The sequence below is a fragment of the Citrus sinensis genome, chromosome 4 (assembly GCF_022201045.2).
Source record: "Citrus sinensis cultivar Valencia sweet orange chromosome 4, DVS_A1.0, whole genome shotgun sequence".
Taxonomy (NCBI): domain Eukaryota; kingdom Viridiplantae; phylum Streptophyta; class Magnoliopsida; order Sapindales; family Rutaceae; genus Citrus; species Citrus sinensis.
The window spans coordinates 20320294-20382055 of record NC_068559.1 but is presented as its reverse complement, the minus strand read 5'-3'; the positions used below and the strand labels follow the sequence as shown (position 1 = coordinate 20382055).

Genomic DNA, 61762 nt, shown 5'->3' with positions numbered 1-61762 from the left:
TTAATGCCATTAATTTCTTCTTTGAAGAGAGAAAAAATGTAGCCTAAACTTTGTTTGGCTCATAAGCAAAGCTAGAGTGTATTTTGTGGTGTGCTGAATGATTAACATTAATCTTAATTAGTTCAACCATTTAGCAAAGTTTAAACAAACAAATTTCATTCTTATTCCGCGATAAAAATTTACCTTTAAATCAAATTGTATTTTTTTTTTTTTCCATCTTAGATATTTGAATTAGTACTCTTAATAATCTACCAAAAATTTGTGCTGTTTTCTTTGAGGGAAAAAAGTAAATGACGAATTAAAAACACAAAGAAAGATTTCCAGTTACTGTTAGTACAAAATTGTCAAGAACAAGAAGTTGCAATAATTGGACTTTTCAAGATATTATCAAAGGCCCATAAAATGTCCACATCAAGGTTCATGTGGGTGGCCCATGGAGGCTATTAAATGCGCCCACCGGGCCCATCAGAAGACAACATTGTCACACCTCCACTACAGGAAACATAGCAATTTACTTTGGCTTCACTCCTCTGCAATGATTGTATTCTTGGAATTATCCATTATATATATGAAAATTGAAATTTTTTTTAATGCAAACTTTAAACTTTAATTAAAAAAATTAAAATTAAAGGAGCAGGACCCCAGGACGACAGAAATGACGCCATAGTCAACAGTGCTAGAGACTGTAGTGTTATTTGTTGCCCCGGTGTCACCCTGTGTCAGTTGAAATATCATTGCAATTTTAATTAAGGGGGAAAAAATTGTATATAATGAATATGGGGTTTTATGAGGATTAAAGAAGAAATTAGCACAAGTCTTATTGGTAGCTTCCAAGCTACCACTAAAACAAGACCAAACACAAAATAGGTCATCACAATATTTTGTTTGTAGGCCTGCTTAGTTGCTTCCCATGGACAGAATGAAGTTACATGTGCTTTTATTTGCACATGTGATGAGATAAATTGATGTCTATTTTGTGTTAAGGAGATATGATTTGAGTGTAAATAATTAGAAGAAGAATATAGTATAACCGAGTTTCAATTCCCACAAAGGCATATATGATTAGGAATTCTAACATTAATAATAGATCAGAAAAGAAGTGAAACATCTTGATCAATGAAAGGAAAAAAGATACAAACACAACCCATATTTAGGAACTATCGCGTCCCCACAGAAAGATTATGCTACTAAAAGATCATTTCTGATTTTGTATGCCTACAAAAAGATTCATTTTCGTTTCCAATCGGTAAGCAAATACAGTGACTTAGAGACAACGGCTCCGTATCGACATTGACAGATAAATTTACAAATGATATAACACAAAAATGACATTGTAATCCTCCTAAAGCAAGACCTCCAAATCTTAGACCTTGGAAAGGAAAAAAAAATAAAAATAAAATAATTAATGAAAAAAAGGAAAGCCTGGACTACTTGCAAAGTGCAAAATCTCGTGAAAACTTCTGTTACTGGCTGCAATTAATCTGAGTTCGTGTGCCTCAATATCAAAATGACACCTGCTGAAGAAAACAAATGAGTTAATGACCCAGGAAAACTGACTGTTTTTATTCAAAAGGAATATTTAAATTAGAAACCTACTGAAAGATGATGGTTTCTTCTGTTCTAAGATGAAAACAAGCCAATTCCGTCCAAGGCTTGATGATCCACAGTGAAGTCACACTATCTTTGTTGCATATTTTGGACCTCTTCATATATGGAACGGAAAAGAACAGTGGGAATATACCTCTCGCCGAAGCTTGGAAATATAGCCTTTAAGGTTTATAACCATAAAAAAGCAAGTCAGAAAAGCAGAATCTGGTAGATAATGATATCAAGATAAGTGCATAAAGTTTGGGGCTTATGGTGAGAAAAATATTTTCCATTCTTAGGCAAATTTCCAACAAAATTCTAGATATGCATAAAAAGCTTGTCTTAACTTGATTCTTGCAGATTTTGTATGCATGTGCATGCATGTGAGTGTGAAGAATAGGAATAGCTCCTTTAGTGGGGCATTTAGACATCCAATTGGAATCAACAAAGAATGCGACAATCTACAAATGATCTGAAAAATCCACCTTCTGTTCTTCATGGACCTTTAAAAAAAGGATGATATGTTTGCCTTCACAAGAAGCAAACGAAGCAAAGGCAAATAATCAATATAAGTCACTATTCAAGGCCACTTTTAGACACAAAAATTGTTTGCTGAGCATGGCTGAAGACCTCTGTAGCACAGAGGCTTTTTTATGATGCCTCAAATCAACTTTATGAGCTTGATGTTTGTGTATTCTACTCAATAATATAAGTTTGCATCACATACTATATATGCTGCTCACCAACCAAGCAAATATAGTCTCATAAAAACTTCAAAACAAGTTGCTTCGTGCTTTTGACCAGTAAAACAATAGTGTACATACAAATTAAAAACAAAATTCCTCACCGCAATGAGTTTTCCAGAATTCTCAGGCCTTCTTGCTAAGCTGATTGCTGCAGCAGCAGCAGCTCCTGATGAAATGCCAACCTAAAAGCAGCGTGGAAAAATAAATTAGCACTATTAGCTCTTAAAACGAGAGATATTGTGCTCTACAAGCAATATAGATATAGCTGATAAAAAAGGTGCAAAAAGGGAGATGAATTCAGAAGGTGGAAGGATTATTTGAGGTTCACACCCAGATAAGGAGCTTTCTACACCGGAAAAGGCAATGTAACGGTGAAACATTTGTTCAGCTTAAATGGGAAAAGAACGGGTTTCAAAAACCTTTCAGGTGGAAAAAAATTTGAAAGATTTTGTTAGGTCTGTAAGCAAAAACTTCCAGCTGAAGGTTAGTCATGGCCGAACTAAAAGGGGCAGCTATAGAGGCTTTAACATCATGTGAACGATACTAGCACATTACCAGCAAACCTTCCTCCAATGCTAATCTCCTTGCCATGTTAACAGCTTCATCATTGGTAACCTGCAATTTTTAGGTCAATAAATCTAACATTAGAAGTTCATCGAAACGACATCCAGCATGCGAAGAAACAAACTAAGAAACCTAATAAGCAATTTCTATATGAATGCATTATTCTTTGAGCCAATCCAAATCAAATAGAATATGAATTCAAAAGCTCAGCCCAAAGGACTTGATAATAGGGTGCATCACCTAGTGGAAAATGATAAACCATAAAACAGTCATTCTCATCTCAGTCAATCATTGTATTATATATAACACTGTATATTTAGAATTCTTCAATTCATATCTACTACTGAGATTTTGATACATAAAACTACTGTCTAAGACCACGAAACTAAATCTTCTAGTATAAGTGACCAACTATGTGTGATCCCTTGCATATTGTTCCTTCCCAACAAGAGTTCCTAGTCCATAGGACCACAAAACGGAAAACTATATAACTTAATAGGGTAATACAAATCCCTGCAGGAAGAAATATAACAAGTAAGGACCAAAAATTACACTCTTATAGGGATAAATACTTCCAAATATGTGACAGATTCAACCTTTTGATGTATACATTGTCGTCAATCAGACCAATTAAAGCTTGGCAGTATACTCATAACTACTCACAAGGGACTTAAAGAAATAAACTGATTAAACCTCAACAATTTCAAGCATGAAAGTAGATCTGTAAGGAATAATAAAAATCTGGAACCCAGAAGATTAATAAAACAATATGCAAACATTAAAAAGTATTTTCTTTAAATAACCAAAGTGAAAAGAAGCGGAAGAATTTTTCTTTACCTTGATAACCTCATCAAGCAATTGCACATCTAAGATGCTAGGCACATAACCTGTACGGAGGTATTACAGCTGTAAGCAGGAATGACAGCTAGAAAAAATTCACAAAAATTAAAGTGAAGATAAAATGCTTTTACCTGCATTTTCTCCGGATATTACACTCCTTTCTGCAGGTTCAACGCCGACTACCTAATTAGACAAAATAAGAAAAATTAGGAAACCATACCCTGTCATTCAAAAGGTACATAACACCGACAAGATGCCACAATGAAACTCACACATTGCCACTCAGCAGATTCATATAATGCCTGCCCTATGTACATTTCTTCAAGGAAATGAAGTTAAACACTCAAATTTCACTTAAAACTACCTTATACCTTCTACTGATACAGTTGAGACAGTTGCAAAGCAAACTTCGACTCTGAAAAGTAATATTGAAATCTTATAGATTATGAGCCTGTTCCCTATCATTCCACCATATCAGAATTCAGATCTTACCATAGAAATCTATAACTTAACTTTAGAATACATAAGAGACAAACTGCACAAAACTTATCATAACATTGAAAAGATAAGTGTTCAAGTTCTTCACCATAGTAATATCCTTGCCTTAATTTCTTTATTCATCATTTTCAAGAAGCGGCCAGTGCCTGTAATGGTACCACCAGTACCAATTGCAGCAACAAATATGTCAACACAACCCAGAGTATCCTCCCATATTTCTGGTCCAGTAGAGTCAAAGTGAATCTGAAATTCATGGGAATCGATCTTGATGAATGCAACTATAGAAAAAAACAAACAGCATTATTAAATTAGGTAATGCAGAGAAAACATAAATAACCTTTAGATTAGCCATATTATCAAACTGTTGAAACATGTAGGCATTTGGAGTGTTCAGAACGATTTCTTCAGCTTTATCAAGGGCTCCTCTCAGACCTTTCTCTGGGTCTGTCAGAATAATTTCAGCTCCAAATGCACGTAAAAGGATTCTTCTTTCAAGATTTGTTGACGCAGGCATGGTGACTATAAGTTTGTATCCCTTCACTGCCGCCACAAAAGCAATTCCAAGTCCTGTATTTCCAGTAGTTGGTTCGACTAACACAGTCTGCAAAATGCAAGAAAAAATTGCATAACATGCGTTGAACATGATCAAAACTAAGACGCCACTTTCATAACAATACATCTAAGCCCAAAAGTTTAAAAAAGAAAAGGCAGTTAGGAGATAAAAATATCTCAATGTGCATTTTCACAATGATTATGCTAAATATTAGTCGATTACCTTCCCAGGAGTGATATCTCCACTTTCTTCAGCATCAGTTATCATACTATAACCAATTCTGAGGTATCAAATATTTACAAATAGAAGAGTCAGTAATTACACATCATTAGTGCGCATGCACAACCTTATAAGATACTACAAAATAGATATTGTAACTTATCATTTACCATCACAAACAAATACCCCACATACTGAACGATAGTGGGTTGAAGTAAACATTGAATGCTTTCAGTATCCAAGGCAATCAGGCAAAATGTAAAGAATGTTACCTGTCCTTAACACTACGGCAAGGTTCCATAGATTCAAGCTTAGCGGCAACATTCGCGACACAACCTTCTGTAACTTTGTTGAGATACACCATTGGTGTCCTCCCAATCAACTATATATCAATTTTGTCAACAGCTTCTCATATCAGTAAAGATTTTAAAAACATGCCAAGTATTTTACATTTTCAAAGAAGTAGATTGGTGACATAATACAGGGGCAAAAGGATAAAAGCAGAACCTGGGTTACGTCCTCGGCGATGTTGACACCGTGGAAGTCATTTCCTTCTTCTTTTTCAATTTCTCTGGTGCTTGTGGCGTAAAGCGAGGAAGAAGAAGAAGCAGCAGCACCAGCTTTGGCGGAAGCAACAATGGGTAAAATTCTTCTTCTGGTAGCAAGCGCGCCGTTTATTGATGATAAGCTTGAAGTTTTGAAGCGTGCGAAACGGTGACGTTTTTGAGATGTTATGTTCAGGGGATGAGGAGGGAGAAGCTGAAGCGAAGATAAAGCCATTTTGGTGTTTTTGGGTTATGTGAGGTTTTGGGGAGGTTTTAGATAAATGGGCAGTTAAAACTATAAAAAGGGAAAGTTGAGGCGCTATTTGTAATTGAAGACAAGTTATACGACCAAAAGTAAAATTTGCCTAAATTTTAAGGGCACCTTTGTTACAATACCCTCCTTTTTTTTTTTTTTTTAAATTTTCAAACGGTAAATTATGCTGAAATCAAATTCAGCCACACATAATAAAACTTACGGTAGCCCAAAAGTAGCTAAAAAATAATATAACTTACAGTAACTAAAAAATAATTATCCAATATTAAAAAATAATAGCATATAAAACAAATGAAAAGTCATGAATAATTATTTTTAGATTTGCTGAAGTTACTTAACGAGATCCTCAAATTCGACATATACATTAGGTCATTTATTTGAATTTAAGAGTATTAATAATTTAATTTTCCTCCACACAGTTTATATATTTTGTTTTAACAGTCCACTTAATGCAGGCAAATCATTATTATAAACCCAGAAAGTAAAAAAATGAAAGAATGAACCAATATGATCATTAAATATCTTTATTCATACATGATCTTCTCCCCTTCTTTGTACAATGGAGTGTTGGCATTGCAGTTTCAGTCTCAAAAATCTGCAGCAAAAACACTTTGAAATTCTCACCTTTGTAATGCAGCAAAAATCCTATTGCTGTATTTCGCATCAAAATGTTTTGAAACTGCCATGCTATAAAGAATGCGAACTTTCTCTTTCACCAAAAATTTGGTTGTGATGGTATCAATTTTAATCCTTCCTCTTTCCCAGTAACAGTCCGAGAGAATCGCCTAGACTTGTGAATGTTCCTTCTCATGGCAGGAACTTTTCGAGCCACAGCCTGCCATATCATTTGAACAGCATCACCTTCCTTGGAAGGGAACTGAAACTCAAAGAATCTCTGAACCTCTTTCAACCTGTCTCTCATGTGAGTCCATTCATCCTTTTTGATATTCCTGACTAGGTTTATTAGAAAATTTTCCTTCACAGCATCTGATGTGCGTACAAATATGCAGAACTCGGAGTAGTCAAGAATATCTTCATAAGGGAGCTCAATTTCATCACTGATGATGACAGGTACGCAATGGCTAGCTATAGCATCAAAGAGGCGGTTTGATGATGGGGTGTCACCTGCAATGTTGAGGCAGAATTTGGAAGAGTGCATTCCCTGGCTAGCTTGGTGGATTCCATTCTTTTGAACACTTCCAAATGAGAAATGCACATCTTTTTCATCTTTTAAAAGGTAAAATAATTCATGTCGTACAGAGCCACCCTGAATTTGAGCAACAAAATAAGAATATAAGCAACTACAGTGATATTAGATATATAAAAGAAACAAGGACACCTAAATTAAAAAAAAAAAAATAGAGAGAACAGATTGCATGAACAGGCATGAGAGCAAAGCAGGTCTAGGTGAGAATATCTGGACGATGTTTAACAAGATCAAAATGTTATGAAAATTTTTTGAGACAAATTAATTTGGAGATATTTATTAAAAAATGCCATCAGGTACACCCTTTCTTCACCAGCAAGAAAAACCATAATTACACACAAGTCCATATAATTATGCATAAAATATATGGAGAGCTAGAAAATACAGATATTCAGAAAGTTAAAGAATGCAAGATCATGCCATTTAGAGAAGTGGTTACAAAACCAAGAACAACTTTTTTGACTAAGATTTCCATAGACATAGTGATTCTCAATCAGATCCATGTTAAAGTTCAAGATGAAAGATGTTTGTTAAAAATAATTAAAAAAAAAATCTCATAAATATTCCATTTGAAATCTTATCCGCAAAGTTCTCCATTACATAATGGATCAGTGTCTTGCACAAGAAAAATTTCTGTGGACTTTCCCAAGACTTGCCACAAATCAGAAGATATACATCATCTTTTTTACAGGAGCCTGCACACAGGATGGTACGTGGTATGGGAAGTCTTGGCAGCAACTATAATGCATTAATTACAGTTCTTCAAAAAAAGGTTCAAGGAGTATGCATGGCCAAAAGACAATGTAAGATTGTCTGCGGTAGCATACACAAAACATAGCAAACTTTAGGAAGTGAACAAATATATGCAAGGGCTAACATGGAGATCCAATTTCCTGAAAAAGATTCTAGAATCACAACTAAAAATTATCATAATTAGTTGATTCGATGACTCTCAATTCAGATTATATAGAAAAAAAGTGGAAGGGCAGCAGAAGACTTTTCACTTTTCATCGTTCATTAATTAATTCATTCATAGGTAAAAAAAAAAATTTAATAGTAATAATAATAATAAAGAAAAGATGAGATATTAGACACAAGTACAGACAAATGAAAGGACTTTCGAAAACCACATAGCATCATAGTTTAATACTACGAGGTAACGTGTTTAAAGAAGAAATTTTAGGATAATTAAACACTTATATTTCCACCTTGAAATCTATTGCAAACAAGCAACAACAGAAAAAGGAAGAGCACTTACATCTTTTCGGTATATGGCTCCTTGGAAGTACAGCAAAATTGGACGACTGTCAAACTCAGATGTATCATTGACATAGGATTTGACCATATGTTTGTAAGGTGCAATAACATCTTTATCAACATTGGCAATGTGAGGAGGGTACCTCCCAAAATCCGCAAGTATGAACATTGCTGGCCACAGCTTCGTCCTAGCATCTAACATACTATTGGGATGGTGAGCCACGATTAAATGGTCTCTTCCACCAGACCTCTTCCACTCTTCTTGACTTGTCACAAATCTCACCACCTTCTCTTGCAACACTTTGTTGTTGATCTTATTTTTTTGTGGACTCTTTTTGGAATACTTGTTATAGCTCAATGATGAAAAGAATGGTACAAATATAATATCGGCTCCACTAGAGTTGTGCACTCTTATTGCACCACAAGCACTTGGGTTGTCAGGAAGCTCCGAAGCAAGGAGATCTAGAGTAAGCCAATACTCTATGCTGTGTTGCAAGTTCAAACCACCAGGATAGTGTGGTATTCTTGTTCTAATATCAGGCCAAACACTACCCCCTTGTGATTTCCAATCTAAAAGCTCAAAGTGAAACTGAGGAGGTAAATCATACATATAAACCTTAAGAACTCCTTTTTTATTTTTATTGCACTTTATATCTTTTTTCTTTTGGGGTAACTCTTCTTCTTGCACACTATTCTTAACATGATCTAGACTCTTAGGTTTTGATTCTTTTGAACTACCGTTATCAATTATGGAAGGGGGTGCAGAATTGGACAACAAACTATGGTCAACGAAATGAGGACTGCCGGTAGAACGCAATACAAAGAACCAAGATAAGGAGAACAAAATTGACGTGATTGCAAGCAAGAAAAACAAAAAATTTCTAGAAATAAAGCCAAAAGAAGACGCATTCCTCTCACCCATTGCAATACGCTAATCCAAGAAAATCAGCAATGCTTTCAAACAACAGCCATTTCAATTCAAGATCAATTGAAACTGATATGATTCTAACAAGATACTCTTGAATGCAAATATTCCAATAAAAGCTGCAATCGTTTGCAGAAATGAGAAATAACCAGAAGGTCAAATGAGCTTTGGTCTAATACTAAACAATGAAAGAACCCCATCACTGCACAAACAGATATCAAATGATTCCTCATTCACCGCTTCTCACTCCGCATTGCAAACGACAAGTGAAAAGAAACCAAACCCAGATGAAATCTAATCCAATCTCACCAACCCACAACAAAAATGCCAATAAAAGCAAGAAAACCAATCAAGAATGAGAAAAAAACAAAATGGAAGTTGACGTTTAGTTTCTTGCCGCAAAGCTTGCTCAGAATTCGTACCGTAAGGGAAAACCAAGAGGGGAACGCACCAAACAAAAACAAAACTGTTGTTGTTGATGTAAACTGTGTTTCAGTAGTTTAGTTTTCTTGCTTGGTGTCTCTTCTCTTGTGGGCAAAGACTTTCAAGTAGCGTGGGAATAGGGTCTCTCTGTTGAAGCGGGCTTTAGTTCTCGCAGCTGGCTGGCCTTATTTTAAAAAGCAAAAAATTATATTAATTATGGATCAGTTAAATAATTAAATACTAGTACTTTTTTAGTTATAACTCGAATCATAATTATGAACAAAAAAAAGATATATAATAACCTTTTTTATTATATATTTAAATACTAAAATTCAAGTGTTATTAAATATAAACTATTTTAAATTATTGAATGCAACTCTTTCCTTGAATATAAGGTAACTCATCCACCTCCATACTTTAGTACTTCTTCATTTATCCAATAATATGTCAAAAAATAATAAAGATGAATACTTTTAAATTTCCCTAGGTAGGAATTTGCTGAGTAACTGAAATTTAGGGGTCCACTTGAGTTGCGGTGGAGATAGCACAAAAAGTTGGCCAAGGACAAATATTTTGAAATAGTTGCTTTGGCTACAATAATTGAATTAGGTCAACTAACTAATACATTAGATTATTAATATTGGGGAAAACGAAATCATATATAGAAAATAATTATATATAACCAGATTTGTGATTAGCAAATGGTTAGGTATCCTTGTGCTAATCACAGTTTAAAACCAGGGCAGGTGAATCTGGAGCCGAACCCCACTGCTCAATTTTTGTATTTCCCATGCCCTCGTCATCATAAAATAAAAAAAGAAAAAATTCAATCCAATTCTTTCTCCACAAGTTAACTGAGTCTTGATTTAAAATTTTAAATAATCCTGGTAATTTGTGCAATATTTTGAAATGTTCAGCGGCAACTAGCATGAACATCTCTGGTGACCATTTATAATTTTATAAAGAATACCCAGATCTAGATACAATACACCCCACTATGCTATAAGTGTAAATACCCAAATGCTTTATTATTATCGCATAATTGCATCAGTACGAGTCTTTATTTTGCCATTTTTGTTTTAAAGTATTGTTGTTTCCTAAGCAAATATCTAGCAAGATTATGCATATTGGGTGGGACTTGGTAGCATGATTCATGAATATACTATTCCCAACTAGAGTTTAAATTTTGAACCAACTTTGTTTAAATCCTGGAAAATGGAAATGATTTTTCATTTAGGGATCTGCTGTCACGTTCCTGACAGTGACTCAATATTTTAAGATGGTTAGCTCACCAACACCTGCTTCCTTAAAGTAAACAGATCTTATCAACATTTACTCGCATTCAGTGGTTCTTATCTTTTCGGACCAAAATGATACACAATTGAAGGATTGTGCACTTACGTTGGCATGTATCATCAAAAACCCATTTTCAAGAGAGACTCACCGGAGACCCTTTTATATTTGAACCGGCAGTCTTTTTATTAGATGAAAGTTAGTAGTCCCTCGAATATTTGAGAGGGTTAAAAAAAAAAAAAATTGTTCGACGGGTATGTATTTACCAAATATTGTCACTGGTGTGCCTTCATAATTAAGCTACAGGCGACGCTCAATGCTCTCTTTCAAGTTTGATTTTCAATGAGAAGAAAAGGGAAGAAAAAAAAAAAATCTATTGAAACTTCCTACATTAACTCTGTAATGGGGAACTCTAAATATTTAATTTCAAAATTAGCCGAGTCTACTTCTAGATATTTAGATAGAAATCTACCTTCCTAAAACACATGAAGAACTCGAAACATTGCTCGTATAAGTAGAAAGCGAGGTGGTTCACCACCAAGCCATTCAGCAGTTACCTCCACATATATCTTTAGAACACACGTTTGCAAGACTTGGTACTGAATTATAAATGCGCACAGCAATCAACTCTAGAGTTATAAGGTCATCAAAGTATTATCTTGCCATCAACAAATTTTCAAGTATCAATGGTGCAATAATTGGTAATGGCTATCAGGGCCAATCTTGCCCTGATTTAGGTTATTGTAACCTATTTTCTACAGTTTCCAAGCTATAGCACTACAAATCCCTAATTTGAAAAACCTCATGGAGATTTGTTTTTATAGGTTAAAGCAAAAGATCAATTACAAAATCCATGCTCCGGTTTCATCGGCTTCTTTAGTCACAGGAGAAACAAAATACAGCTTAAAAGAGATGTAAAAAAGTTCTTTATGTGGACCGAATAGGAGTGACGAATATCAGTCCAAATAATTGGACAACCTTATGGAAGTGATTAGAACTGGAACAGCATTTCTGAAGTATATCCAAGTGCCTCGAGGTGAGCAGCCATGGCCTTGTTCATTGGTGGTGGACCACATCTCAGAACCTGCAGATGCCACAATAACAGTCACTGCTACAGTAATTTTTTTTTTGGGGGGGGGGGGGGGCCTCAAGATCTTTTTGCTTCTTGTCAGCCGAAATTAGATAAAGCATGATAATACACACGTCCACATAGATTTCAGATAAATATTCAACATGAGAATGATGAGCTGGAATATTCAATCAGTGTCCAACAAAAGAAACGATGCTTACATGCCATCCAAACATGTTAAAGAAACACAAAGCAAAGAATTTGGGTGTTAACCTGAATATCAGAAGCAGGTGCGGGACAATGGGTTTGAATCATTTCCTTTGAGACAAAGCCAACACCACCATTCCACGATTCAGGAGGCTGATGAAGTAAAACAATGATAAGAAACAACAGTTTTCAAAAAAATATCATATCCAATCAAAATCAATCACAACATACTTTTAGGTGGGTTTGCATACTGTAACTAAAGATTTAGCTATTGCTAGACTGATAACTTAGAAATTTTAGTGCAACCTAGCCAAATTTTAGTCTCATAAGTTAGCTTTAGTTCGACCTATCTGCATCATTGGGTTAGGATTGCAACCAAACATGAAAATGTGTTGAAGGTAAGAGTTGCTTAAGAAACGCAACTAACCTGATTCAACACATAGTAGATTGTGAATTGATCAGGGTACTTCGCCGCAAATCCATCCAATTCTTCCTGCAAATACATCATATGATTTGATTATGATACGGTCTCATTAGTTAAAAAAAAAACTTCAAATCTTCACATATTACACGTTCGGCCTTCTCAACTCCATTTCCATACCAATTATCTCAAATTACATCATCCTTGGCCATTTAAACCCACAATGATGACTATAATCACATTCAACATATGATATGAAAAAAGGTGGCAACTGTGGAGATTTACACAAGGAACTATTATAAAACAAAGAAATATTTATATATCAAATATAACCACTGAGAAGAAGATGTTACTTTGAAAATTCAACCAAGTTCTTTCCTGCAATGCTCGAGGAGCATTTCTAAAACCTCTAAAAGGTTCGAGATCACAAGCCTAGGCTCTTTGCAGGAAACTGATGCAATGGGTTTAGGTAGGTCTTTACTAGCTACTATGGGCTTTGACAAAGAAAATAACATGAAAAAAAGAGAAAAAATGAGAAACCCACTGAAAGAAAATTCTCATGTAAAAGATTTAAAATTTAAACACCACAAACAGGTACTGAGTGGCAGAAGGGGCTGCGCATGTGAGATGTGACTGAGGGGAAAAATGAAAGGAGTAATGTAATCCTTGGGGCCGAAATTGACATGTATTAACATAGAAGTGGGTATATATATACATATATATTCAGCTCATTTGCCTCAAATTTCCAAAGGATCAATTCCTATTTTCTGTTTACTCCTTGATTAATTAAGTGGGGAAATATTACTCTCCTGATTTTGCAATTATTGCTTGATGACCAATTAAAATATGCACCAATCCTATAGTTCCCAGCATGCATACAGCTACAAACAGGTCTGTGTGATAGTCTATCGGGGATAAATGGACCATATCTATGTGGAGTTCTGTTTTTAAGTACTTCAATAAAGCAACTATAACAATAAATAATAGTGCAATAGAAATGCAGATTACCTTTAAAAGAATGTCCTCATATGTAACATTGGCATAAATGAGGTGCACCTTTGTCTTGTCATTTGGGTTCTCTAATATGGCTCTAGTAACCTGAAATGAAAGAAGCAGTGGAATAAATGAACACCAATGTCGGATGGATGATAATACCCAACAACTATTAGAAGCCAAGATCCTTAAAAAGGGACAACATTGTTTCTTAGCAACCTACTTGGAACATTGGAGTGATGCCAGAACCTCCTGCAGTCATCCCAAATGCTCTGACCTGGCCAGGTTGATACCTGAATCGACCCTGGTAGCAATAATTTTCCAAGATCAGCAGTCCAAATGAGAGATTTTTCAAAGAATTGTTGTGAATCGTACATGAATGACAATTATCCACAGACAAAAAAATTGCGAATAAGTAATGATTATCCACAACTTACAAAACAAACATATTCCACATGAGCTGAAATGAAAGTTTGCTCCTGAGCATACCTCTAATTGATTTTCCACAAGAAGCAAATTATACTACGACATTGATTGGGCTTTAATACGTGAAAAACAATTTTCTATGATTAGATAAATTATGATATGAGATTTACCTCAAATCCAAAAAATGGAAACAGGATTCAAATTTTAATTTTTGACGTTACTTGGTATGGATGTACAGAAAACATATGTTCCTTTGTAATTGAAACATTATGACAATTTTGTTAGGAAAAATAATATGTACTTGCAGAACAATATATACATTCTTTTTTTTTTTTTGGGGGGGGGGGGGGGGGGGGTGGTGAAGCAGCATTATGACCTTGCCGTCTAAGCACCATTAAATAGACAAGTACATTAATCATTCAATTCATTAAGAGAAAAAACTGAGATAGTCTCAACTGCTATGGTAAAGAGTTCAATTAAATAGTTCACAAAAAATTATTAACTCCGAGTTATATTGAATAACAAGAATGAACAATACACATCCATGCCCAATGATAACTTCTGTTGTTACTCGTTATGCACTTGAAACATAATGGCTTGTTCTAAAACACACTATGATGTTTGCCACAGATTGCATTGAATTAACACTAATTAGAAGTGATAACAAACATGTGGCATGGTAAAGATTATTGAAAAATATACCATCTGAATGGGATCCAACAAAAATCATCTTAACAATCTCCTTTCTTTTAATGTCACAGACTAAAGATTTTATTTTGGCAGGCCGGGCGGGGGGGGATTGGGTTGTTGTGAAAGGGAATAAATACTCAGGCAGCCAAAAGGAAAAATGTACCTTGGGTCCCTTCACGGCAAGATAATCACCAACACGCATCTCACGGAAATGGTGTGACATCCTTCCTTGGGGGTACATCTACTTACAAAAAATCCCAGAGAGCCAATAAACAAGGGGCAAAAATTGAAAACAAAAATCATATACATAAAAAAATAAACCCAACAAAGTCAAGATACTAAGAGATAAGTCTTTATTTATACCTTAATAACCAATTCAAAATGACCAACATCAGAATCCAATGTGGTTGGGGTATATGGTTTAATAACCTCTTCACCCTGACTATCCTTGCCCCTGTTTCAGAATACAAGGAAGAATAACCAAAACTGTACTAAAGAAACGGGTAATTTTTAAAAACCTCCCCTGAGGTTTGGGCTTGTTGCAAGTAGATGGCGAGAATTGATTTATTTGTAAAAAACCCCCTACCGTCAGTTAAGTTTAACATTGACCGTTAGTTGACCGTGCAAAAACAATATTACCCTTAACAATAGTTTGTAAACGAAAATAACTAAAAAAAAACCAAAATTATTGGTGCAAAAAGCACAAATCCTATTTTTTGATAATTTTATCCTTGTCAATTCTAAAAATTTACAATATCATAGTTAAAGATTATGACTATTTCATTTTTAAATTTTTAATTTTATCTTTCTTGTAGGAATTTTAAGGAAATATCAATAATTTAAAGAGGATTTTTTAATTTTTTAATTTTAACTTTTTTATAGAAACTTTAAGAAAATATCAATAATTTAAAAAGTGTAAAATAGCTAATAATTTTGGTTTTTTTTTTAGTTATTTTCGTTTATAAACTATTGTTAAGGGTAATATTGTCTTTGCACGGTCAACTAACGGTCAATGTTAAACTTAACTGACGGTAGGGGGTTTTTTACAAATAAATCAATTCTCGCTATCTACTTGCAACAAACCCAAACCTCAGGGGAGGTTTTTAAAAATTACCCGTAAAGAAACATAAAACATTAGTGAACTTTCATTTTATCCATTAGAATCATTTACAACCAATACAGTAATCCAAGCAATGACAACCTTTTGACAAGGAAAACAAGAAATAAGATGCATAGATCAAGAGCAACAGTTCAAATGAGATGTTGCCTAATTTCAACAAGAGGGAATGCAGAGGAGAATTCATTCAACAAACCTGCAACTTATATGTTGTCCAATTGGAAGACCCAAAACCGATGTAGGCGTTGGGAGTTCAAATGTGAACTTTGCCACATTATGGCTCAGCTGTAATCGCTTGACAAGCTTAAACTCCTTGAAATTCTCAGGATCTAAGGAAACTGTAGACACATATTATTGGTTTATACAAGTAACAGCACAGATAACAATTCTGATAAACCATAGAGAAAAGAAATTCACACAGAAGCAGGTTCCAATTTGCAACAAATAAACCCTATTGATACAATATTTCAAGAAGAACTGAAACATTACAAAGCATTCATGAATAAGGTTTGGCTTAATTGAGCTCAGAGTTGGGATTGCTATTGTAGCTTAGTTCTCATACACTTACCCAAGTTTGAGCTTCTTTGTAAGCCAATTTGCGATTATTAACTTAATCTAAAGTCATTTCAGTGTCAAAGTCAAATATAAACTAACCCATTGTCAAACAAAAATTAGTGATCATAATAAAGATTATCTATTCTTAGAGACAAACTAAACTCTATAAGCCCTTTTTAGTCTGTGAGTGCCTTCTAGAATCCGTGTAGTCGGATTGAGGCAATCTTTTGTTGAGCTTACAGTCAAAATTGTCAAATTCGGTTGACAAACATTTAAAAAACCAGCTATCATGAGAAAACCTATATCACACAGTGCATAAAGCATTGCTTTGCAGGTAACTCATACGGAACTAATTAGCTTTATTTCCATGACCAAAATGATTGTCTTTGCATTGTGCAAAAACCCAACACAAAGGAACCATGAAGATGTAGCTAAAAATATAACTTCTTCAACAATACACACAGAGAGGGAGATTAGAAAATAAAAAGGATTAGCAATAGGATGGATCTCATATACTTGAGATCAAATCCAAGATTTCAAATTGTGTAGCATTTGGTTTCACAAAAATGCACAATTTCCATTTATCTCTACTCTTAACATTGATTGCATTCAAGTTAACATCATAGCATGATCTCTCCAAATAAAAAATACCCACCAACCGCTAAATACAAACAAACAATTTTAATCGCATATCAAAGATATTAAAGTCCCACATCCAAACATATATTATTTGAAAAATGTAACAAATTGAGTTAAAGGTCAAACCTTTGGGCTTCTTAGAGGAATACAAGTAAGCAGCACCAACAGCAATGGCCAAAACAGCCACAGCTCCACCAACGAGAAGCTGAACATCTAAGTTCTGCAGATATTCCATATCCATGATGATACAGAAAAGCTCACCAATAGAAGAACTAAAAGCCTCGGATTTATCAATATATGTATATAAAGAATAAATTTTTAACTCAAAAATCAAAACAAGAAATGGAACCAGTAAATGGGTGGGAGAGAAAATAGTGTGCGGTTTATTCCATTTCTTATCTTCTGGTGCTCTGTTTGTTGTGTGTTGGCTGGTAAGCTGCTATAATGGAGAATTTATTAAAGAAAGAAAATAGAAGAAAATGTTATTGGTTGGTAGGTGCAAACTTCAAACTGCGAAGATTTACAAATAATTCCCTTAATTTTTTTTTTCTTCTTAATCTTTTATGCTGATAAATTGAATATTGAGGGATTCGCTTTACCTACCAAGTTCTTGAAGTGAGGTTAATATATCATCATACATGTAAATAGTTCTGCATATTATTTAATTAATAAATAGATTTTCTTTGGCTTTTTATTGATTAATGTTTGGTCAAAGATGTTCGACCAAAAACAATTTTGCAACGAAAGCATGACTGAATGGGTGGAATAAAAAGTAGTAGATTTAATACATAATATTTTATGAGTAATGATACAGCCACAAACTCTTGTACAAACTTATTTTGTACAAACTGATGTGGCATGATAAGATTGGTTGAATTAAATATCACTTGGCCCACATGATTTGTTTTTATTAATTTATATTTTCATTCAACCAATGAATTAATGCCACATCAGTTTGTACAAAATAAATTTGTACAAGAGTTTGTGGCTGTATCATTACTCATATTTTATTTCAGTCGTGTACAAATTTTTTGAGTCAAGTGAGATGTACAATTATGAAAATTCTAAAATATATAATTATTTAATAAAAAAGGAGAAAATTTATCTTTTTTTCAAAAACATAATTATAAAATTTCACAAAACTCCCTGTAGATAACGCAATTTGAAGACAAATTGAATTCATTTAAATTAAATTGAAAGAAATCTTCCCCACATATATGCACATACTTAAAAAAAAATATGTCTTCACCGCCTTAGTAATGGGTGATTAATTTTGTTCTGAAATTTGTAAACAACCCAATGATTTAAATAATAAAAATTAATTATAATTTTATCGACTGAAATCAAAGAATTTTTTAATTTCTTTTATAAGCTTGAAGCTGAAGGTATAATATCGAATTTAAAATAGAAATAGAGTCCCTCCGTTTATTTTAATGCTGATTTGGAGATGAAATAGCCAACTGGGGCGGCGTTGAAAACGAAGATTAGGAGTCCAGTCACCAGGGGTGGGCCCAAGCAGGGGTAGTTCGGTAAATTAACATATGCCAGTCCACCTACTACCGACAGTGGTTTTAAGCCCGCACGTGGTTTTCAACCATCAACTATTCAACTTACTTCTGTTCTGAGGTGCACGTGATGGCCATTGCTGACTTCTTGGGTGCGCGGGATAAAGTTAAAGTTAATACCTTCTTTAATGGTTCCCCCCTTGGGGTCCCCCTAAAGGGTGTTTCCCTGTAGGAAAATTTGGGCTACAATAGGTTTTGGCATTTGAGATGCCAATATTGGCTTCGCCAGGCCATCGAGATTCAAATATTTTATTATTGAATCTCGTGCAAACTTGGACCCTAATAAGGTAAAGGCCTTACTCTATTCTTATCGGAATAGCGGTCTTAGAAGAGGGATACCTTTTTGATTTTAAGCCTAGATGGGTTCCCCTCTGTGGTACCGGATACTCGGGTCCCACTCCGGCTATTAAAATATAAAGGAATAGAAATGAATTTTAAGTGGGAACCACAAACTTATAAAATGAGAAATAGAAATCTCATTTTAAAAAATAGGTAGGAATAAAAATAGAGAATAAATTGATATTTTTATTCATTTAGCATTTTGATTTTAATCTATTCTTATTTGATTCTTAAACTGTAGACTAAAATATTGTGATTTGCAATTATTAGAAAAATAAAAAAATTATCAAATTCACAAATAATTCAAAGAAAACTACAAATAGACCCCACAAGTTTGCCATTCATCATGGATTTATCCATACTATAATGATTCGTCAATTTGTTTATGAATTTGTACTATACTGATGAAATATATATGGGTGTGTTTAGTATTGTTTTTTAAATATTATTTTTATTTTTGTTTTATAAATTAAAAATAATTAGTTTTTAGTGAAAATAAAAATATATTTGATTAATTATTTTCTAAAATGGTATTTGAAATGAAAAAGTGAACATGTATTTTGTTGTTTGTGTGAAAAAGTGAAGACAATGAATGAGAGTAAAAAAAAGTATTATAATGAAAAAGTTTTAATAAATATTTTATTTATTCTTTTGTAACTGTAAATTTTTATTTTATAAAAATGAGATAAAATTAAAGTTTTTGAAAATTGCTAAAATAATACATTATCATTATAGAAAAAATTATTAAACAAATAATAAAATTGTATCATAAAGTAAATATCGGTCATGGAGTCCACACGACAAGCAATATAAATTGTGGGAAAATGCTAAGGAGTGAGAGGAACGAGAGAATGACAAGAGAAACGACATTCTCTCCTGCCGTTTCGCTTCTCGTTTCTCTCGCTACATAAAACATTAAAATAATAAAAGAATGAATAAAGAAAGACTGTTTTAGCGCTTCGTGTAGAGGGAAAAGTTAACAAACCTATCTCCAGCCCTCACTTTCCTCTCTACCTCACGGCTTTCGGCGTGCCTCACCAGCTTTTGTCTCCCTCACGCTTCCAGAAGCTCCCTCACGGCTTCCGACGTGCCTCACCAGCCTCTCTCTCCCTCACGGTTCCGGCTTGCCTCACCAGCTTCTCTCTCCCTCACGCTTCTAGAAGCTTCCTCACGGCTTCCGGCATACCTCACCAACTTCTCTCTCCCTCACGCTTCCAGAAGCTCCCGCACAGCTTCCGGCGTGCCTCACCAACTTCTCTCTCCCTCACGTTTCCAAAAGCTCCCTCACGGCTTCCGGCACGCCTCACGCTTCCAGATCCCTCACGGTCCTTTCCCTAGAACTAATAATCTTAATTACCTTTGCTTCATACAAAAATGGAAGGCTTTGCACTAGTAATTTTTTTTTTCTGGGCTAAAGTTCTTTAACGAATAGGATGATGGCTAGTTGTTCCTCCTCCGCCGAGGTATCTCATTTGTCTTTTATTTTTTTGTTGCTTTTGGGGAACAATGTCTTTGCTCTCACTGTTTGTCACTCTTGTTTCATTTAATTTTTTTACACTTTTATTTTCTCGGTTTTGTTCTATTTGGTTTAATATTTTTTGGTTATTCTGTGATTAATAAGTTGTTTGATATTTTCTAGTTTGGATCTAATTTAAGAACTTTTGTCAGTTGGAGTTTTGTTATTTACATTTGAATGACTTGAAAATGCAAATGTGTTAGCCTTATGGGCAAGAATCAATTTTGATCAATGCTGAGGAAATTGCAACAGTTTTGAGGTTTATGTCAATTGTATGTATTTGCAAGGTTGATTTTGTCATTTTTGTTCATTAGATAATTTACTGGCACTATCATTGTTGATGGAAGTGGTTGAAATTTAAACTTGTACTTGTATATATATATATATATATATTTTTTTTTTCAGAAGGAAGTCATCTTTGCGGGCATGATGGTTTATTAAACATTTGTTTGAAATTTTTGGTTCCCGTCAATTGGGATATAATGGTTTGTTTGTTCTTGTCATATGAAGTCGAAAAATGTAATTGTTTGGTAAAAGAATATGTGGAATCAGATATCTTTGGATATGACAGCAATTTATAGTGGATTAATTGCATGCTTAGTGTAATTTTTGCTCTGTTTTTAACAATCGATTAATTGCATGGTTGCTGTAATTTTTGCTTTGCTATGTTTTTAACTTCCAGGATTGTATGCATGCTGTTTTTTTTTAATATTTTGGCAGTTTAAGTAGTTTATAAATGACGATGTCATCTAGTACAAATGAAACTCGGAATTCATTGCAAATATGTAACGAATGCGGTGAACAAATGGAGTTGTTCACGTCACGTACTACAAAGAATCCAAATCGCAAATTTTGGAAATGTAGAGAATGTAAGAAATTTGAATGGGTAGAAGACCGTAAATGCAGTGAAGAGAAAATTGATTTGTTAGTGGAGGAAGTTAAAAAGTTGGCATTGGAGATTGAATGCTTGTCTGTTAAGTTTCAATTAAACTTTGAAGAAGACAAACACCATGTTATGATTTGATTAGAATACTTGTAATTGTTTTACTATGTTTTATATTCAAGAATTTTTTTTAAGTTCTTTTAATTTGTACTATGAACTGAATTTACTATTGTAATTATAATTCATATCTAAAAAAATGCAACAATTGCTAACGGACCCAATAATAAAACATATATATTGGAAAATGAAAAAAAAAATACAAGTGCCAACAAACAAAAACAATACAATAACCGAACATTTGAAATGATTTTTTAATTTCCCACTTTTTCTAACTTAAATCCCAATTCAGACAGTTCCATCATTCCATGCAAATGCTAACAAACAAATGCCAACACAATAACACAAGAAACCGTCAACCAAACAGAAACTGAAAAATACAGCAAAAACCCATAAAGAAAAACAAAGAAAAAAGGAAATCATTAATTATACTTCCGCTGTTGGCTAGTGAAGCAAAGAAAATTGAAAGGAAACTTTTTGGGTCATCATTATTTACGGACAAGCTAAACTTTTTGGGCCACCTATAAGAAATTATCTGTAGTGAAAGGAAATTCATTATGTAGTGAAAATACTCGTAAACATTAACACAAATGTAAGTGAAAATAATCGAAACAAGTTAAAGTCAAACATAAATTTGTCGTCTCAAGCCAAATCTAATTGAAATGATAATGAAAATAATCGAAACAAATATAAGTCAAACATCAATTACGGCGATTGTTGTCTTCATTACATTGTTGATGTAACAATTGTTGAAAATTCTCACTTGCAGATCCTTCATCGAAGGAGAAGAATAATGTGACTGCAAAGCATACGGTGGGACTGATTGCATAATACACAAAAAATTAAAATATCATTATACATTGTAAAAATTTGACAACGTAAAATATAAGTATGCATTAAGAAATTTATAAATATAAGTATGCATTAAGAAATTTATAAATATAAGTATACTTACTGTGTGCCAACTATAAGGAATTGGTTCGTAAATATTATTTCCACCAACTTGAAATGGGTATACAGGTACTTAAAAAAAAATTGTTAAATTCATATTAAAATTGTAAAATTAAAATTTACTTGTGAATTTGTTTCTTACATTATAATAGCCTAAACTCCCGTGCTGATTGAGATTTGCATTTACATTGCTTCTTTCGTGAAACGTCTACATATACTCAACAATATACTTAGTTACATATGTTAAAAATAGTTGAACTAACATTAATAATAAAAACTCAAAATAATATACCATTGTCATGTTGCTCTGCTGTATGTTGCTCTGCTGTGTGGAGACTTCATTAGTCATTTCAAAAGATGCTGAAGCATTTTCTTGCAAATCCTATAAAATTATAATATACAATATAATTAAGAAAAAATTAAGATAAAAGATAAAATGAAATTATAAAACATATATATGCATTCAAACAAACCTTATTTTTTTTCGACTGTCTTGTTCTTTTGGGCATGTTTTTTTCGGAGTGAAGATTGTTTCTCAAACAAGGAGGACGCCCTTTGCGACGTGCCACTACTGAATCATTAATTACATGTTTGATGTTGTTGCTGCTACAACTTACTTCACCAATAGCAGTTGTTTCCACACTTGCACACCGAATTTGCTTGGGCAGATCCTTCATTGTTTTATTAATCCAATCCAACACAAATTTATAACTACTCTCATTATCAGCAGCTATGTTTGCAACCTCAGTGAAATCAGTACACATTTTGTCATATCTCTCTTGCTGAATGGATAAATTCTGCATACTATAACTAACTTTCACCTTACTATAACATCTCTTCACATATTTCCTCCACCTTGATAAAATGTACATCTCTGGAAGTATTTCAGTATCATGCCGTATCAGCACTGAAAGGGCATGTCTACAAAGAATTCCCCTAAACTGAAACTTTGAGCAGATACTGCTAACTTCACATTCAGTTTCATCAAACACAACCTCAAAGTTTTTTTTCTTTCCTTGTCCAAGTGATTCACTGATTTAATATATTGACCCAACAGAATCCATTGTATCACAATACATCAGTGCAATTAATTCTTGCTGGAATTATTTGAACTTAGCAATTGTGTACATCTTCTCAACTTGTTTTTCCATCTCATATCTTGTTACACACAGAGTGTTTTTACTGAAACACTTGGCATCTGCTTGCCATTCCAATTCAGCATTCCTTTGCAATGCATTTTCATATTGCTTCACAAACTGCTTTAAATTTATTTTTGAGTTAACAAACCCATCGAAAAATGGATTCATACTTTCACTTCGCTGCGTTGTTGACATTCTCGCCCAAAAACTGTCTTTTAAATAGCATGGAACCCAATGATACCTCTCATCATATAAACCATTTAACCAAGCATTATCCCATAAATCATATGTTGTAATCATGTCATTCCAATCTTTCTCAAATGCAGCAGGGCTCAACGAATCATAAACAACAGAAAGTAACAAAGAAATAATACTTTCACGTTCTTTAAAAGCCCATAACTTCTCAGGCACCTTCTTCATTATATGCCACAAACACCATCGATGCCTAGTCGTAGGAAAAACATGCTCAATTGCCTTTTGCATTGCTTTATCTTGGTCAGTAATAATACCAATGGGAGGAGAATCAGACATGCATGATAGCCATGCCTCAAATAGTCACGTAAATGTCTCCGTATCCTCGTGAGAAATCAAACCGCATCCTAACAAAATAGACTGTCCATGATGATTAACTCCAACAAAAAGGGCAAACGACATATCATACTTGTTCGTAAGATACGTGGTGTCAAATGTTACAACGTTTCCAAAATATTTATAAGCTGCCTTACTCCTCCGATCTGCCCAAAATACATTCTCCAATCGATCCTGCTCATCCAAATCAATGCTAAAAAAAACCCATCGCATTTAGCTTGTTTTGTCTCAAAGTACTTCAAAATTGCCATAGCATCTCCTTCTCCAAGCTGTAATCGTCTTGCTTTATCAACAAAATTTCTACAATCTTTTTCTAAAAATGACACATTTTCATGCCCACCAACTTCGACAACAATAGAATTAAAATTTTGGGCAATATTAATTCCCGTAGAATCATTCATTTCAATTTGCTTTTTTACACTTGCACTAATTCTACGGTTATAAGGGAAATATCTTTCTTTGTCCGAACTCAATCCATGATTATGCTGAAGGTTTAAAGTTCGAAGAATCCATTTTCCCTCTTCATTTACACAACCTCCGATTTTAGCTTCACAACAGGCTTCAACTTCAGCATATTACTAGATCTACTATCTGCTTTGCCGCTACGGCCACATGCAAAGGTCGCATATTTTACAGTCCCATCTGTCACGGGCTCGCTTGGCACTCAAGGTGGATACACTTAGAAGTGGGGGTTAACTTAGAAATTGGGCCACCAAGACAACTAACTAGCTGGGGTGCACTTAGCAAAACCCCCACTAAGGCCCAAAGTCCACCAAGGCCCAAAGGTCTAGAACTCTCTACATATTATCCATTCATTAGAACTTTCTAGGACTCACCACTTGGGTCCCTTAGTGTTTTGCCACTTGTAATAGAATTATCTAGAATTAGGCATTCCACCCCCTATAAATATGGGTGCACAGCCCTCATTCTCACAACAACCAACACACCCACACAACACTCCTAGCACACTAGCTCTCAAGCTCTTTTGTACAAACACTCTTGTAATAATTCAAAGTGTAATACAATCATCTTTGGCCATTCCACTCTTACTACCCTTAACATTTTCTCCAAGTGTGTGTGCTTTGCTTGTTTAGGGAGTAATCTAGGCTTACTTGGCGACTCACACGCTAAGGTCGCTCAAGTGCTGCATGGGAACTTGCTGCGCAAAACTATCACCCCGTGACAAGTGGTATCGGAGCTACGGTTTGCACCCACACGCAAACTAGCTCATAGACGTTGGCCAATCCTTCCAGCACATTGCAAGAGGGCGCACTCGGTGCAGAGGTACAGGAGCAAGCTCGTGGCCGCGAGGAGGGAGGACGCAGACAGCCAAAGTCCCGAGGTAAGTCCAAAGCCCCTTCTATGGATGCATTGGAACCTCGTGTTGCCACGCTCGAAACGTCAATGGCCGCTGTCCAAGACACCCTTGATACATTAGAGGAGCGAGTCGGTGGCCTTGAGGGCCAATATGGCGAATTCACAGTAGCCACCAAAGCCCTCATGTAAGACCAAGCCGACTCTCTCCGAGGGGAGTTTCGAGCGTTCCATGACGAGCTGCTCAGTTTGCGTACTTTTGTGCAAAATGAGTTGCGTGCAGTCCGTGCGGAGGTTGACGAGGTCCGCTCGAATTGGGCTTGGCACAAGCGCACACTCACGCCTAGCCCAACCGCGGTTCCCGCAAGCTCGAGTGATGCGCGCCGCATTGACGTGCCCAAGCCCGATACTTATGATGGTGCGCGCAACGCCATTGTGGTGGATAACTTCCTGTTTGGGCTAGAACAATATTTCGACGCGATGGGTGTCCGAGATGATGCGCAAAGGTAGGCACCGCGCCTACATTCCTCCGAGGCTCCGCGCAACTATGGTGGCGGCAGAAAAACGGTGAGATGGGCAAGGGCATTTGCGCCATCAGCACATGGGCCGAATTTCAGCAGGAACTTCGCAAGTATTTTGCCCCAAGCAATGCGGAGAAGGAAGCACGAGCGCGGTTACGTCGGCTTAAGCAAACGGGCAGCGTCCGCGATTACATCAACGACTTCACCACCCTTATGCTTGAGATTTCCGACATGTCCGATAAGGACTCTCTCTTCTACTTTCAAGACGGCCTTAAAGATTGGGCCAAGACGGAGCTTGATGGGCGTGGCGTGCAAACTCTCGACGATGCCATTGCCATTGCGGAATCACTCTCCGATTACTCCGCCCAGCCCAAAGACAAGAGGCTTAGCCACGACAAAGGTGAGGGAGAGGGCCGAAAGGACAAGGGCCGCAACTGCAAGGAATGGGGACAGAAAAAGCCTCCAAGCGGCAAGAGCGGGCAAGGCAAGACAGAAAAATAGCAGCCGCCAAAGCCTCGAAGCCCATGTTTCATTTGCAATGGCCCTCATTAGGTGCGCGACTGTCCGAAGAAAAATTCGCTTAGCACCCTCGCCGCTCAGCTCAAGGGCGACTCTCCATCGACACCGGAAGAACCCTAACCTAGAGTGGGTTCCCTCAAACGCCTTGGAGCGCTTGAAAGCCATCCGCCCATAGCCACGAGAAAAAGGGCTTATGTATGTGAACGCCACAGTTAATGGTCGAGCTGTTCGGGCATTGCTCGACACCGGAGCAACACACAACTTCATCTCGAAAGAAGAGGCTAAGCGCCTAGGCCTAAAGGTGACAAAGGATGGAGGCACAATGAAGGTGGTAAACTCACCCAGCAAGCCCATTGCGGGCACCGCACAATGAGTGCGCGTTACTCTTGGCACGTGGAGCAGAAAGCTCGACTTCTCGATTGTGCCCATGGACGAATTCAAGATGGTCCTCGGCATGTAGTTCTTCGACCGAGTCCATGCGTTTCCACTGTCGGCCACGAACTCCCTGAGCATCCTCGATGGGAGTATGGCGTGCATGGTTCCAGCCGAGCGCTCGAAGACCGCAGATAAGGCGCTCTCCGCCATGCAGTTCAAAATGGCTTTTCGGAAGGACCCTAGCTTCTTGGTCTCCCTTCGGGAGGTGAATAATGAAGAAGGCCGAGAAGACTTGTCAAGCCAACCTCCTCCACTCATTCAAGCCGTCCTCGACGAGTTCAAGGACGTCATGCCTCCGAAGCTCCCGAAGAAGCTCCCACCAAGTCGAGAGGTGGAACATGAGATTGAGCTAGAGCAAGGCGCGAAGCCGCCAGCCTTAGCGCCTTACCGCATGGCGCCACCCGAGTTAGAAGAGTTGCAGAGGCAACTCAAGGACTTGCTTGATGCGGGCTACATCCGCCCTTCCAAGGCCCCATTCAGTGCACCAGTGCTCTTTCAAAAGAAGAATGATGGATCTCTACGCATGTGCATCGACTATCGGGCGCTCAATAAGATTACAATCAAGAACAAGTATCTGATCCCCTTGATTGCGGACTTGTTCGATCAACTCGGCAGTGCGCGGTACTTCACCAAGCTCGACCTACGGTCCGAGTACTACCAAGTGCGCATCGCCAAGGGTGACGAACCAAAGACGACGTGCGTGACCAGGTATGGCTCTTTCGAATTTCTTGTTATGCTGTTTGGTCTCATCAATGCACCGGCGACATTCTGCACTCTCATGAACAAAGTTCTCCAACCGTTTCTCGACCGCTTTGTTGTGGTGTACTTGGATGACATTGTGGTGTACAGCACCACACTCGAGGAACATGCCCAACACTTACGACAAGTTCTCCAAGTACTACGCAACAATGAACTCTACCTCAAGCTGGAGAAGTGCTCATTTTCCCAACGAGAGGTGGAGTTTCTTGGCCGCAAGATAGCGGACGGGAAACTTATAATTGAGGACTCGAAAGTAAAGGCTATACTTGAGTGGCAACCTCCTACCAATGTACCCGAACTCCGGTCTTTCCTTGGGTTAGTGAACTATTACCGTCGCTTCATCAAAGGGTATTCGGCTAAAGCGGTACCCTTGACTGAGCTGCTGAAGAAGAACCGCACGTGGCATTGGTCCAAGGAATGCCAACGCGCTTTCGGGGAATTGAAGAAGGCTATCTCCGAACAGCCCGTCCTTGCACTTCCAGACCATACAAAGCCATTTGAGGTTCAAACGGATGCCTCCGACTTTGCCATAGGCAAAGTACTCATGCAAGAAGGTCACCCCATAGCATTCGAGAGCCGGAAGCTCAACGACACGGAACGCCGCTACACCGTGCAAGAGAAAGAGATGACAGCCATTGTCCACTACTTACGAGTGTGGCGACACTACTTGCTTGGCTCACACTTCGTGATCTTGACGGACAACGTAGCCATGAGCTATTTCCAAACACAAAAGAAGTTGAGCCCCAAGCAAGTAAGGTGGCAAGAATTTCTTGCAGAATTTGATTATAGGCTCGAGTACAAGCCCGGAAAAGCCAACGTTGTTGCGGATGCTCTAAGCCGCAAAACGGAATTGGTTACACTGAGCCAGCCAAAGTCCAATCTCGTCATGCGCATCAAGGAAGGCCTCCAACAAGATCCGTTGGCGAAAGACTTGTTGGAGAAAGTGCTTGAAGGGAAGACGAGGCGATTTTGGCAAGAGGAAGGCATCCTCCTCACCAAGGGAGACCAACTATTTGTGCCGAGGTGGGGAAATTTACGGCGAGAGGTGATCAAGGAGTGCCATGACTCGAAGTGGGCTGGCCACCCCGGAGTAGAGCGCACAACCGCACTCGTCCAAGCCTCCTACTTTTGGCCACACATGAGGAATGACATTGAGGCCTACGTGCGGACATGTCTCGTGTGCCAACAAGACAAGGCGGATCGCCAACTTCCGGCGGGACTATTGGAGCCTTTACCAACAACATCAAGACCATGGGAAAGTGTCACCATGGACTTTATCTCGGCCCTACCCAAGTCCGAGGGGTGCGGAAGCATCATGGTGGTAGTCGACCGCTATAGCAAGTATGCGACTTTCATCGCTGCACCGACCGATTGCAAAGCGGATGAGGCTGCCCGCCTATTTGTCAAGCACATCATCAAACTTTGGGGAGTTCCAAAGAGCATCGTGAGTGACCGGGATCCATGCTTCACCGGACGCTTTTGGACGGAACTCTTCAAGATGTTGGGAACCGACCTCAAGTTCTCAACAAGCTTTCATCTGCAAACGGATGGACAAACCGAGCGTATCAATAGCCTACTCGAGATGTATCTTAGGCATTATGTGAGCGCTCACCAGCGAGATTGGGCGAAGTTGCTGGACGTTGCCCAATTCTCATACAACCTACAATGGAGCGAGGCTACGGGCAAGAGTCCATTCGAGATCATCATGGGATTTCAGCCGACGACGCCCAACGCCATAGCCTCGACCTATGAAGGAAAGAGCCTAGCAGTCCACAAACTCGCTCGCGAATGGCATGAAGAAGCGGATATCACGCGAGCATACCGCGACAAGGCCGCTCGGAGAATGAAAAAGTGGGCTGACTCAAGGAGACGCCACGTCGAGTACAAGGAAGGTGACCAAGTGATGGTGAAGCTCCTACCCCAACAGTTCAAGACGTTGCGGAAAGTCGACAAAGGGTTAGTGAGGTGATATGAAGGGCCTTTCGAAGTAGTTCGATGCGTGGGCAAGGTCTCCTACCAACTCCAACTTCCACCAAGACTCAAGATCCACCCGGTCATCCACGTGAGCTTGCTCAAGCCATACCACGGAGACGCAGGAGATCCAAGCCGAGGCAAGTCAAGGCGTGCCCCAACCGCCGTTGTCACCGCTATTGACAAGGATATGGAGTACATTCTTGCGGATCGAGTAATTCGAAGACGGGGCATACCAGCTTACTACGAGTACTTGGTGAAATGGAAGAACCTCCCTGAGAGCGAAGCAACATGGGAGCGCGAAGACGATCTATGGCAATTCGCAGAACATGTGCAGGTCTACAAACACAACAACGCGACGAGGACGCCGCGAACATAGGTGGGGGAGGATTGTCACGGGCTCACTTGGCACTCAAGGTGGATACACTTAGAAGTGGGGATTAACTTAGAAATTGGGCCACCAAGACAACTAACTAGCTGGGGTGCACTTAGCAAAACCCCCACCAAGGCCCAAAGTCTACCAAGGCCCAAAGGTCTAGAACTCTCTACATATTACCCATTCACTAGAACTTTCTAGGACTCACCACTTGGGTCCCTTAGTGTTTTGCCACTTGTAATAGAATTATCTAGAATTAGGCATTCCACCCCCTATAAATATGGGTGAGCAACCCTCATTCTCACAACAACCAACACACCCACACAACACTCCTAGCACACTAGCTCTCAAGCTCTCTTGTACAAACACTCTTGTAATAATTCAAAGTGTAATACAATCATCTTTGGTCATTCCACTCTTACTACCCTTAACATTTTCTCCAAGTGTGTATGCTTTGCTTGTTTAGGGAGTAATCTAGGCTTACTTGGCGACTCACACGCTAAGGTCGCTCAAGTGCCGCACGGGAACTTGCTGCACAAAACTATCACCCCGTGACACATCGCTCCCTTTCTTACTTGTTAGCTTCTTCACGGGAAACCCTTATTGTCTACCGTACGCTTTGTAAAACTCAAACATTTCCTCATAACCATCGAATAACATGCCAATAGTTGGCTCAAATGTTTCCAGTGGCATATCTTCAATTACACGCTCATTTTCAAAATTTTCCATTCCTACAAAATAATTAACATTTATATTCAGTTTCATAAAAATTAAATTTACAAAATTTCTAAAACAAATAGTATTGAAATAAAACAAAATTTATAACATAACCCGCAACAAAATTCACAACATAAACACCAAATAAAATAAAATTCATAACATAACCCGCAACAAAATTTACATTGCTTAAATTCCAGAAGCTTACATTCCAACGAGACCCACCAAAATTTCTAAAACAAATAGTATTGAAATAAATTCTGCATACCATAACATAACCTGCAACAAAATTCACAACATAAACACCAAAGTGGAAATAAAACAAAATTCATAACATAACCTGCAACAAAATTTACATTGCTTAAATTCCAGAAGCTTAAATTCCAACGCGACCTACCAACAACACCAAAAAAAAAAACAAGCTTAAATTCCACAATATGTGCCGGATCTTTCACATAACAGAAAATTAAAACAAAAAGAACAAGCTGAAAAAAGCCACCGCTCACTTAATGTTTGCTGAGAGAGCCGAGAAAGGGGGAGAGGGAGGAGGCTGTGAACAGTTGCTCGGGCTGGAGAGGGAGGCCGTGATTTGCGTGAGAGAGGAAAGTGAAGAGTGAAGCCTGCCTGAGAGAGAGAGGAAAGTGAAAGCTGAGGAAGAGGAAAGTGAAAGTGAAGCCTGAAATTGAAGTCTGCGTGAGAACTGAGGAAAGTGAAAGTGAAAGAGAGAGGAAAGTGAAAGCTGGATTTCACGCCATTTTTTTATTCATTTTTTTTTATTTTTTTAATGTTTAATGAGTGAGAGGAACGAGAGGAGAAACGATAGGAGAGAATGTCGTTTCTGTCGCCCTTCTCTCGTCCCTCTCGATACCTAGCAGCACTCTAAATTGTGTCTTTTTATTGTGCAAAAGGGACTTGTGAAACCTATTTGAAAAATGGAAATCGGAAAACATCAATCCCTTGTTCTCAACTTTTCTTTTATGAAGTTGGAGAATGAAAACGAATCATTCTCAATTGAAATTAAATATTAAATACTATTTAAAAACAAGTGAACCAAACAAATTTTACACTTCTTTGTTCTTAGAAAACAAAGAACAACAAACAAAAATAATATCAAATGCACCCTAATATTCTTAGGATGATAAGTATGTGATTTTTTTTTATTACTCATGTAAATTAGTTCTTAAAGTCTCGCCGCCGACGATGCCCACACGCGTTCCAAACTCCGAGTAAATTCCTTCGTCCGGCGAAAAATTACAGTCTTGTGACCGGCTTTTGAAATGATATTAATGTCAGCATCTGGAACCTTAGTCTTGATGTAATGGCTGCATTCCACCGGGGCCGTTTGATCCCGATCACCATGAATCACACAGACTTTTACTCCAGATTTCACCAATGTCTCCAAGTAGCCGTCGATATGTCCTGCTGCCCCGCAGATAACATTGTGCATGCTATACCAAGCTGATTGATGAGTATGCTTTGTCAAATCCATGATCAAGAAATGTAATTCCCTGCTTATTATTAATTTTTTAAGAAAAAAAGACTACATTAAAAAGTTACTCATACATAATTTGTCACGGGCGACATTGTAAAAGGGTGCGTTATATCCAACATTAGTATAAAATTTCGAGCGGACGTCCGCACATGAATATTTTCAAATATATAATGACATGTGTGCTTAGAGCGTAGGTTAATTAATTATGCAAGTAGCTGTTTCTTAATCGGTGAATACAAATTTAAATTAATTGGATGGTTACCTTCTTTGTGTGAGAAGCTTAAGAATATTCTCCCATGTCCTGTGGTGCCGGCAAATAAAGAAACATAAACATCGACCTAAGTGTTCATACCATGACATGATTGCAGTACCAAATGTTGGCAATGGCCACAATCTCTTCTCTGCCACTCTTTTAAGCACCGCTAAACTTGCAGCTCCATCTCTCGAATCTGGGAAGCAAGGCTAATAAAGAGCAGAAAATTATAGTTAATACAGTTAAGGGCTTAAGGGGCATGGGTCCTTTTCTATATAAAATTAACAAAAGAGGGTGATACTTTTCTCCACCAGTACTTTTGCCCTACTTGGGCTTTACTACTACTACACTGGAGCAATATGCACTGTGCAAATTGATGTTCAAATGTTTGGACTTACGGGAGCAACAAGTGTGATTGATCTCACAATGTTGGGGTGCTTTGCAGCTAAGGCCAATGCAATGATGCAACCCATTGAATGTGCTACTAAATGGAAAGACTTCAAATCAAATTGAGAGATCACTGATTTCTCAATCATTTCGAAATGATCTCTCAATGTGTACAACTTGTCTCTTGGCTTGGGGCTTCTTCCGAATCCTAATAGGTCAACTGCAAACAATCTGTAATTATTACTTTGATGATCTGATAAATTTGGGAACACTGTTTCGGTCCAAAATGACGAAGATGAGAGAAATCCATGCAAGAATATCACATTTTCTATGGCTGCCGTCGACTCTCTTGAACCTTCAATGCCTTCTGTCATGCATGTATACATCAAATGCCAAACACATTTAAATATGAAAGAGGGTAATGTTAGGTATCCCAACATTTAGATCTTAATTTGAGTCACAACTGATATAGTATTCATCCATTAGATGGTGGTTTAGTAATTTTATAAATTATGAAATTCATCATCTACTGAATAAATGAGATATAACATTGGGGTTCAAGTTGAGACTCAAATGTTGGGATCCCTAATATTATTAAAATATTAATATTGATTAATAATATACACAAAAAGTGTACAATAGCAACATAATATTTATGGGGAAAAAAAACTGTATAAAAACATTTTGGTTAATGTAATTAGATTTCCAGCTCCCCAATTGATTGTTGACTTCGAATGACTTCGAACTAGAGCAAGTTCTAAAATATTCCTTAAGCTTCGCAATAGAGCCTGTACGCACTTTTATAGCCTGGTAAAGCTCCGCATTAATAGATACAGCATTTATGTACATGCGTAGCTAGTTGTGAACAATTAACATTGAACATATGCGTGTGTATAAAATGTTCAGGCTCAGACGATCGCATTTTTTAAACTATGGATTTAGAGTTTTACAATATCGCACATGGCTTTGACAACATTATAATTTTTGAAAAATGATTTTATAATTAATATTGTAAAAAAATTTTACAACATTGTAAAACTTTGAATCTGTATTTTAAAAAATGTAAGTGGCAATACTAGATAATGACTATAAGTATACATGAAATTCTTATTCAGACATGGGCTAGTTTCAAACGCATAAAATAGCTGATAGATGACCATTGTGTGTGTGACTATAGGTCCATTTGGAATTGAGATTGGGCAGCTGTAACTTTTAAGTTACAGCACAAAAGTTTTTGGTAAACACTATCTGCTGTAGTTTAAAAATTATGTTAATATGATTTTTCACTTGTATAATAAAAAATTTATTATATCTTTAATAATTATATCAAAATTATTATTTATTATATATTATTAATTTTTGTTTCATAATTATAGTTTTTTTTCTATAGTAACTGTAGTTTATATTATAAGCTACAGTTACTCAATCTCAAACATGATCTTTTATCTCAACAAAAATTTAAGCCAAAACACTAATTTTAAAAAACATCTTAGAGTGTATGATAGATTCCAATGACTTGGCAATTGTGAGATAATCTCAGTGATTTCTCGGCTTCTTACATTAACGATCGATATGAGTTAAATAATTATGACATGCAAAAATTAGCATTTTGATCGAAGATAAGAAAGAACAATAATGAAAATAACTTAATGAAAAGCAGGATCACATCTAAATTCAAGCATGAGTTGCATGCAAATAAGCCAACAAATTAATCAGTAAAATTAAATAAATTCTCCTCATTTTGTAATACGTTTTCTCATGATCCAATTATCAATAAACAGGTTGAGCTTATAATTAATTAGAGACATTAGATATACAAGTGTAAATTAGTAAATAAAATTAATAATAATTTGTTACTTGTCAGTAAGTAAAATGATTTATTTACCTTGTAGAGGCTCCTTGATTTGAACATGAAGCTTCTGCTCGTCATCTTGAACACAATTATTCATCCAAGAAACACAAGATTCACATCCACAATCAGACCACCTATGGCTATTTTTCATTACCTCGTGATCAACAATACCTGTTTTCTTGGAGTCATCCCATTTTCTTGGAAATCGAAGGAACCCCATTTCCCGGAAAATATTTTTCCTCCCATGCAAAGTTTCTGAGACTTCATTCTCTTCATTTCGAATTCCATAATTACTTCTTAAACACTGGCACGCAGAGGCTTTCCCTTCAAAGAACTTGTCAAGATATCTGAATAAAACACACAGAATAACTTCGACAAAGTCAAGCCAAAGGAAAACAATGAAACTAAGGCAGGTGTGAAAGTTCGTCGCAAATTTTCTTGCCCATTTTCCTGAGAAAGTCCCAGGAGACATTGAGGGAAAATGAGAGAGCATAAATCTGTACTACGGCTTTTCTTATTTGGACTAGCAAGTTGTTTGAAGGCTTGTTCGGCACAAACAAGAATATACTATACAAGTATTGGATTGATTAACGTAAGAAGTACAATATAGGCTTTTTTTTTTTTTACAAATACAATATAAGTTAGTTTATACGTGAGCTATTGAAACTAGAAAATAACGAAAAACACGGTATGTGCTAGTTTAGTAAGTTAAATAATTTTTTTTTTATATTATAAAGGGTTTGAAAATTTAGATATAATTAATTTATATGAATATTGTGGCTAGATTTCTTACTAATCTGACTGAGATAATTAATATAATAAGGTTTCATTATACTAAGAAAATGGAAATTAAGTTCACGTTTTCGATCTTTAATTTTAATATCATGAACAATATCATAAATTGAAAGTTGAAACTTTATAAATGAGAAAGTTGTGTTTCTTGTCTTTCTAGAAAAGTTTAAAAAAAATAATGTGTAAACTGATTGAAAAAATGAAAGATTTTTTTGGTTATTAATTTTAATAAGTAACTGATTGAGAAAATGAAAGATCTTTTTGGTTATTAATTTTAATAAACCGTTCACATAAAGCATGATTCATGAATTAATCTAAAGGCATTTGAAAATGCAAATTGCAATAGTAATTGCATGTTTTTCGAGAGTCAACTCTTGTACGTATATTGGGTGCAATTTCTATCTTTCAAAGCGATCACCATTTATTTCTCTATTAATTACTAAGGAGAAATAAAATACAATTTCAAGACTTGCATTAAGTTTTTATTAAAACATTCACATATTATTTTGACTCTCAAAGATTTGTTTTAATTTTTTTCTCCAATACTTTATTACTTTATTCTTATAATTTTATCTGGTAAAATAGCTCTTTTGAACTCTTTAGGAGGGGTTAAAACTAATAACAATTTTTATTTTATTTTCTAATCAGATTCTAAATTAATTACATTGAGCATCAACCTTTTAATGTGTTGAACAATCATACCTGATGCCGCACGTTACGCGACTCCCTTTTTTTTTTTAATTTTAAATGGACAAACTTAAATCAATTATTTAACTCCCTACTCTCTCGGTTCGAATTTAAATAGTTAGCCTAAAGTATATTAAATAGAGTAATATTATATTTTAATATTTGAGTTCTAACATAGTCATAATTAATTTGGCAATGATATATTGAATGGTAGAATAATAAAATAATAAAATTTATTATTTAATATGTAAATGATATATGACATAGGGACTGGAATTAATGTTGGATCCCATGCATTGTAGTATAATCTTAAACTTAATCTAATAAAATAAAGGCTGAAAAGCCAACAACAATGTGATTAGATAAGGAGTCAACTTTGATTGGTTTATCTTGAAGAGCCCGTTGTTCATCAACCATGACAAATTGACAAATCAGTTTATTTACTTTATAGACTTAAAATCATTAATGGCCCTTGAGATCCCATAGTATTGTAGAAAGATTTTAATATGGATTAGGATTCAGAGTTGAGGTTTTTTTTTTTTTTTTTTTTTTACTGAGCATTGAATTAATGATCAAAATTTATTTTGAATTTTTTTTATTTCTCTTACCTAACAATTATTGATTCAGTGCTCAACAAAAACTCAGTTCAGCACTGAATCATTATTCTTTTAATATATGAATCTAATAATATTTCTACCATATAATCAATTTTTATGCTTGCAATGTATAAAAGATATGTAATGGAATAGAGATCAATCTACAATATTAATATTAATAAACTCATATTTAAAAATAAAATGAAAATACATTGGCTTGTAAATTTTAATTTTTTTTAGGTTTGTATAATTTCTCACCATGTAAATATATTAATTGACATAAATCATAATTTCATGAAATAGCTATGCTAAATGAGTGTTAAAAATACTATATACGGCACGATCAATTACATAATGATCCTTAATAGTATGTCAAATAATTGATATTTTAACATGCCATATTAAATTTTATTAAAATATAGATGATCAAGTAATTTTTAGGTACCTATCAAAAAATAAAAAAGTAATTTTTAGGTAAACAAAAAATTTCACCCATGAGTTTATTGATATAATTTATGATATTCACTTAAATATACATATATAGTTGTGTTATTTATTAATGTTACACCATATATAAATTTTATAATTGTAGCTTATTTATTTGATTTGTGTTATATCTTATACTAATAGTAATAGATTTTGAAACATTAATGTTAAAAAAATTATCACACTAAAAACTTAAAGGAGGGTTGAAAGGTAATTTTTGAATAAAACATGCTATTTAAATGAAATTGTTTCAAGTACTAAGGATGATCATAGTTATTATGTACCATTTATTAAATTTAATGGTAAACAATTAAAACATTTTTGGTACGGAAAAAAAAATTACAATATCATCAAAAGGACCCATTAAATACATAGTTTCCCGATTACAGTTCTTTGGTTCACTCCAGTCAATTTGAATTAATTGAAAGGCGGCTCTTAAGACTTTCTAATTTCTAAGATTACTCACCCACTTGCTCTTACTTGCTAGTGATACTATCGCACAGTAGTCGTAGATTGAAAAGCAAAAAGGCTCAATCTGAATTCAGAAACACACCCTTAAGGGTGCGTTTGGGATTGAGATTAGGTAGTTGTAATTTAAAAGGTACAGCACTAAAATGTTTAGTAAACACTAGCTGTTATAGCTTAAAAGTTATGTTGATATAATTTTTCACTTATATAATGAAAAATATATTATATCTTTAATAATTTTATTAAAATTATTATTTAAAATTTATATTTACTATATGTTATTAATTTTTGTTTTATAATTATAGTTTTTTTTTCACATCAGTTGTTACTAAAAAGTCACAGCACCTCAATACCAAACGCACCCTAATTTCAAATAATCTCCCCAATGCTTGAAAAGTTCTATGCCAATGTCGTCCAAAAGAAAATCAACACAGCAATTGGATAGTAAATAACTCTGCTTCAAAATCTTTTTATTTTTTTTCTCTCGAATTCAATGAATAAATATGCAGACATGAAACGATGACACAGCTATCAGATCCCGAACATCATTGCCCTGGCCCTGTCCCGTTAATATCTGCTGATGATACCCAAATTTGCTCCAATGTCTCTGCAAAATCCTTCTCTCTACCAAGAATTACAAAGTTATGGCCAGCATTGGGAACTACAATGACCTCTGCATTCGGAACTTTCCTCCTAATGTTAATGCTGCACTCCATAGGGATAACTTGGTTTAGATCACCTTGAATTACATAGAGTTTTACTTTGTTTTCAATCAAAGATTCCAAACAATCATCCATAGACTATTTAGTACTGTTGCAGATCAAAGGAAGTGTCAGTACCATTCAAATTCTATTGTAGTAGCAAGTGATAGTGTCTTGCCAAAACAAATTAAAGCGATGACGAGACAATTTGATCATCATGATCAGGTCGATCAAATTTCGACATCAACAGATCTATTGAATGGTAGAATAATAAAATTATAAAATTTATTATTTAATATGTAAATGATATATGACATAGGGACTGAAATTAATGTTGGATCCTATGCATTGTAGTATTCTCTTAAACTTAATCTAATAAAATACAGGCTGAAAAGCCAACAATATGATTAGATAATGAGTCAATTTTGATTGGCTTATCTTGAATAGCATGTTGTTCATCAAGCATGACAGATTGACAGTTTATTCACTTTATGGGCTTAAAATCATCAATGGCCCTTGAGATGCGATAGTATTGTAGAAAATTTTAATATATGAATCTAATAATATTTCTACCATATAATCAATTTTTATTCTTGCAATATAAAAGATACGTAATGGAATAGAGATCAATCTACAATATTAATAAACTGATATTAAAAAAAATAAAAATATATTGACTTGTAAAACTTAAATTTTTTAAGATTTAGATAATTTCTCACCCTGTAAAACATATTAATTGACATACCATAATTTCATGAAATAGGTATGCTAAATAGGTGTTAAAAATAATATATACGACATGATTAATTATATAATGATCCTTAATAGTATATCAAATAACGGGTATTTTAATATGCAATATTAAATTTTATTAAAACACAGAAGATCAAGTAATTTTTAGATGCCTATCAAAAAGAAAAAAAAAATTTAGGTAAACAAACAATTTCACCTATGAGTTTATTGATGTAATTTATGACATTCACTTAAATATACATATATAGTTATGTCATTTATTAGTGTTACATCATATGTAAATTTTATAATTGCAGCTTTTTTATTTGATTTATGTTATATCTTATACTCAACAGTAATAGATTTTGAAACATTAATGTTCAAAAATCTTATCACACTACAAATTTAAAGGAGGGTTGAAAAGTGATTTTTAAATAAAACATGCTATTCAAATGAAATTATTTCAAACATTAAGAATGATCATAATTATTATGAACTATTTATTAAATGGTATGTAATTGAAACTTTATTGGTACGGTAAAAAATAATTTACAGCATCATTAAAGGACTCATAAAATACATAGTTTCCCGATTACAATTCTTTGGTTCATTCCAATAAATTTGAATTAATTGAAAGGCAGCTCTTAATATTTTCTAATTTCTAAGAATACTCACCCAATTACTCCTAATCGCTGGTGATTCTATCGCACAGTAGTTGTAGATTAAAAACCAAAACGCCTCAATCTGAATTCAGAAACACACCCTTAATTTCCGATAATCTCTCCAATGCTTGAAAAGTTCTATGCCAATGTCATCCAAAAGAAAATTAACACAGCTATTAGATAGTAAATAACTCTGCTTCAAAATCTTTTTATTTTTTTTCTCCCGAATTCAATGAATAAATATGCAGACATGAAACGATGACACAGCTATCAGATCCCGAACATCATTACCCTGGCCCTGTCCCGTTAATATCTGCTGATGATACCCAAATTTGCTCCAATGTCTCTGTAAAATCCTTCTCTCTACCAAGAATTACAGAGTTATGGTTGGCATTGGGAACTATAGTGACCTCTGCATTTGGAACTTTCCTCCTAATGTTGATACTGCACTCAATAGGGATAACTTGGTCCCGATCACCTTGAATTACATAGAGTTTTACTTTGTTTTCAATCAAAGATTCCAAATAATCATCCATATACTTTGCTCCCCCGCAAATCACATTATGCATACTATGCCAAGCCGAATGGTGCGTGTGCCTAGGAAGGTCCATTATTATGAAATTGAGATCCCTGAAAGAAGAAACAAAAATTAAACAAAGCCCCAGTGCAAAATATTTCAGTTGCTGGTTTGTATATTTTACACACACATGACAATGACACAACGTAGAAATGATTACCACCTTCTTCCAGTGAGTGGCTTAAGTAAACTCTCCCATGCCCTGTGATTCCGGCAAACAAAGAAGCAGACGCATCGACCCAAGTGCTCGTACCATGACATAAAAGCCGCACCAAACAACAATGGAGGCCACAATCTCCTCCCAGCGAGCCTATTAAGCACAGCGAGACTAGCGCCATCTTTCGAAGATGGGAGATAAGGCTGAACGAGTGGAAAACAGAAAGAAAGAAATTTGAAGTTATGTAGTTGATAAAATAACAAAAAATGAAATGAAAATTGGAAGAAAAAAGCATTCATATCTATTCACTTACAGGTGCTACAAGGGTAATTGATTTAACAGACTTGGAGTACTTTGCAGCTACGGCCAATGCGATTATGCAGCCCATGGAATGTGCAACCAAATGGAAGGACTTCAAATCAAATGGGCAAATCACAGATTGTTCAATCATATCCAAGTGCTCTCTCAATGTATACAAGCTATCTCTTGGCTTTGGACTTTTTCCGAATCCCAGAAGATCAACCGCAAACAACCTGTACTTACCCTTTACAGATTCAGACAGATTTTGAAACACTGTTTCTGTCCATATTGAGGAAGAACAGAGAAACCCATGTAAAAATATCACATTTTCAATTGGATTTCCCTTTGAACCTTCAGAAGAATCTGTCAAATAACATGCATAAAAAGCAAAACCCCAATAAGTAGATGGAGTTGCTAACTATTTATCAGAACAAGAAACCGGCACCAAACAGACTAACAATTAACATGTGCTTGTGAGACTGCATCAAGAGTGTCCCCTTTTCATATCAAGTTGAAGCAGGTAATCTTGTACTTATTACAAGCACTTTAAAAATGTTATGATTAAGGCCAAAGAAAAGTAGTATTAAAATCACCTTGAGAGGGCTCTTTGACCACAAAGTGAAGTTTCTGATCACCAGCTTTCATCCAAGAAACGCAAGACTCACACCCACAATCAGACCATCTATTCACCAACTGATGCTGATGATCACTTGTAACTTTGTCGCACTCTTTCCCTCTTCTTGGATTCCCAGGAAACCTCATTTGCCCAAACAAATTTTTTCTCCCACACAAAGTCTCCGACTGCTCATTTTCTTCTTCGCCATCAGTCCTCTTTTCACAGTAACAATGCGGGGCCTTCCCTTCAAAGAACTCATCAAGGCATCTGTACATAACGCAGAGTAAAGTTTCTAGAAAGTCGAGGCTTAGAAACACGATAAAACTGAGGATCACATGCAAGATTTCGACCAAATATCCTGCCCATTTTCCCGCAAAATTAGAAGCTGGAAGCATGGAGAAAAAGTGGCAACTGACAAGACTGGAAGGCCCAAGCTTTTAAGATGATTGACGGCTTCGGTTGAACGACACATGTTGGTTTTGTGTTCTTTCCTAAAATGCGACCAGCCCGGAGCCACGTAGTTCTGATAGAGCATTATCAAACTATTCCCTTAATTTACCAAAAATGATGTTTGATTCCATAATTATATCACTTGTATTAAATTAGTTCCTTTTATCATTCTATGATATCATCCAGTATCATTAAATGTTTGTCATATTTCAAATAAAAATCACTTTATTTAGGCCAAAATCATTTAGAATTTGTGAAGCTATTAATCTATATATATTTTAAAAAATAAGTAAGAACATGTTAAACAAGTGAAATTTTGAAATATAAAATATAAAGAATGTGTTCGTCAGTTGCCACAATTATAAATTATTAAATGGTTAGGTTAGCATTTAAAATTCTTCACATGAATAACCAACGGACCAAAGCCATATCCATCTAAATTTGACATAGCGTGCAAACTCAAATTGCTGCCCTAAAACAAAACGGACTGATTTGATATATATAGTATGGTATAATTATAGATGTTACATCTGTAAATTACAGGGACAGATTTGATATAAATGAAGATGAGAAAATTTGTCGTATTAAGCGGGTCTCCACTGTCCGCCCATGCTGCCATCATGATCCATGCCTGGCAGGCTGTTACTGCAAATCGTCAACAAATCTTTGCTCCTTGGTCCGGCCATAAAGCAGGATTATTTTTTTTTTATGTATTTACAAATTATTAAAATTATGTATTTGGTACTAATAATACAGAATTACTGATATTTTGGAAAAAAATTGACAAAATTCTACTAAAATGAAGTATAACATCGCGTACTATTAGACGAAAAGATAAAATTATTAGTTAACACTACAGTATCTCTTCAACATTTTTTAATAATATATTATAGTTGGCTAGTTTCCAATAATATAGTCAGAGAAAAATATTAAATGTTAATAATCCTAATCCCCGACTCACCGTCTGTTTCCAATTGTCATACTTATATATACCTTTCCAAGATCCAAGAGCTAAATTCCTCAACAAAATGCTCCAAATTCCCAAATGCTTTTCAGATCCCAAATGGCATGCGGCAAATGCCTTTCAAATCTCTGAGAGCTAGTTTTAGTATGTGGCTCTGGGTACAAAACCTAAACTACATTAAACTTTCTTGGTAGAGAAATGGTATCTAACATTGCAATATTTCGGCTGTTTGATATTGATGCAGAGAAATTGTAACTTAAAAATTGTATTACTAAAGTGTTTGATAAACACTAACTGCTATAATTTAAAAGATATGATTATATAATTTTTCACATGTATAATGAAAAATCTATTATATTTTTAATAATTTTATCAAAATTATTATTTAAAATTTATTTTTACTATATACTATTAACTTCTATTTTATAGTTACAATTTTTTTTACAGTAACCGTAACTTAAAAATTATAATACCTCAATACCAAATAGGATCTACATCAACATATTCACGGCTGAGAGCCTGAGGGAAACAGTAGTTCACTACGTATTCTCAAGTATAGTAACCTTCACAAACCGTGTGACAGCGAAAAAAATCACGGCTTGCTACAGTAGACCTCAAAATGCCCTCTTTGTAATCACAATATTGTGGCATATTTTGAAGGGTCTGTTTCCCAGAAATCTTACGAGGAACAAAAATTTGATAACATAAATATATTTTATATATGCATAGAGTACATTAAACAATACCAGAATTGAAATCTTCTGTGTTTTCTCGGCTACTATCACTTTCCTTCTTTATGGGTTCAGAGCTAACAATTGGAAGATTTCTTCGATACCGTTGAGATGTCAACCTCCTTTCTAATGGTGTTTTCCTCTTGCTTACAACAAACCTGTTCACTCCTTTCCGCATTGGCATTATTGATGGGAAATCCTCATCTGGGATCTGACTCAACTCTGATATGTCCTTGATCTGGGCGACACGTCGAAACCATCTCTCTGCCTTGGCCTCCTCAGACATATCTAATGGATCCAGTTCCTTCACTGCTGACCCCTCCAGGCTCTTTCCAGTCCAGCTACTTCTAACATTTTGATTTTCAGCTGGCTGAGATGGACTCGTGGCAAAATTCGTATTCTCCTTTGTAGAATATCCGCTACTCTGGTTTTCGGCCGGCTGATTTGAATTCCAAGCTGAATTTGTCATCTCCTTCCCAGAATATCCACTACTCCAGTTCTTGTTGTTGGTAGGCAGACTATTAAAATTCTTCCCGGTTGAATTTGCATTGATACAAGTCTCATGAGCTGAACTACCCGTCTTCATTCCTTCTACATTCTCTCCAGAAGATTTTGAGTTCCATCTTCCAGAACCTAGCTGCTGGTTTTCCATCTGTTGCACACCATTCATATCAGGCACAACCGGTCTTGCATCATTCAACTTCTCAGGCATCAAAGAATTTGATGATTCTCCAGAAGCTTTAGCAGTTGAATCTGCTCCCACTGGCTCCTGCCTGTCCTTCTTCGCAAAGTAGTCAGGTGGGAAGGGCACAAAGGGCACGAAATTAGTATTATTAGCTTGCTCCATAGCCACACGTCTCCTGTACATTGGTGAAGTCAAAGAACGATCTTTCTTTTTGTTAACTACAAATCGATTCTCTCCTTTGCGCATCGGCATGATCTCCGAGAAGTCATCATCAGAAATCGCACTCGTTACATCAAAGTTTTCCACCTCAGCAACCCTCTTAAACCATCTCTCAGGTTTGTCAGCTTGTTCATTTTCTTTAGGCTTGGTCTCCATCTGGCTAACAGGTTTCTCAGAAAGCTGCAAATGGTCTACAGAGTTATGAAATTCTCTGGCCCGACAAACTGCTCCAGTTTGTTCAGATGTATCAGAAGCATCTGACGAGTAGTTCTCGGACTCTGCATACATCCTTTCATCTACCTTTGCATTCTCAGTTTTCTCAGCAAACATATCTGCAGGTAATGGCACAAATGGAACATAATTGGAATTATTTCCTCTCGGATATCGTGATGAACCTGCACTAGAAAAAGGTGAAGAACTATCTGCACTAGCATTTTGGTCAGTAGTGATACTGTCATTATTTGATTCAGGAGAAGTTGATGAACGACCAAAAAGTTCATCTAAATTAAGGCTGACTTTTTTATCAGGGGTCTCATCAACAGCTCTCGTCTGGACATCATCACCCTCAGGCATGCCATCATTGCCCAAGTTTCTTCGATACTCAGCATTAGCAAGCCTTCTCTCAAGGGGTGTCTTCCTTGTGCTCACAACAAATCTGTTAACTCCTTTCCTCAGTGGCATAATTTCAGGGAAATCTTCATCTGCTATACTACTCAAATCGGAGGTATTATCCAGCTGGGAAACTTTACTAAACCACCGTTGTTCCTTCTCTTTGTCAGCAGTCGACCGGCTATCAATGTCATCCTTAATTGCAGAGCCATATCCATATCCTGAACCTGATCTAGAATCAGCAGTAGCATATGAGGATTCTCCAGGTCGCTTGCAATCACACCTCAAGCACTCCATATTCCTCGCATGGTTAAAGAAATCGCATCTGGAAAAGGGAAGTTACAAGTATAATCACCACTGGCCGATTGAATGGAAGCAGTATCATTAACAGTCAAAAGAATCATAGCAAGAAAGAAATACTCACTGAGGACACTCCCACTCCCCTCCAGTCAGCTGTCTCTTCGGTCTAGCTTCATCACACTTGAGGCATTTCACATTCCTCGCAAAGTTCATAAAACTACACCTGCTTAATCCAGATGAAAATAAACAACTATCAATTAAAAGAAAGTGCCAAATGTTCACAAAAATGAGCAAGTTATGAATTTTATTACATGTTAGTTCATCCAATTCGGTATGGTACAAAGTGCTGCTAAACAGAACTGTAAAAGGAGGAAGAAAAAGAAACTCAAATTTGTAAAGTTTTTAAATGATACATGAAGTACAAACCTTATGATGATATAGTAAATTCCAAGAATAGAAGGCAGATGAAAGGAAAATATTGAACACTCTACCTTGGGCAAATCCAGTCGCCTCTTTTCATTTGAATGTTTTGCACTGAGGTCCTTTGCATTTGCCCATATCTATCAGGGAACTGATTTTGCACAGAAGAAGAGTTTGATGCTGGAGTGCCATAGCTTAGCTTGGCCAATTCACCCAACAGATTTCGAACAGATGACTCAACAAGTTCCCTATTGTATAGATTATCCACCTCCAAAGAAGCAGCAAGATCACTTGCATAACTCAACAAAAACTTCATCAAATCAACTGTGTTTGGTTCATCAAAATCAGACACCTAAAAGGGTAAGATAGTAAACAACATGGATAGCACTGGATCAGTGAGTTGTAACTTCCATAATCAATTTAAATCTTTTGAATAAAATGGATAATTGTCAAGAGAAGAAGATAGAAACAAATAAAAACTTTCCCCCAATAAGTTTTAAGTTCAATTAAAAAAAATATGAAAAATGAATAAATTAGTAAAATACTTCAAGATAGACATTATAATACTCTTAGTTCATGTTAAGTTTCATAATCTAAGTTTAATAGAAAGTACAAAAGTTCCAAAGGTTCACAGCTTGGTTTTAACTATTCTTGGAACATCAGTGCATAAGATAGTTGATTAAACATTTTCTCCTCCATCTTCCATTGGTCAAATCCTGGTCTCTCCTATCCACAGATATCACTTAGTTTAAATGAGAGGAAATACTATATTAATCATGATTTGAGAAAAACTCTGAAAAAGAAAATGTTTTATGGAAATAGAAATCAACAGTAAAGAGTTCCATAGAGTGAGTAACAAGCTGCATTGCAAGGAGAAAAACCAAGAAACAAATAATTCCAAACTTCATGAGGAAAATTCACTTTCGGATGACAGGAATTTGCCTGATTTTTATTATCTTCTATAACCTGTATGCAAAAAGTACATTAAAAGGACCGCATACGCTACACGTTAATTGGCTTCTTTCTAAAATATTGCCTTTCTAACTATAGAAAGTTTATCATCTAACCTGATACCCTAGGATTCAAATTGTCTCAATCTAATTAAAAGTTTAAATAAGAAAGTGGCAAAGACCTTATCTTAAAGACTTACAGTAAATGCAGACTAAAGAATATAACACATCAATACTGTTCTTCTATATTATTCTAGTAGCCAATCGTACACAACAAAGAATTAGTTTGCATACAATTATCTTTTATAAATCCTAACAATATCAATTTACAAGGAGTTTCAAATTACATCTGCCGAAATAAAGGCTACAGTTAAATCAGCAGCAGTTAAATTGTCCCGCCAAGCATGGTAACTCTAATCGCGCATGTAAAGCTACAGAGCTACTCTGTAGCCATTTCTGAAACCACAATCTATTTTACCAGACGAAGTTATTTATACAATCATTTTTCTATGTTTGTAGAATCAATGAGAACATTCAAAATATTGAATTCAAAAAACTGATCAAACACAAAATTATGAAGTTAAGTTACCTCATTTCGCACGAATGATTTCATCCTCCTCACAGATTCATCCCCATTTTTGAACAAAAACGGCGTGCCGCTTTCAACTATCACCTCAACATCTCTCCTTGAGACCATCCTACGCATCCCACACAACAACCAGGATCATAAAAGTTTCATTTTACCAAAAAAAGAAAAAAGAAATAAAAATCTCGGAGTCAGAGAGTAATAACTAACCTCAACAGATTGGGCCTATCTCGCGCGAAGGAAAGGCAAGCGCTGGCAGCGCGTACGAAGTCCTCAGGCAACTCCGCGCCAGAGACGTAAGCGTCTTCAGCATGCAGGCGGTTGAAGCCGCCGCCGCCGCCGCGGCGATCGGAGAGGCTATCGAGAAGCGCGTGAAATTCGGACCAGGGGTGGAACACGCGCGGAGGGAGGGGGGAGTGGGCTTGTGCGTGGAGTTGGCGGGAGGAGGAGGAGGAGGACTTGATGGGGAGTAAACGCGTGGCGGTGGACCCCAGCGGTGGTGGGAGAGGGGATTGTAGGCGACGGTGACGGTGACAGTGTAGTTGGTGGCGGGAGAGGCGGAGGATGGAGGGGCAGCGGTGGCGGAGATGAGGAGAGGGAGTGAGAAGGAAGAGGAATCGAGTGGCGCTGCCCATTTGCTGCTTTAAACCCTTAACCGGGGCTTATCCTATGTTATGTTAGTGATAGCGGATTGCGGCTCTGTTTCTTTTCTTCTTCACAACTCACAAGCTACCGGAGAAATGAAATATCAATTTCAAAATATATATCTTCTTAGATTAAAGAATAAGTAAACAGCGCTTATCCGAAAAAAAAAAAGTAAATAACGAAATTAATTAATTAATCATACAAATGGAGGTGTGATTAGAAAAAAATATATAATAAATTGAAGAATTTAGTTAATAATTCTCAGAAGAGTTACATATGTTGATTTGAGGTGTAATTATTTACACTTAAAAGTTAATATGAATATCCATATCTTAATAAAAAAAAAAACTTTTGTTATAAATTATTCTTTAAATTATCACCAAGGTATCTATTACAACAAAATAATAATAATAATGTTATTATTACTCTAAACACTCATTTAACTCATTCATTCAGCGTTATCAATTTTTTTTATCTTAAACTTTAAAATTTTCTTTTTTCTTGGGTACTAACATAGATAAATTCTTTTGATTTATTCAATTTTTTATGATATGATACAGAAGCAAGTTTACATTAGTTTATTGAAATTGTAATATGTTGATTTTTTTTAATATCATAAAAAGATAATAAGCATTATTTATGACAAAAAGTAGTGCATTTTTCATAAAGAGATTAATTTCGTGGAGTGGTTATGAGTCTTTTGACGCAGTAGTTGCTTGCAACTTAAAATATTAAATAGGAATAAAATCATCTACACCTTTAAAGTTTGCTTAAATAATCACACAAATTTCTTGAGTTTTATAAATAACCATACAAACTCCTTAATTCCACAAATGACTATTATACCTTTTAATGATGACAAACCAAATAAATATAAATACAGTAATAAAAATAAAAATAATAAATAAATATCAAATGATACAAATAAAATATTACAATAAGTATAATTAATAAAATAACATATATAATGAAAATTATTTTTAATATTAAGTTATTATTAGTCTATCTAAACATAGTTTATTAACTAAATTATGATAATCAAAAAATTGATTTTAAGATTTATACTAATATAGACATAATTAAAAAATGATATTGTAAATAAAATAATATAAATTTTATAAATTACTGTGAATGTTAGGTATAATTATTTTGATATTATTGACATGTCAAATATATTTTTTTATTATTAAAGAATATAACAGATTAATAATAATTTTTCTAATATTAAAAATATTTTATAAATTTTATCTTATTTTATATATTATAATATTTTAAGTTTTAATTTATATTAATTATACAAGTTTATGTAAAGTCAATAGAGTTATTGTAATTAAAGGTATAATAGTTAAAAGGAAGTATGTGTGATTATTTATAAAAGTAAGAGGGTCTATATGATCATTTAAGTAAAATTGGGATTGTGGATAGCCTTCTATGTATAAATAAGGTTACTTTGATCATGGTAGCTAAGCCATGAACAGAAAGGAAAAGAGAAGACTGGTGGTTGGTGGGATAAATAATGCATATGAAATAAAAAAAAAATTAATTTTGTTGTTTTCTTATAGCTAATTTTATGATCAAATAAATTTAAATAAAAAAATAAGTTTTCAAATTTATATTTTAGGTGCACTTAATGTTTTATCAGTGTATATAGTAAATAAAAATAATTAATTTAAAAGGTTTACATAAGAGCCTTTTAGTATTTTAAATATTATAAAAGAAAAGTCAATTTTTTAAATTTATTATATGAGTGTATAAAGTAATTAAGTGTTTAGAATATTTTTTAGAGTACAAATAACTTCATCGTTTGATTTCTTTTCATATTCAAAATTTTCTAACAAAACTATGTATAGAAAAGTCAATGTGATTTCAGCTTCTGAAAATTATTAGGTTATATATATGGGTCCAGCTATGGTACCACGATGGTACCATACCACAGCTGGATCTAGTCATTGAATCTAGTTATGGTGACAATTGTAAACTGGATTTAGCTGTGGTATGGTACCACATTGATACCATAGTTTTGCCCTATATATATATATATATATATATAGCCAAGAATTGTAAGCAACATTTACTATATTACAAAGTCAAGCATTTTGGGTCAAACGAGAAATTAACTACAAATATAATAATTAAATTAGCATTTATATTTCGTTTTCTTGTGTATAATTCATTCATTTTCACGTTCTTCACGAACTCCCCCCTTTAAGGCAAGCTGCCCTGTTTTGTGTCATTTGCTTTTTTTTTTTTTTTTATCCTTTATTTGGTATAGCTTGTAAATAAAATTTATTTAAATAAATCTTTTATTAGTAGAGTTTTTATAAATAGAGTTTTTATTAAAAAAATTTTAGTTGTTTGGATATCAATGAGAGCTTTTACTGAAAATTATAAAAAAAAATTACATTATTAGAAAAGTTATTTAAAGTTATGTTAGAAAAGGAATTAAAAAACTTATAAAATAAATAAAGGATATTTGATGCAAAGAAAGAATTTGAAGGAATCTCAATTAATTTCATAAGCTCTTATCATAATTTTGTTATTGTTTGGTTATTTTTCTAATAGAACTTTTAAAACTTAAATAAACTATTTTGCCTCTACTAGTAAAAGCCCAAAATTTGAGCTTTTAGAAGTAGATGTTAAAAAACTTTTTTTTAAATGTTAAAATATCGAAAATATCATCTACTTAGTTGTAATTTTATTTTATTATTTTCATAACATAACTTTATGAAACTTATTTATTAAAGTAATTTCATAAATTTTTAATAAAAACTCTTATTGACAACCAAACAACTAATTTTTTTAGTAAAAATTATATTTATAAAATCTCTACTTAAATAAGCTTTACTTGAAAAGCTGTACCAAATAAAACATAAGTCATACCAAACAGCACTTAGGTTGGCTATTGAGTGAGAGTGCTAAATAATAATAACCACAATCGTAATACTAATGATGTCAATAACATTACATATTTAGGTCGTTTAATTAATTTCATGTGTGTAAAATATTTAGCTAATCTAGCTAATTTCACGTGTGTAATAATATTGAATTGAATCTGGAATTAATCATTCTGGGGTTAAGAAGGAATACGGCGCGGAAGAATCTTGCACTAGAATTTTGACAGGCTATTCGTTGAGGTGCTCAAGGCAATTCTGTTACTTGAAGAATAATTGAACTAACGAAATTAAGTAATTAATTATACAAATTAATGATTAAATTGAAGCGTGATTAAAAAAATGATCATAAATCGAAGAATATTTTTGGGGTCTAATAGTGTCATGCTTTCTCCATCACACAAGAGTTAGTAGTAACACACAACCAATCTATGACTTGAAGCAACAAACTTCCCTTCCATTTGTCTAAGTAATCTTTCTCATCCGACAAAGATCATCCATCACGATGCTTCTTTCTACATTAGGCTCTCTCTCAGTCTCTTATGTGAATAAATTAAAAACAAACTAAAAATGTTAATATTTAATGAAACATAGTTAGTGAAGAGCCATTATCTAGTAAGGGACCTCTTAAGGGACATTCTAAAAGACTAAAAAATACAAATTACAATATACTATAATGATTTTTTTTTTTTTTTTTTTTTTGGGTTAGAAAATTACTCGCCAAATGGATGCTTCCATGAATTTGTTTGGTTTCCCATTCCTGCCTTAGAATTGAGTTAAGCTATTTTGACTTACTTTCAAAGCCTCCATTTCCCAACGAGGCCGCGTATACAAAAATCGATCAGAAATATGATTTCTTGTGAAAAATTGTTGGATTAGCGGTGTGTGTATATATAAAATGCATATTATAAATATATTTTACAGCCAAGAATTTTGAGCAATATTATCACAATATGACAGAGTCAAGCATTTTCAGTAACATATCCTAAAGCATCAATGTAATTCTTCCATAAATCTGCAGCAATATTAGAAATCATTTCTGCTAGGCCCTCAAAAATCTCAGGTATATCTTTCAGCAACCCTTCAAAGGAGTCCCTTGTCTTCTCTACTAGACCTACGACGGCGGAACCCGACATAACAGCTGACTCTGTCACACCTTGTTTAAGAAGATCAAAAGCAGAGGAGATTAAAGAACCTATTGCCTCTATGATGATCCCTGAGACATACTCGACGCAGGCTCTCATGGCTTCTGCTAATTGTTCTAACGCACCCTGCATGGCCTCTCCCGGAACTTTGAATGCATGGATGAGCAGCACAATAAGGTGAGCCACCGAGCTGAAGATTAAACGGGTTACTAAGTTTGATACTGCGGCGATGACAAAGAAAATTAATTTTAGGAGCAGAACAACCATTTTCGGTATATTGGTTTGAAGGAATCAGGAGACAAGAAAAGGGCAGGTATAGAGCTGATAAATTGTTTATTGATTTGTTTTCAATTTATTGTTTTGTTTTTATAGTTTAAGCGTTGAATTTGATTATTAATATTGTGTGTTTGTGACTTTGTGTTGCATGTTGACGCATCATATGGGGTAGTTGATGTCCTCACTCTTTCCGGGAAATTTAACGTTACACTTTTAAAAAAAATGGTTGATTCTAACTAATCATTTATAAAATATATGTTATTGTACCTGTAAACGATGATTAAAAGAATTTTATACAATGATAATTACCTAGACCAAGACTTTTTAAACGTTCTCTAGAAGTTGCTTCAGGAAGAAGCAAGAATAAGATTAAGCTGTTGCTTGCAAGGACTGGATATTAACACTAACTAGGTCCGTACTGCAATTAATTTAAATTATAAATTTGTTGATTTTACAATTGGGTTGCCAGCATTAATTTATTCACAGAAGCTCCGGAACAAGTATTTTTGTTCCCAGAGAGAGCATCGACCAAAAGCCAAAAATGCCAAACTGAAAAACTCTCAAGACTCAGAATTCTTAAAAGAGATTTTTATATGAATTGCTCAAATATACAAGAGATTTGACAGCAGAACAGTTTTGAAACTGTATATTATTTATAAAACTGCATACACTATACAACTCAAAATCACCCGAGTGGTTGCACACCAAAATCTGAAAGCAGAGAGACCAAATGCATATATACAAAATTATGTTGAACAAAACCACCGCACCTTATTTACATATACTTCCTGTTCTCTTTCTCTCTGATTAATTTTCTTTCAGCTTATATACAGCATCGGCATACTCTTCTGCATCCCAAAGAAAAGAACCAAAAGCAATTGCCTCCAAAACCAACCTCTTCAGACTTGAAAATGATGTCAAAATAACCTCATCAGTATCCAGCAAACCCGTCTGTCCATCACCAAAGAGTGCACAGCTGTGCTTCTCAACCAAATTTACTGCCTCCCTAGATCTCAATTTTGCACACCTCTGCAATGTCTCTGGATCAAACCCCATGACATAGCACTTCAATTTTTCTTGCTTCAGTTCATGCCCATTTGTCCCTCGACCAAGTGAAATAGACTGCATATTATTAACACAGCCAACAACTTGATTTTGCTTCAATCCATAAGACCACGCTTCTGGAAACTGAAGGGAGTTCCGGTGAGTAAGATGAAGATCTTGATGGGCTGATGCAAGACACTCTTCCAGGTAGTACCTCAAGGAAGCGGACTTCAGGAAGTAACCATACAATATTGAAGCAACATATACACGGCCAAGACGAAGGCGTTGAATCTCAGTTGTTGCCCAAGAGTCTGTGACACTGCAATTGGCTCTCAAGCCAATGACAGTGGAAATATGTTCCCTTATCATCTCCAAAACCTCGAACTCGTGGATTGACTCCAGCTCCCAATCCTTTGAGGGCCAAATTTCTAGTCTGCCATTGTAGATGCATCTAGAAAGCTTTGGAACCAATTGGACTCTGATCTCAGAGAACTTGTATAATATTAACATGTACATAACATCTTCAACAGCAGTTTGGCATTCGTGTTCTTTCAATTGAGCAATCCTTCTGGCATTCAGAAAACAAAAATGATTAGTTACAGTGAACATTTAGAGACAGTATACTTTAAAATCATAATGTTTTATTCCACCCAAGTATTACAAGTCTGAAGGGTGCAATTTATATATACTAATTTTGTTAAGGGTAGCTCATGTACTTGTAAATTAACTACTTTGGTGTAACAGCATTGGAATTACTATTTTACATCATTGCAGAGATAAAAAGCTCAATTTTCTATGTTGTGCCAACATAGTTTACCACATACAGAGCAACAACTGCTCATCTAATCTAGAGAGTTCAACTTAATAGCAAGTACCTTTCGAGACACGATATAGTCCTTTCAGTTAGTTGGCTACATAGCATAATAGGTTGTAAAGCAATAAAGAAAAAATTCGAGGATCATCAATTGTAAATTCAGCTAAATAAAGAGAGAAATCAATTTATGATTGAATGATGTGATATAAGTGAATTTTATGACCACCTCCAATTAAAAAAGCATCTCCGCACTTCTATCATAACAAGATGGAGCTGAGGCTGTACTCTTGCATGGTTGAAAATCCAGAATTTGCATGCACTCTTAAGTAATGGCACACACTACATATAAAACCTATTTGTAAATCGGACTTAGAAAAACGTAACTCCGGGATAACTCTCCATTCTTTCCTATGTCTATATATTTTCAAAAGCATTTCATAGTTTAAGAGTGATATGTAAAAAATGAATTCTGCTAAAGCAAAATAGACTATATTTTGAACTAATACAGAGATGATGACAAGGCTGTATGGGGTGGAACAACGCAAACTCTTGGTGATTTACAACCCATTTTTATACCATATTTTATATAAAAAATTAGCAAGTGAACCAACAAAACCAAAATGCAAAATCAGTACAGATGAAGCCCAGAGAATATCCTAATGGTGGATTAAATTTTACAATGTTAAGAATATTTAAGCAAACATCCAAAATCAACACTTAGAGTGCAGTTGGCTTACCCTCTAGCAGGGAAATTTAATAGGTCAATGTTTCAAATCCAAGGAATACATAAATTACCATTCATATCATACGCATACACCCTAAAAGCTCTTTTTTCGTCAAATTGGATTAAGAAATTAAGCAACAAGAATTAAATCACACTTACCACCACCGTAATCAAAACTTACCAACAAAAACAGGAATCAGCACCATGTGCGGAACCAGAAACTACTCTGTACAACAACACCCAGTTACTCTAACATGTGTTTTAATTAATCAATTAATTGATTGATTGATTATTATATATAATAACACTAATCCACTTTCACCCAAACGCGAACAACAAATTAAACAACCCACTTACTTGCTTGCTTACTTACTTACCAAACGAATCAAGCCAAACAAACAAACAAAAACAAAAGTACCTGTGAAGCGGGCCTTCATCGGAGCCGGAGCTGAGGGACATCCTCGCAACAGCGGCGTCGCGATCATTGGCCAACAGCTTGAGCTCATCGGAGACAGCGAGGTTGAAGTACTGGCGCTGGTTCTGCAGCACGCGGCTCAGGAACTTCCCGGCCGGCGAGTTCGGCTCGAGCGGCGTGTTCAGCGGGCTGCTGCTGAACTCGCAGGGGCTCGGCCCGGCCCTCGCCTGCACAACAACCCCGCTGCGGAGAAGCCTCCGGCGGCCGAAATTGCTATTACTGGGAGGGAAAGAGCGGGGCCCCCTGGGTTTGGAAGGAGGCAGGAACGGCAGCGTTTTGGCGGGACCGTGGAGGGAGAGGTTGTGGTCCATCAACTGTGTACGGCGAAGAGAGAGCAAAAATTTTGTTTGAAGGGTGCGTGAGGCGATAGGGTTCGTACTTCGTTGGGACGAGATATTAATCTAATATAAATATGCCGTTCGGATAAGGGCTTCTAGAAGCAAGGGCCAGACTGAGGGAGCGCGCGTTCGTGGTCGGGTGCTCTGTGGTGTATGTGTTTCTTGATGACTACGGCTCGTACACGTGCCACGTGGATGAAATCGTAAAGAGACCGGGCTGCAACTGAAGCAGTGCCGGGTGGATCTTTGATTTATTGGTAGCATCAATTGCATGCGATAATAAAAGATCATGTTATAGGAGTCAACAGATCTCATAATCACAGTCTTGTCGTCCAGATAACTTATCATCTGACTCACCTACTTACCCTTTACGCACGTCGAAGAGATAAAATAAATAAATAAATAAATATTATATTATATTATATTATATTATATAATGCTTTGTCAAGTAATCAATGGGCGGAATGAACTTGTGTGCTGTCTGCGGAAAAATTTTAAAATACCTTGAGATAACGCAATCATTGATATATGTTTGGGACAAATCTGTGGTACCACTGTTGTATGGTACCACAGATAGATTCAACCATTGGATCTAGCCCACAGTTGTCACCAGAGCTAGATCCAATGGTTGGATCCAGCTGTGGTACCATACAACTGTGGCACCATAGCTGGATCCATATGTTTGATATATATATATATATAATTAAAATTAATATATTTACTGTTTACCTAATGATTCTTTAAAATAAATAAATTATAATTTTATTTATTTATAATAAGGCTGACATAATATTTTAATAGATTTTCAAATAATGATTCATTTACAACAATTATTTGAGATAAAAAGCGTAAATTTATTTTTTCACCTTAAATCAAATATGATATGAATATTTGAGGATTAGAGCACGTGGCAGGTAGGCTTGCTTTACAAAAATTAAAAATGTGGAGGGTCCCACGATAAGGAAATGGCAGAGATAAGGTACCGTTTTGCCGTTTTGGTACGTGGCTCCCGTGGGAAAAAAATTGGAAACTAAGAAATAAAAATTGATAAGCTCCCGCAACTATTTGGGTCTCAGTTATCCATATAGTTGGTGATTGCTTCGAAAAAAGGAACGCCAATTTATTAGAGGGAGGGTGATTTTTTAATTAAAAAAAGAAGAGATAAATTTTAATTAGGACTTTTATATTCATTGGAATTTTTTTTAACCGTAAGGCACGGTATAGGTTGCAGGTGATAATAAATCATATTCCATGTACTTAATTAGCAAGGCATAATAAATTTGTGACTTGCTTAAAATTCTTCTTGAAAATTCTTGCACAACCGGATTGATGTAATTATCAGATATTAAATTAGTAATTTGCTACGCCTATGTAGCAAATTTTTCGTGGAAAATTGAGTCAATAATGTTGTGGTAATCAAAATTCAACAGGGCGTATGTGGACCAATTCCCGTACGTACAACGAAATACAATTAGAAATGTGAAACGATTACGTTGGTACCATATTCAAAGCTAATGCATTAAATTTAGAGCAAAACATTCAAAACCCTAAGCTAATTATATATATCCTATTGGCCTTTCTTTTTTTTTTTAAAAAAAAAGGTACAATATTATTATTAGCAGAGATCAAGAATCATGGGAGCCTCCAACATAAAGATATGGGCCTCATCTGTTGCAACGATTGCAATTATTAGTATACTGGTGGTGAATCTAGCAGAAGTCAGAGAATAAGAAGGCTTTAGTGCTATGTTTACTCGGTGGAGTGGGATTGGAGAGTGTAGATTTTTATAATTTCAATGTTTACTTATTCATTGGGCCAGTGTTGTGTGTGGGTGTATGTTACGTTAAACATAATATAGAGAGATCCTACTCATTGAAGGAAGGGAGGGGAGTCCAACTCTATGAGTCTCACTTATTTTTGGAGTGAGGAGTGAGATTCACACTCCCATGGAGATACTCTTTCTTGTTACTTTTCCTCCCCTATTAAATATGATATAATTATACTTATTAAGATAAAATAATATTACATTTATTTAATAATAATAATAATAATATATTTATTCAACTAATATTATTTAATAACATTTGATTTATATTATTAAAAATAATGTTATTAAACTTATTTAAATATAATAATATTATATTTAGTTAAAAATAATAATTTACATTGATTCTAAGTTAAAATTACTTTAAAATAATGATTCTAAGTTAAAATTACTTTAAAATAATATTATTGTATTTAGTTAATTTTAATAATCACTAATAATAAATAGTTTATTCTAAAGAAATACCAATTTTTTTACTATATTATTAATAACAATGTTCCAATTGTGTTGCTCATATCAATAATTCTTAATTTACATAAATAAAATTTAATTTAATAAAAAACCTATGATTCACATAATTAAGAATATTAATAATTATTATTAATTTATATAATTAAAAATAAAATAAATAATTTATTATATATTTTTTTTTATTCACTTTGTAACTAAAAACTATAATTCTTTAAAAAATGTGATAATTGTACTTTCAAACGATTCACCCCGAATTTAAAATAAAGTAAAGACATACATGAGATTTTGATTTCTATTCTACATTTTCATTCCATTAAGTAAACAACATACTTCCAATCCTAAAATTCTCACTCTATTCCAATGAGTAAATGTTACCAAAATATCTATTTAATAGCAACTGCGCGGAGTCACCTCCAATGACTATTAGAACAAAGAGAATGACTGACAAAAAGGAAGAAAATCAAGATCGCTACAGCCAAGACTGTAAAAACTCCACCGTTACAGAGGTGATTAGCCCCCATGGAAAAACTTCAAGTTAATTGAATTATGAATGTTGGAGGCCCCATTTGCTAATATTTTGTACTTTTTTTTTCCAATCATTAATTCCTGCTAATGTAATGAAAATGATGAGGTTATTATGAAACGTTTAATTTAATAACATCATTTTATTTAACGAAATTCACTACATTTCGGGAAAAGATCTCAAATGTTACGAGAAATTAAAGTTTTGAGTGGGAAAATACTCCACCCATATTAAACACCAAAATTAAAATAAATTTAGTTAATCTATCTGCAGCGTATTTACCAAGTCTCGAAATGTGATGAACTCAAAAATCATACTATGAAAAATTGAACGTGTTGAACTTCGTATATATCGCTATAATTAAAGAAATCGTTAAATGCTAATGATATTGGCTCTTTTATGTTTTTACATTTAAAAATAAAGAAATAAAGGCTAACGTGTGCAGTGCTATTTTAAATCATTTAAGAGGTAATGTTTATCCTTGAAAGTGTCATATTTGTGTTCGGTTTAATGTCAAAGATGAAATGAGAGATCAAAAATTTGTAACAGACACAAAAGGTATAAAAGATTTCTATGAGGACAAAAGAGTCATTCTTCCTTTTAATTAAGAATAGAAATTGAAATATTGTTGGTTTTTGAAAACTTTGAGTTCTTGTAAAATTTGCCAAATAAGCTTTTATATTAAGAGTAATGATACAGCCACAAACTCTTGTACAAACTGACGTGGCATGATATCATTGGTTGAATGAAAATATAAATTAATAAAAACAAATCATGTGGGCCAAGTGATATTTAATTCAACCAATCTTATCATGCCACATCAGTTTGTACAAAATAGGTTTGTACAAGAGTTTGTGGCTGTATCATTACTCTTATATTAATTTATTCGATCCGAGAGATCAAAATCATCTTTTGTTGGTCCACAAATATTGTCGAGCAAGAAGATATACCAAATTCCTTTGGTTGGAAAAAATCAAAATCATTTGAAGAATACCATTAAGCTTGAACATACAAACTTAAATAGCTAGTTTGCAAATGGCAAATAAATAATAAAAAAAAAATAATTTAATCAATTAAACCTTGGACATAGTTTGACTGGCTGTGATTGTGTTTTGTGTATGTGGTCGCCTGAATTTGAGTAATAATAGAGAATGCAATATGCGTATGAGATTACCCGAGTTCAAATAGTAATTAATAGAGGGGTAAAATTTAAGGTTAAATAAATAAACAACCCCACTTAATTAGACTAATAACCAAATTCGTGACATAAAATCCGATCTCAACTTCGAAAAATGTAATATTAATTACTGGTCGCACAATTTCGTTTATATCAACCACACAATAATATTATTGTTTAACTAAAATTTCTCGAAATATAGTTGGAAAAAGTCTGATATCACTCCCTTGATTAAAATTAACTAATTAATTCCCAAAATTACAGCCACATATGCAAGATCTATATAAATAACTCTTGCCCTCAACATGAAAATACATAACGAAATAATAATTAAACAAAAATTAATCATGGGAGTCTCAAGGTTTGCATCAAGGCTATTGTGTTTGGCAATTCTTAGCATGCTGCTATTAAACCATGCGGAGGGTGGTTTATTCGATAAAAAAGGGGTGGCCAATAGTCCATGCCAAGCTTCTGCGGAACTGTGCAAAGACAAAATAGAAAACGATGCTAAAAAGGCCGGCGGCTGGTTCTCGGAAAATGTATGGGGCCCGGCGAAGGACGGCGGGAAGAAGGTGCTGAATCCTTGAGCAGCAAGCAATTCAATCGGCCAGTGATTTGTTTTGTGATTTCGTTTTCTTTTAATTTGTTTGTTTGTTTGTTTTGGGTTAAGAGTGGTAAGCTTGTTTTGTGATTTGATTCGTTTAATTTGTTTGTGGCTGTACTATTATTACTTAATTTTTTAAATGAGATGTTGTAACTCATTCGGGTGTATAAATCAACACCAATAAGAACTAGCGTGACTGTATACTTGAATGTTTGTGTTTCGATAAATATTTGCCAATTTCCCCTTAGTTTGTATTGTTTTTAACCAGAAAGATCAAATACCCCCTTTTAATATTCAATTTCGCAACCCTATATTTATTTCTTAATTCTAAGTTATTTCTACTAAAGTCGCTAAAGTGTATATGTGTGTGTGTGTCTATATATACATATATATTGTTGTGTTTTGGTCAAATAAGAATAAAATTTAATTATGAAAAGTCACAATGCTTGATGGTAGGTATTGCAAAATCACAATGTTTGGTGGTGGCGTGTCGGTTTTAAAAGTCTATATAAGGACAAGAGAGATGACTTTCAACAATAATCCAATTCTTTATAAGCCTTGTCCTTATAATTTCTTACGGCATCATAAAAAAAAATTTGCTGGATATAAAGTGTTCATATTTTCTTTCTTAGTGAATTCTTCATTTTTGCTTGCTACATATTCACATTAAAGGCTTGTCATATCCTGAAAGCGACTTACCAACAAACTCATAAGCAATCTCTACTAAGAGGAGACAATTAACACTTTAAGGAAAGCGTATTCAATACGTGTTTCAAGTCTTTATCTATTATTGTTATTATTTTATTTATTTATCATATATAAGCTTTTTTTGCTTTTGTCATCTTTCACACCTACCAAATATATAAGCATAATATAAAAATTAAAAACTATCTCATTTGAGATTGGTGGGAGAACTATGTATTTCTTGATCTCTTACTTCCACAACAAGGAACAAACCAGTTTGTTGGTGTTTAATATTAATTTATGGTGATGAGTGTCGATCCCACGAGAAGGTAGATTTAATCACGTATATGGTTAATTTTCCAAGTTTGTTTGCGAATTGGTAGGATGAAATTTTTTTAGCAGTACTAAGATAAAAAAAAATGACAAGAATAAATTAAAGATGAAACAATGCAAATGAATCACTTAATTTTCTAGATTCACACTCAACACTGAGCTTAATATTTCTTTTTAATTCTAATTAATTTATAAAGAGAGTATTTATACTCCTCATAAGTCTCATTTTAGTAAATATGATATCAAACACTCACTGTGCTAGTGGGAAGTAATCTTCTGCGAAATGTAGTGTCAAGTACACATTATGCCGAGTGATAACAAACTTTCTATCAATAAAATGACAAGATCATCCACTAAATAATT

At 34.9% G+C, this 61762-nt stretch overlaps 8 protein-coding genes across 10 annotated transcripts; all 8 read right to left on the bottom strand.

Annotated features, from left to right (window-relative positions):
- Positions 1 to 1184: 1184 nt before the first annotated feature.
- Positions 1185 to 5884, bottom strand: LOC102611226 (putative inactive cysteine synthase 2). Of its 3 annotated transcripts, XM_025101334.2 has the most exons (13): positions 5515 to 5884; positions 5280 to 5389; positions 5011 to 5068; positions 4573 to 4836; positions 4324 to 4478; positions 4109 to 4195; positions 3869 to 3920; positions 3735 to 3784; positions 2889 to 2948; positions 2435 to 2515; positions 2073 to 2116; positions 1597 to 1767; positions 1185 to 1517 (listed from the first exon to the last, which is right to left on the bottom strand). In XM_025101334.2, the coding sequence occupies exons 1-6, from the start codon at positions 5785 to 5787 to the stop codon at positions 4174 to 4176; spliced, it is 882 nt and encodes a 293-aa protein (XP_024957102.1). In that variant the 5' UTR covers positions 5788 to 5884; the 3' UTR covers positions 1185 to 1517; positions 1597 to 1767; positions 2073 to 2116; positions 2435 to 2515; positions 2889 to 2948; positions 3735 to 3784; positions 3869 to 3920; positions 4109 to 4173. The 3 variants fall into 3 exon arrangements, with proteins under 3 accessions (XP_024957102.1, XP_024957103.1, XP_006484794.1); XM_025101335.2 differs by lacking the exon at positions 4109 to 4195 and having other exon boundaries at positions 5515 to 5879; XM_006484731.4 differs by lacking the exons at positions 2073 to 2116; positions 4109 to 4195 and having other exon boundaries at positions 1185 to 1514; positions 4341 to 4478; positions 5515 to 5855.
- A 450-nt stretch (positions 5885 to 6334) lies between these two features.
- LOC102611902 (probable arabinosyltransferase ARAD1) lies at positions 6335 to 9813 on the bottom strand. Its single transcript, XM_006484734.3, has 2 exons — positions 8292 to 9813; positions 6335 to 7093 (listed from the first exon to the last, which is right to left on the bottom strand). Exons 1-2 carry the CDS (start codon positions 9210 to 9212, stop codon positions 6539 to 6541), a joined length of 1476 nt encoding a protein of 491 aa, XP_006484797.1. The 5' UTR covers positions 9213 to 9813; the 3' UTR covers positions 6335 to 6538.
- A 1748-nt stretch (positions 9814 to 11561) lies between these two features.
- LOC102612193 (NADH--cytochrome b5 reductase 1) lies at positions 11562 to 17649 on the bottom strand. Its single transcript, XM_006484735.4, has 9 exons — positions 17175 to 17649; positions 16051 to 16192; positions 15101 to 15191; positions 14901 to 14978; positions 13845 to 13925; positions 13637 to 13726; positions 12635 to 12700; positions 12274 to 12360; positions 11562 to 12015 (listed from the first exon to the last, which is right to left on the bottom strand). The coding sequence occupies exons 1-9, from the start codon at positions 17287 to 17289 to the stop codon at positions 11923 to 11925; spliced, it is 843 nt and encodes a 280-aa protein (XP_006484798.1). The 5' UTR covers positions 17290 to 17649; the 3' UTR covers positions 11562 to 11922.
- Positions 17650 to 21823: 4174 nt separating this feature from the next.
- LOC127901876 (protein FAR1-RELATED SEQUENCE 5-like) lies at positions 21824 to 24089 on the bottom strand. The gene is made up of 4 exons (XM_052439908.1): positions 23548 to 24089; positions 23037 to 23451; positions 22712 to 22801; positions 21824 to 21838 (listed from the first exon to the last, which is right to left on the bottom strand). The coding sequence occupies exons 1-4, from the start codon at positions 24087 to 24089 to the stop codon at positions 21824 to 21826; spliced, it is 1062 nt and encodes a 353-aa protein (XP_052295868.1).
- Positions 24090 to 30641: 6552 nt separating this feature from the next.
- LOC102606893 (probable lysophospholipase BODYGUARD 4) lies at positions 30642 to 35214 on the bottom strand. The gene is made up of 7 exons (XM_015532162.3): positions 34776 to 35214; positions 32902 to 33257; positions 32513 to 32712; positions 32014 to 32266; positions 31099 to 31151; positions 31027 to 31037; positions 30642 to 30772 (listed from the first exon to the last, which is right to left on the bottom strand). The coding sequence occupies exons 1-7, from the start codon at positions 35212 to 35214 to the stop codon at positions 30642 to 30644; spliced, it is 1443 nt and encodes a 480-aa protein (XP_015387648.3).
- Positions 35215 to 39949: 4735 nt separating this feature from the next.
- LOC102612493 (probable lysophospholipase BODYGUARD 4) lies at positions 39950 to 41957 on the bottom strand. Its single transcript, XM_006484736.4, has 4 exons — positions 41494 to 41957; positions 40914 to 41263; positions 40607 to 40803; positions 39950 to 40496 (listed from the first exon to the last, which is right to left on the bottom strand). The coding sequence occupies exons 1-4, from the start codon at positions 41909 to 41911 to the stop codon at positions 40154 to 40156; spliced, it is 1308 nt and encodes a 435-aa protein (XP_006484799.1). The 5' UTR covers positions 41912 to 41957; the 3' UTR covers positions 39950 to 40153.
- A 1426-nt stretch (positions 41958 to 43383) lies between these two features.
- On the bottom strand, positions 43384 to 48177 carry LOC102612795 (zinc finger protein VAR3, chloroplastic). The gene is made up of 5 exons (XM_006484737.4): positions 47641 to 48177; positions 47434 to 47542; positions 45966 to 46246; positions 45599 to 45697; positions 43384 to 45499 (listed from the first exon to the last, which is right to left on the bottom strand). The coding sequence occupies exons 1-5, from the start codon at positions 48063 to 48065 to the stop codon at positions 43666 to 43668; spliced, it is 2748 nt and encodes a 915-aa protein (XP_006484800.1). The 5' UTR covers positions 48066 to 48177; the 3' UTR covers positions 43384 to 43665.
- Positions 48178 to 52960: 4783 nt separating this feature from the next.
- Positions 52961 to 55838, bottom strand: LOC102613099 (UV-B-induced protein At3g17800, chloroplastic-like). The gene is made up of 2 exons (XM_052439659.1): positions 55388 to 55838; positions 52961 to 53999 (listed from the first exon to the last, which is right to left on the bottom strand). The coding sequence occupies exons 1-2, from the start codon at positions 55753 to 55755 to the stop codon at positions 53195 to 53197; spliced, it is 1173 nt and encodes a 390-aa protein (XP_052295619.1). The 5' UTR covers positions 55756 to 55838; the 3' UTR covers positions 52961 to 53194.
- Positions 55839 to 61762: the final 5924 nt, after the last annotated feature.

Bases quoted from the DNA above. Each gene is read 5' to 3' on its own strand.
- LOC102611226 (XM_006484731.4), bottom strand. From the start codon at position 5,787: ATGGCTTTATCTTCGCTTCAGCTTCTCCCTCCTCATCCCCTGAACATA. The intron at 3,921-4,340 runs GCAAGGATATTA...TTGTCTAATTAG, and splicing joins TGATGAATAAAGAAATTAAG to GTAGTCGGCGTTGAACCTGC. The intron at 3,785-3,868 runs GTAAAAGCATTT...ACCTCCGTACAG, and splicing joins AATATCCGGAGAAAATGCAG to GTTATGTGCCTAGCATCTTA.
- LOC102611902 (XM_006484734.3), bottom strand. From the start codon at position 9,212: ATGGGTGAGAGGAATGCGTCTTCTTTTGGCTTTATTTCTAGAAATTTT. The intron at 7,094-8,291 runs GTAAGTGCTCTT...GCTCAAATTCAG, and splicing joins GAGCCATATACCGAAAAGAT to GGTGGCTCTGTACGACATGA.
- LOC102612193 (XM_006484735.4), bottom strand. From the start codon at position 17,289: ATGGATATGGAATATCTGCAGAACTTAGATGTTCAGCTTCTCGTTGGT. The intron at 16,193-17,174 runs GTTTGACCTTTA...ATGTGTCTACAG, and splicing joins TTCCTCTAAGAAGCCCAAAG to TTTCCTTAGATCCTGAGAAT. The intron at 14,979-15,100 runs GTATAAATAAAG...TTTTGTAAGTAG, and splicing joins ATTTTGAATTGGTTATTAAG to ATGTACCCCCAAGGAAGGAT.
- LOC127901876 (XM_052439908.1), bottom strand. From the start codon at position 24,089: ATGTCTGATTCTCCTCCCATTGGTATTATTACTGACCAAGATAAAGCA. The intron at 23,452-23,547 runs GTACACAATTGC...ATATTAAATCAG, and splicing joins GAAAAACAAGTTGAGAAGAT to TGAATCACTTGGACAAGGAA. The intron at 22,802-23,036 runs GTAAGTTGTAGC...ATAATTTTATAG, and splicing joins AAACAACTGCTATTGGTGAA to GATTTGCAAGAAAATGCTTC.
- LOC102606893 (XM_015532162.3), bottom strand. From the start codon at position 35,214: ATGTCTCCTGGGACTTTCTCAGGAAAATGGGCAAGAAAATTTGCGACG. The intron at 33,258-34,775 runs GTAAATAAATCA...CATGCATGACAG, and splicing joins AATCAAGGAGCCTCTACAAG to AAGGCATTGAAGGTTCAAGA. The intron at 32,267-32,512 runs GTAACCATCCAA...AATAATAAGCAG, and splicing joins AAGCTTCTCACACAAAGAAG to GGAATTACATTTCTTGATCA.
- LOC102612493 (XM_006484736.4), bottom strand. From the start codon at position 41,911: ATGCTTCCAGCTTCTAATTTTGCGGGAAAATGGGCAGGATATTTGGTC. The intron at 40,804-40,913 runs GTAAGTGAATAG...CCACTCGTTCAG, and splicing joins CAATTACCCTTGTAGCACCT to CCTTATCTCCCATCTTCGAA. The intron at 40,497-40,606 runs GTGGTAATCATT...TTCTTCTTTCAG, and splicing joins AAGCCACTCACTGGAAGAAG to GGATCTCAATTTCATAATAA.
- LOC102612795 (XM_006484737.4), bottom strand. From the start codon at position 48,065: ATGGGCAGCGCCACTCGATTCCTCTTCCTTCTCACTCCCTCTCCTCAT. The intron at 45,698-45,965 runs GTAGAGTGTTCA...TGGATTAAGCAG, and splicing joins GGCGACTGGATTTGCCCAAG to GTGTAGTTTTATGAACTTTG. The intron at 45,500-45,598 runs GTGAGTATTTCT...TCCCTTTTCCAG, and splicing joins GGGGAGTGGGAGTGTCCTCA to ATGCGATTTCTTTAACCATG.
- LOC102613099 (XM_052439659.1), bottom strand. From the start codon at position 55,755: ATGGACCACAACCTCTCCCTCCACGGTCCCGCCAAAACGCTGCCGTTC. The intron at 54,000-55,387 runs GTACTTTTGTTT...TCTGAATGCCAG, and splicing joins GATGAAGGCCCGCTTCACAG to AAGGATTGCTCAATTGAAAG.